The sequence below is a fragment of the Chroicocephalus ridibundus genome, chromosome 2 (genome assembly GCF_963924245.1).
Source record: "Chroicocephalus ridibundus chromosome 2, bChrRid1.1, whole genome shotgun sequence".
Taxonomy (NCBI): domain Eukaryota; kingdom Metazoa; phylum Chordata; class Aves; order Charadriiformes; family Laridae; genus Chroicocephalus; species Chroicocephalus ridibundus.
Genome location: NC_086285.1, coordinates 29,493,164 through 29,565,252, shown reverse-complemented (window position 1 = coordinate 29,565,252; position 72,089 = coordinate 29,493,164).

Here is a 72,089-nt window from a genome sequence, read left to right as displayed (position 1 = left end):
TAGACCTTATCTATGTAGTAAAGTGGTGAATGAATAAGCTCAGAAAGTTTCAGAAGTTCGCAGAAAGTAGTTGTTATTGATCGTATTTACCATTTCATTTTTCATTCCTCTAATCATCTTTTTTTCTTTATTTAAGTCATCTTTCAAAAACAACTTTTATCATCATATATAAGTAAAGTGAAATACATTCTTGACTATGGTATCTAAAGAGATATTTTTTTAAATCAAGTAAGATCATAAATGTGACTCTTTAAGACCTCTTTCATAGCGAAAGTATCTCATTAAAATAATTTATTGAATCTTAACATTACAGAATACTATAGTTCATTGTCTTGCTTTTTATGTTACATCCCTCTGTTTAGCAACCAGAAATGGGTGAAATGAACCCAGGTTTAACATTTTGACTGAAAGTATCAGGACAGCCAAGCCATGACTGTTGGACTGTAAAACTCTCCATCACCTCCCATCTTAGGACTTTGGTGGTCTGAATACCTGATTCCAGAAGGCAGTGATCCAGCAGCAGTAATTGAGACAAATATCATCATGTTATTCCCTGATCCCAACCACAAGCCTAGACTACTCTCATCCTAGACTGAAATGGTAGAATCACTGGGAATTTTTGGTGAATGCCTCTATGAATTGCTCCCAGAGTATCTGCAAGCACCTGCAGTATGCAGTAAGGATCTTGTGTCTGTTGGCTAAACAGAATAATTTGGCTCTTGGGTGTGTGGCGCATCAGTCAGGAAAATAAGTCACCTCTGCAGTCAGTTCTAGACATTTACCTCACAGAGGACCATACCAGAGTTTTGGTATAGCTATGTAGATTTACTTGTAAAGTAAGGTAAAATTTAACATCTGGATATCAGGATCTATTTTAAGAAATTTCAAACAAGCATGAGTGTAGTTCACTAAAAAGGCAGAGTTTTTCAAATTACTTGCTCATTATGAAATGTTTACCCAACTCTGATGATTAGTCATTGGCTGGCAGAATTTAATCTTCAGAAATACTGGAAATATTTTGATAAAGAAGCAGTACAAATAACTGGAATGTAAGTTGCCTCACTTTAATGTCTGTACATTCTCACGTCTAAATTGTTACTATAAAGTTGTTTTGAATTAAAACTTGGAAGTTTAAATTGAAAACTGTCTTGTATGTTGTAATCAGTTTTTGAAAAATGTAATAGTAGCACAGGATTCCATTTAAATAGTTATTTCCCATGGTGTAATTACCAGTGAAGAAGAATAGAGTGGCTAAACTACAGTGAGATTGAATTTACAGCTGCTAATGCAGCTCTGCTTCAGAGTACACTGTTGGCTGAAAGGCAGACGTGGGCTCTCCCAAGGTTACGGGCTTTAAGTCTCAAAGCCTCCAGCAGATTACTTCCTGCATAACCACACATTTCAAAGAGCTCAGAGGCTTGACTGTAAAACAGAAATAAGTATCCCTCAGAGAAGGCACCAGTACGTGATATTAGAAAAATTTCAACTTTAAAACTGTGAAATAAGAATCAACATCTATTCATAGAAAAATGTTCCTAACTTTTTTATACCCAAACATTTCCTCTGTGAAAGGTCTGTGAGTCTCCCGGTTCTTACGACTTTTCATAAAATTCCAAACCCAGATATATATGGAGCAGGATGGAGATACAAATCAGACATTTGTAGACATGATGAGACTTAGGTAGATATGTCTATGCTTCTCTGATTATCTCTGTATCTTCAGACTTATCCATTAACAACAGTATGTTTTAATGGTATTTCAACAGTTCATTATGACATAACAGCCTTATTGTTCCCTTTGCTTAGGATCACGTAGGCAATTTCTACAGGGATTTGTAAGATGATGAAGGGAACACTGTCGGCATTATGTTACAGTTCTCTGCTCTATTGGCCATGATCAGAGCAGCTTCAAGGGACCATCAAGCAGACAGATGTCCTTTCACCTGTGGCTACCTTTTGCTTATAAAGGCACATATACACCTCCCTAAAAAAATGAGTTTCCATAAGCTTAAGAGAGAATGCCTGTCAGATAAAAGCACTGCAGCTGCTGAATATGTTTTTATATATTAAAGCATGTTAAGATTGTGGGATTATTGCAAGTAAATGATTTAACTACATTCAGCTGTCCTGTAAGTTGTTTGTAATTACTGATTTTCCTTTTCAGATGTGCATAATAAAGTTCTCAATGTAGCTCTTTCAAATGCAGCAGCAATGCTGACTCTTCAGTACTCGATAGTTCAATCACACAGGATATCTTCATGTTCAAGTGAGGCAAAAAATAAAAAAGAAAGATAGAGGCAGCACAAGGTAATGCTTGGTATTATTAGCGGCTCAAATTTGTTTGCTTTGAAAAATTTGGATATTTTTAAGCATGTCTCTGGCAATAGTCACAGCTTCGGTGTTTCAGTAAGTCCATAAAATGTTTCTTGCATATGTTGATAAATTTTCCCACCTACTCTAGAATAAATGCTTCTTTCTGTTAAAAAACGATATCAAAATATTTTGTCTCAAAGAAGCAAGATGCTCACAGTACGTAAAAACAAAGCAAATTTTAAAAGCGTCACAGAAAGTTTGCTTGACACATACTCTCATCATATCCAGCAATCATCCATTTGTACCACAGCCTATCACAATGATATTTAAGCACTTGGTTTTTCCCAGAGAACCAATGTACACATTTTCGCCAATAGGCATTTTTTTTTTCTTGGTTTCCTATAGAATCAGAGCATATGCATTCATGCCCTATATATATCTAGCTATTGATAATATAGCAAAACATATAATAATCTGTGGAGCCCTCTGATTATAATTAGTAATTAACACTTCATTTCATATGAAGTGTAAGCAGATAGGCTAAAACCAAACAAATTGAGATTCTGCCAATATATTCATCATGAAATACAGATGTGGAAAATGCAGTGTTCTGAAGATATTGTATAGACCTAAGATGGGAATTAGAGTGGGACTGAGGCCCACATAAGAAGTCACAGCATTTCAGCTCAAGCTGAGAAGAGGAGGTCATCCTGAACGGTATGTTTAGCTTTGAGGAGTTATTTGACTTTTTCTCTTTTGGAAATTTCATTTAAATGAAGTTTTTGCCAGATGATTTGACTTTCAAAATGTTTGTTTCCCCTTTTTTTTTTTTTTGAAGATGAGGATCTTCTGGTAGAATAACCTTATCACTACCTCTTTTCTCACTTCCATCTCCAGCTGTTGTACTCTTCAGTACATTCGTCAGTAGTAATGTTCCTCTCACATCGATTGGGAAACACAAACTTTCACACTGTTTTTAATGAAAATACACTGCTTCAAAACTTGAATTAGAATTTTACTTTAATCACGTCAGGATTTGGGCAACAAGTGAAGCCACTTTTCAATCTGCATTAATTTGATGCCAGAACTTTCATAAGCTGAAGTATTTTTTGTGCTTATGAAAAGGGCCAGATACACAGACAGATGTCTTTCATTTACCTGCAGACCACACTGCATTAAATGAGGTTAAGGAGTTAATTTTATGAGGATATGAACTAAAATGAAAAGCAAGGCTAATAAATGCTTTTAAAAGCATTTTATTTGTACAGACTATTCAAATGCTCTGCAAATACAAAGTAGCAATTATGAAGACTGTTTTGTACATAAAAGGCAAAGCTTTGACTGTCTTCTGCAAGCAAGTTTTGTAATCAGGTTTTAGCACAACATAACCTCTTCTTAAGAGAAAACTGTTTTATCAACTCTCTATGCCGTACAAAGAACTTGAAACCCCCCTGTAGTGAAGTATGAACAGATGAATACAGGAGTATTTGAACAGGTGTCTTCCCTTCAGTGTGCTGTATGATTTAATCCATAGGTAAATATATTTTAGAGAGACAAAACACAATGCCAAACTAGGGCAGGGGTCAATACATTGAACTCTAGTCGTTCAAGTTCTTAGACTGCAAGAGTGTACCCTTGAGATACAGAGTATTGATGTTTATGTTCTGATTCAGTCTTTGTCTAGTATCTGGCAAGCAGTGAGGGAGTTTCCTTTCTGTCTTAATCTTCTCTGGCCAGAGTTACTGCTTGAAAACTTGTTGTTAGGGCAGATCACTGTGCTGTTTATGACAAATTCTCTTCAAGGACTGGTTTATATACTGCATAATAACAATTTATGTAATGAATAAAACCAGACCGTGCATCCTCCATAGGGAAACTATGGTCCATCATAAACTACTGCTCATCAGAGAAGCAGAAGTCAGTTGAATCAAGCTATTCCTTAGAAACTGGCAGTGAGACTAACCATCTAAAATGACTATTAGCATTAACTACATTGAAGCTTCTGTTCAGTTCAGTATCGCCAGAACTTCATTCGTATTCAGTGAACCAGTATAATCACAACATAGAAGACAGACCTAATCTAAGGTGTGGCCTTAGACAATGCTAGACACTTAAACTGCTCTTCTTTCTCATGGAAGGCCTCTAGGTTCATACAATTGCATTAAAATGTGGGGTTTGTCTCACCTAAATTCACTTGTTCTAAAGTTAAGCATCCAGGTGTTTTCTGTAGCGAGCGATGCCTCTGGAGAGCAACTGTCTCACTCTAAGATAGGTATCTGAAATGGTTAGGCTACATTACACTTCTAAGATTCTTTTGTGTTTTGTTTTGTTAATGTCCAAAGACTATTAAGAGAGCCAAAATGAGTAGCTTCAACTGTGTATCAACCCTCTAGATGATTATGTTGACTTAAATTAAACCTTTCTAAATCTATATTGTTTTCCCTTATTTTCTAGTGTATATCCCTAGTCCTCTCTTCTTATTCACATCAGTCTTTTGATCTCATTGTGCTGCTCTCTTCATTCTCCTAATGGTTCTAGGCTTGACAGCACTTGTCTGCCACTAAAAAAATCGTGGTAGTGTCCTAGTAAGACTGAATGAATACTGGAGTTCTCATTTAATTGATTTTTCTGATAAATTATGAAATAATTTTTTCTTTGAAAAAAAAACACCCTGTCTTTTTCTGCTTTTTATTCCTGCACAAAATACATATTAGTTGCAAACCTCACATGCAATATTGAATTATATTCAAAATTATTCAACCCTTTTAAGTCCATTTTTATTTGTGGATGAAAATAACAACTTTCACTTCAAAACAAAATATTTAACTAGTCAAGTTTTCAAAAAAGTTGTTAAAGTCAACACAAAATACGTCAACATTTCTATAAAGTGTATCATACTGACAAACAAGTAATCAATGGAACGGAAATTTAGGAATACTTTCACTATGACTGCACTTACTATTTACACAGAGATCAGCATTCAAACCCATGGTTGAGGTAGCACATCCTGAAACGTTACCATGGATCAGCTAAACTGTCATAACTCCACATAAGCACGCGATCTCTGGTGAACTACAGCAAGGTAATTAGAATGAGCTTAAACTTAGTCAAATTACCTTGAATGTGACAAGCCTGAACCTAATAGGGGTTAACAATGTAATTTGGTATGGAATACTTACATGCTATTATAACTAAGTCCTCAGGTTAGTTATTTCTGTGACTTGTAATGCTAATTTTGTTAATAAGTCTTTTCCGCTGCCTTTTCCTATTCAGTTTTATTTAGAGAGAAGGAAACTCTCAAAGTGAAGGCTAAGGTACAAGAATCATTTCTAAAAAAACAAGGAACAGCAGCTATTTAAAACAAATGAACATGTAACAAGCTTACAGCACTGTAACAGCAGGATACAGGAGAAAAAATGTAAAAATAGCCACTTCAAAAAATTGTTTATTAAAGTCCTCATCTCCACAGCAGGAAATAAAAAGAAAAATACTGAAACAGCCACCTTAAAAATGATTTATTAAAAAATGCATCACTAGACATATACAGAAAGAAAACACTTTACCAACCGTCTTAAAATAAATTTATTCAACTACACCCCAGGAGGAAACAGTATAAAAAATAAAATTTCCACTGTGTGAAAATAAATAAATAAAAATATTTTCAAACAAGGAAAACTAAAGAAGTCCTTTTAAAATAGTTTTATATAGCTTGTGTTGCATTAGTGAGCTCTAAAGACAGCTCTATTCACCAAAAGTCGCATTCCTTGGCTCCATTCAACAAGTATGTCCGATATGAGTTTAAACAGCAGCATGTGAGAGGCCCCTGCTACCTCATTTTAAACATCACTGAGCTCATCATCTTTTATAGCTGATCTTTTCAAATTACATTTTAAATTATATTATTTCTTGCAAGCCTGTTTTCAAGAGGGTGATAGAGCTGTTTGAAAAGATTCTTTTCCAGCCCAGTCATGATTTTCTCTGGGAATCCATCATCTTATACCATACAGTATGTTTCAGTTGTATTTGTGTTTGAATGTGGTACCCAAAGTTGCATGGAAGCACAGTATCCTTAAAGAAACCAAGGATTGCCTGATGACCAGGTAGGAGCACACTGGGGCCTCATTCTACTATGAAAATATTAGGTTATTCTGCTGACCTCAGTGAGGTTGGTTCTGATACACAGTGGTGGAAGTGACAACAGCCAGCCCTTTTGTTATCAGCCTGGCTTTGCCATTGACTATGTAAGCGTGGACATATTTGTTAGCCCCATAGCTCATGGTTTACTTATTTTTACAAACAAGGAACAACCAGCTACTTTGTTGCCACACTAAGATGGAGCATTTAGCATCTTTGTTCCAGACCATTGCTTCATATGCAAGTAAAATCAACTTCCTCCTCACGAATATTCAAGCTCTAAGTCTCTCAACAGGGTTTTTCTCCCACCAGTGTGAGCTAGGTTTGTCAACCCGGAGAACTCTTGATATCTAGGTTGCCCAAAGCCTCCTTTGTGTTTAGGAACTAGCTTGGATCAGCAAAGGATGCAGTGATTGTGCTGTGTTCCAGCAGATCTAGATCAGTTACCCGCTTTATCCATGTAAAACCTTGGAAAGCCACCATGCCTACTGCTGCTGTACAAATAGAAAAGCAGACTCCATGACACTCTCCCAGCAGTACTCATTTTTATTCCAACATGTCAGCCTTCCTGTGGTAGTAAGAACAGGAAGCCTTCCTCTCAGACATCTACCCCTCATACTTATTCTAGGTACCCCTGCCTTTCCCCAGTGGGGCCTGGAGCAGTCAGACCCTGGACTCTCATTCTTGATGTGGCTCAGACAATTTTGATGACACTGATAAAAAGCTCTGATCTCTTTGTGTGCAGAAAAAAAAGACAGTGGAAAAAAACCACATGAAAAATATTTATGGTCTTAGCAATAATGATGAGATGAGAATTGAGCCTTCTAAGTAGCATTACTGTAAAACCAGGGAAGATAAACTAACATTATACACAGGAAATACCTCCATGAATGTAAATAGATATGTGTGTGTCTATATGTAATCATAGAAAGCAAAGGAACAAAGAGAAAGATGAATCTCAGCTAAAGCCTGCTGTGTGACAATGTGGTTATTATCACATATATGTCCATGAAATTAAAATATTTAACTACTTTAGAGAAAGCTAAAATAAATATAGTGAACCTCTTAGGGGGTGATCCTGCATAAAACATTCAAGCAAAGTTCCTATTTACATGAATAAAGACTTCAGGATCAGGCCCAATGCTTATTTATTTCTTCCTCTTGCTGCATAATTCAGTAACTAGAACTGTGAGTAAAAAAGATGTATAAAATGGAACCTATTGAGATGTGTCTGTTCGCTTTGTCAAAAGAAGAAAATTGTGTAGTTGGGATATGTGAAATCAGACTTCAATATCTCTTTATGATCTCTAAAAAAATATAGCACCAGAAATAAAGTTCATCTGCAGTAAAGTTGGTGTTGCTGCTTTAACAAATTACTTGTGTGAGTGGCAGTGATGATTACAGTAAAGGAAATAATTCCTAGCAAATTATTTATTCAATGTATTTCACTATTTCTTCTGTTCATGATTTGTCTGATCAGACAGCGATTCTCCCAGTGTTATTCTTCATTTAGAATTGTTAAAAGATGTCACCAGTGAGTACATCTTGGTCCGAAAGACATTCACAAACAGCTATTCAAAGTCCGCTCCTGGCCTGAAGCTTGTGTTTATCTCCAAGAGTTTGTCAGGTGGCAGATGTCTCAATAGAGCCTTTTCTCACCAGCTTCTCACTAACCTTTGTAGAACATCTTGGAAGAATGTATGTGGCCTCCTTTCAATAAAGGCTGCCTTGCTGAAAATGCAGTCCTTTATGCTAACTCTGGGAAACACAGGCTTAAAACAAGGCAGTTCTCCTGACCAATTTCTACTTGAAATCCAGGCACTTTGAGGCAGGGGAGAAAAAAAAAACAACAGAATAGCTAGCTCCTCAGAAATACTATGCGGTACTTTCCCCTGGTATTTCCTAGTTCACCTGTAGGGTGGCAAGAGAGGGAAGCTGGGATCTGAGGGTATTAGGTGGTCTCAATGGAATCACCCGAAGAAAGAAACACTCTTTAAGGTGTAAATTGTTTTTAAAATCCTTCTCCCCACCCCCTTTCTTTTTTCTCAGGCAATCTGCTGTGCACAGGCTTCAATAAATAGCAATTCCAAGCTTGTAGACACCAGCTATACCTGAAAACTCACATTTCTAATATTTTCTGTTTTCAAATACTTTGCATCTATGTGAAAAAGTTGGTAGTGACACAGTGACTTAAAATGTTAGCCATGTATCTTTTTTTCCCTGTAGATTCATATTAATACCCATATTCAGTACAGTGATGTTTACTAAGGTTACCAAGGATAGATGGATGGAGTGAAAAAAGGCATTCTCACTTCTTCAGCAAGTTCCTACTCACTAATGTAATATATATCTGCCTATTGTAGTGTTGCAAGAGATAGCTAGCTGGCTAGTAAAGGAAAATTCTTGTGGGATTTCATCTGTATAAAGTAGTGGGATCTGAGCCCTCAACACAAAGAAAACTTTATAGTGTTTCAGGTATTGAAACCTTCATTTATAATACTTCATATCTCACTGAGAATACTGGACATACCCTTTAGTTGTGTTGTGTATTTCCCCTGCTGTGCTCTACCAAATACTCTTTTTCCCATAGTGATTTTGGAAAAGGAAAATATAATGTTTCATAATAGGTTTCTTATTATTGGTGAGGTTTTTAATAACAACATTCAGGAGATATTATTGTTCTCCTTTTGTAGGAAATTTTTTTTCAGTTGTATTAAAAATCATTCATCTAAGGAGTTTAATAAAATTCCTATATAAAGAAGTTCTTATATTAATATGTGTATTTTATGCCACTTCAGCTGTAGTTCTATCTTTAATTTCATATAAGCTATTTGGAGTTGATTAACTAGCATATAATCTCTGCCAGCCAAATACATGAAAAGTTAGTGGTGTATTTTTAATCATCTATATTCAGAGCTGGAAATTAATTTTACTTTTATTTTTTTTAAACATCTCCTGATTAAAACTTAAGCAGTCAAACATCTCAGGCATTTAACTTCAATGTTGTGTCCTCCTCTATCAGAACAAAATTGGGCATTTTCCTATACACAATAGAGGAAAAAAAGCAATTACTATCAATCAGTGACTAAGCAACAGATTGGAGTATTTAGAAAGACTCATTCATACACAGATTTGCAGCAGTGTTCAGCTCTTCTGATTAGATTCCATAGATTTTAAATTGTAGCTAATTAGGCTGTCATAGGTTCATTAATGGCTCTACTGATTCAGCACTCCCTCACCTGCATGCATATTAAAGCTCATTAGCTCCCTTGTCTAAAATACCACCTGCATTAATTGCTGCTGATGCACTAGGACTCTTCAGAAAGCTCTTCTGACAACTAGTCTACCTGCTTGTAATACCCATTGCCCCCAGAGCTCTTCATGAGAGCTAGCACATAAAGTTCATAGTGTTTCACACATTGTAATGCTGCAGCTGTTGTGAGGGCAGTCAAGCCTGTTTTCTGCTTAACAGCAGGAAATAAATAATTAGCAATGCCTATACTGTAATGCTTACCACAGGACCAGTTTATTTGCTCTGGAGTCTCACTACTGTAAGCCACTTAACAATATCATGTACTAACAAAGTGCTAGGGGAGATCCAAAGACATAAATATTATATTATGACCAAGAACAGATGACCTCAAGTTAGAATAAGACTGATATTCTGTGACCTCTTTAGATTAAATGTTTGGTGGGTTACCTAACATAAGGACAGTGGGCCAAGCCTGTGACGCAGTTAATTCTTACCAATTCTTTAATGCTTTGTTTTATGTAGGCATTCTCACAAATATCAGGGTGCTAGATTATGTACCAGAGTGGTTACAGTTTACAGCTTGAGTGATAAAGCAAAGCTGTAACAGGCTGGAAGCTACTGAGGAAGATTGCTCTAAGAAGCAGTTCTTCCTGACTCCTGATTTCCGTTTGGTTACAATCAAAGATGGACCAGTAAGCTAACATGTGACATACATCATAAACTCAAAATACATCTGATAACATTACTGACAGCAAAGTGCTTTGCTGAAATGCTGTTAAACTGCAGACAACGTCTTGCCTTGTCACAGAGAGTTTTGGGTTAAGCAGCAGTAACCTTTTGTTGAAGGTTTCCCCACGTATAATTTTATCTTCAAATTAATTGTGCTGAGGAAGTTTTATTGTTTTCTCCTTGCAATAAAATGTGTCTTATTTCAAAGTAATATTTCATATCTATATTCGTATTTTCATACATACCTGTATTATCAATCTCCAATAGTTTCTTTTTTCTCACTTCTTAATATCAAACTATATTAATAACGATACTTTGAAATGGAATAATTTAATTTTAAAAATATTGAAATGGTAATAATAGAATTTTACATTTTCTTTCTTGGTTGGTTTACACCAACATATATGTATCCATACACAAGCATCTACATCCTCCAAAACATGTGTATATTACAACAAACAGAGAATTCATAAAGTTTTGGTTGACTTTGGTTCACTGTAACCAAAGAGGGTACTGAATCATTCTTGCATCTTCTTTCCCTTGGAAATATTCAAAATATCTTGTGAAATTTGCTATCTTTTATAAAATTTTGAATCATATATTTGGAGGAAGGAGTACTACAAGTGAAGAAGACTCTCTGTTTCATACTCATTAATTTACCATAAAAACTGACATTCCAGTTTTATTTCTTCAATACTGAAAATGTTTGACGGAATGGAGAATTTCTGCACAGTAAAAGCTAAATCCCATTTCCATAGAAATCACTGTCAAAACATTGACTTAAGTGATGAGTGATGCCTCAAATAAATAGAAAAATACAGAAAGTAATAGAACTTTACAATTACTGTACAAAGCTCTTCCTCCGACACTGAGCTCTTACCTATCCTTTTAGAAACCGAATTATCAGTGAAAAAAAAAAGCCAATATGAGTAAACCCTCAATTTGTGCAACAACAGCCACTGCAATAGTTGGAAGATATAGAACAGTTAGAGCTTCCACAATTCTATTCTTCTCCTCTCTTTACTGGAAACACTCAAATTTCTGATGACACATATCACAATTCCTGTTGTGAATGTGTTAACATCCCGTTACAATTTTTTTTTCTTTACTAGCTTAAAAAAAGGAAGGAACAAAGGGCTGTTTAGTTCAAACCTTCCTTAGTCCACCTTGGTCTAAGTCTTGAGTGAGAATGACTATACAGAAAAAAAAGAATCCATATTATTAGTATAATTTTGTTATGATCAAAGGCAGCATCTGTAGTTAGAATAGTGGTGTCATTATGGTGAAAAATGAATACTTCAGAAAATGTTCCAGCCCATCAGGGGTTAGTGTAATGGGAAACTAGATAGGCAAGTTAAGGTTTAGGGATAATATTAAGCTTTCCACTGAATTCCAATCAATACTTTGATCTTGTAAGTCTGAATACCCCTTTGGCAAAAAAGAAGCCAGTGTATCAACAGCAGGTGGCTTAAAAATACCTTGCATGTGAACTGAGGCACAGACAGATGGAACTAGCAGAGCAAACCCACCGATGATGTTTTAGAGCCATTTTGGCAAGGTCCAAGATATATTCCCTTCCTCCCACCTGTGTAACTGCTGACAGATGTCAGCAGACCCGGGGTAAAAAAATGAGAGCTCAGTTCCCCACCTCTTCCCATGTTATTCATCCTTTCTGGTTCTGCAGAGCTCTGGAGTATGATAGGAGTGGTTTAGACTAAAGGAGGTCACGTGGAGCAGACTTTTATTCTTGTCAAGGCAGTGGTGAGTGAGAAAATGACTCCTTATGCTGTATTTTCCTGAAAGTTTTACTCTTTTCTTTCCCTCTTCTTTTAATTAAATGCACTTGTGGACTGAAAACAAAACTATTGGCTCTTCATCTTTCAACTTTTCTTTAGTGCTTAGTTCTATTCCAGAGGTAATCAGATTTACCGATTTCTTTGGATAACATTCTTCACTTCAGCCTGGTACAGATACAGCTATTATTCAAATGTGGTTATGATCATGAATTAGTTTCAGTGTATATGGACATCTCTCTGATTCCCAGCTGTTTTCTTCATTTAGACCTGGGTTATAACACATACCAAGTATCATAGAATGGTTAGAGTTGGAAGGGACTTTAAAGATCATCTAGTTCCAACTAGTTCCCCCCTGCCATGGGCAGAGACACCTCCCACTGGACCAGGTTGCTCAAAGCCCCATCCAACCTGCCCTTGAACACTTCCGGGGATGGGACATCCACAGCTTCCCTGGGCAACCTGTTCCAGTGCCTCACCACCCTAGAGTAAATCTCCCCAGAGCCTTCTCTTCTCCAAGCTGAACAACCCCAACACTTTCAGCCTGTGTTCATAGGAGAGGTGCTCCAGCCCTCTGATCATCTCCGTGGCCCGGCTTTGGACCCACTTCAACTGGTCCATGTCCTTCTTATGTTGGGGGCCCCAGAGCTGGACGCAGTACTCCAGGTGGGGTCTCATGGGAGCAGAGGGACAGAATCACCTCCCTCGACCTGCTGGCCATGCTTCTTTCGATGCAGCCCAGTTGGCTTTCTGGGCTGCAAGTGCACGTTGCCAGCTTGTGTTGCACTTCTCATGAACCAACATCCCCAAGTCCTTCTCCTCAGGGCTGCTCTCAAGCCATTCTCTACCCAGCCTGTATTTGTTCTTGGGATTGTCCTGACGCACGTGCAGGATCTTGCACTTGGCCTTGTTGAACTTTATGAGGTTTGCATGGGCCCACCTCTCAAGCCTGTCCGGGTCCCTCTGAATGGCATCCCTTCCCTGCAGCATGTCGACTGCACCACACAGCTTGATGTAATCATCAAACTTGCTGAGGGTGCACTTGATCCCACTGTCCATGTTTCCAACAAAGATGTTAAACAGCACCAGTCCCAGTACCGACCCCTGAAGAATGCTGCTTGTCACTGGTCGCCACTTAGACATCAAGCCATTGACCGCAAGTCTTTGAGTGCAGCCATCCAGACAATTCCTTATCCACCAAGTGGTCCATCTGTCAAATCCATGTATCTCCAATTTAGAGACAAGGCTGTCAAGACAAGTAATAACAACTGGCGACAACTTTCAGCTTTACTAGCAGTCTCAGATGAGTGACTACACCAGGGGGGCCAATCCACATCTAAAGATACAGTCGTATCTTTAGATGTGGGGGTTGGAACACAACAATTAGCAACGTGAGGATGGCATACTCTTACTGCTGCTTCTTTTTCTAGTCAATGAAGGGAATTCTTTTGGCAATCTAGTGTTTTCACAACCTATTTCTCTAGGAGTTTTTGAAGCATAGAAACACTCAAACTCTATTTCTTCTAGCTTTAGTGCTCTGTAGAGTTTCTGATATTTCCCAGAAGTGCTGTCTGAAAAGATCTGTTGCACCACAATAGAATTCCCTTAAGCGAAATATGCAGGTGCTTCCAGCATTGCACAGAGAATAACAAAACGTATATTTTGTAAGCATATACAGGATCAAATTGTCACCCAGTACTATACCAGGAAGGCAGGTTGTTGGAAAGAACGTATTTCTTAGCCCATAAACAGATTACTATGCACTATCTCATGCAAATACTTTTATGTACAAATTACAGAACTATTTATCCATGCTGAAAAATAGGATTATTTTCCTCCTTTCATATGCACATACACCCAAACATCCTTGTGTTTTGGAAGAGAACAGAAGGACAGTGGAAAGGATCAAAATGTGTGTTTCTTCTTCAAACATCTGCCTTTGAGCTCTCCAAAATCAGTGTTGGGTGAAAGAAAAATCAGAAGCACTCTTGGAAGGGAGGATGTAGCTCTTCCTGATGCTTTTTCCCATAGAGCACATGCTAAAAACCTCTCCCTAAACCTGGGATAATTTATTACAGTCTGCTCACCGGGGCACAGAGAAAAGCCACTGGCTGCCAGCCAGTAAGCAATGTGGCTTCTTGCCAGCTGCCTTGCCACCGCTGGAGAGCCACTCTGCAGTGATGGCGTGTGGATATGCATGATCTGCACCAATGGTTTTGACATGTCCCTGGTCATGCAACTTTCTGTGGGCCCCAACTGTAGTCTCACTTGCATCAGGTAGCTCTGTCTAAAATATCAATGTTAGGAAATATTGTCATTGTTCATTAGTGTCAAAGGGAACTGTCTTTGGCTTAGATCTGCAGATTTTGGTCTCTATTGGAAACGTCCACTTTTCTCCTTTGCTTTTCTTGGCATAGAAAGACAATATAAGGGCCCCTCATTTTTGTCTCTTTTGTTGGTAACCTTTTCAGACGGCATGTCTAAAACAAAGCACAGTTGGTATTGTCAGGTATGAAGCACAAACTAGTTGTGATGCACGTCATACTTCTATATTTACATTAAATAAACTAGAAATACCCCTGCTTTTCTTTTCTTAAAATGTTTTGACCGTTTATCTTTGAAACTGCAATGTTAGCAGGAAAAGATCCTCTCAAGTTGTTGCTGCAGTGTCTTTTATTATTCTTACACAAAAGGGAGTGCACAGTGCCTTTGAGACCTTAAAGAAACCCGACCAAAAGGACAGGCCTTTGAAGTCTGAAAAACATGTATAATCTACTTTTACTTAGTCTAACAGAAGAACCATATTTACCATGCTCATGTCATTATGGATTTTAGGTTTTTGTTCTGAGTACAAGGTGTATGATAGTCTGGAGATTATCAATTTGGGATACATTTGAAAGTTGACTTTGATCTCCTTAAAGCTATCAATCTCAGCTTGGGAAGGAACAAAGAGATAAGAGAAACTAGAAACCTAATTTGCATCTGATACCTCTGGAAAAAAAAAGCAGAGAAAACAGGGAACTAAATAACTAGAAAGCCAAAAGTCTTGCTCTATTCACTGCAGGGTCTCTGTAAAATTGCTTGTTTTATAGCTAGAGAGACATCCAACAGACCGTAGTGAGATAAAAACCAGTAACTCAATTATAGCCATGGGCAGCCTTATTCTTTATATGGCTCGTAAAACTAGGATTTGTTTTTAATGATGAACTAGAACCTGTATCTTCTGCAAGATATAAGCCAGAAGCCACACAATAGGGGCATTTATTTAGACTTCAGAAAGAAGTCTGATAAAAACTGGATGTTAATTATAAAAGGGACTACAGGAATAACACTAAGAGCCCTGTTTGAAAGTATGTTTTGATGATTTTTTTTTCTTTTGAATCAATTTCATCCACTCTCTTATCACATCACACCACGTCTTCACCAATGATTCAAGTCCTACCAACGCACAAATGCTGCATGGCTTTCCTCCCATTATCAATATGAATGAAGTGCCCTACCAGAATGGGTCAGAAAAGCCATTGCCCTTTCCTTGTGTAATTGTTTCATGAAAAAAGCACTTCTCTTTTGTTGTCTGCAAGGAAATGACCAGGTCAACACGCACTTCTTCAACCTTGCCAACTCTAACATAAAAAAATAACAGTGTGTACATTGGAAAACAATGCCAAATGCCTAGCACAGCTGAATGCTTTACTGCACACGATTCTCCCCTGAAGAACAAGTACAAGGCATTTGAAGGAGATGCTAGTAGTGTCTTTTAATAAAAAGGGGCAGGCAACTTTCCCTGTATGACACTCAAAGCCTTCAAATGGCCGAGTGACTACAAGACTCTTACCCCACACAGTTGAGAGGACAGAGAGCTCTGGGGATAGTTTGTGGGTGGATGCACAGCACCAGTTCACCAGCCAGCCTACAAACCCGCAGTGAGAGAAGGCTGCAGCAGAGCTAAGCTCTGGGGCGATCTTGTGTAGCCAGTCTTACCACCTGCTCCAGCCACTTCCTCCTGCACCTAGAGACCCAGCCCTGTAGTCTGCCCCTTGCAAATACACTGTCAAGCCCTCCAGGCAAGCAGTAAGAGTCTTCATTTCACCATGTATGAAAGTACCTGTGGCCAGGAGCAATAGCTGTATGTGTCTGTATTACTGCCAAGTGGTCTTACACTCTGATGATTTCAGCCTGAGAACCAATGAATAGAACAGAATAGACGCTCATCGTCCTTGTTTAATTATCTCATAAGGGAATTGCTCATGTGGATCAGAGGACATGAATTGGGGGGCGTACAGACACCAACAAAAATCCTGTTTTTTCACTTACTGCTAACTGCAGAAATCTCACTGATAGAAATGGGGGCAAAATTTCATCCATTTAAACTAAGTGTGGAAATGCCTGTAGGAAAATGGAAAAGGGTTACATAGGGTTGCAGGAAGGACATTTGATGGTCACGGTAAGCCAAATAACTTGTAATGTATAAAATGATCCATTCACTTAGCTGAGGTAGTATAACTCCCTTCATTCCTAAACAATTGCTGTGAGTTGGGGGGTCTGGGGTTTTGGGAGTGTGTGTGTGAAAGACTGTAGGTTATTTAAGTCAGATGAGGAACTTTCACATTTTTTGTATAATAATCACACCCTGAAATTCTGATTGGAGCTTACATTAACTTTAATGTCTTTTGGGCTGCATCAGATGATACAATTAACATGCTAGTCTTAATGTCCATTCTTTTGTTTTGTGTTTCAACTATTCTTTATTTATCCTCCTGTCTCCTGGTAGAAGACATTCTCCTCTCTTTCTCCTCCATTCTCTGAAATACTTAGTGAATAAAGTTCTTGTTATTTCAAACCATTCTACAGCAGCAAGACCTAAATACTCACTGATGTATTTGAAAGCTGTGTAAGCTAATGTCTGAAACAGGGTTATCTAAAATGTAATGTATTGAAGTGTGAGACCTCTCTGTGGATGTGGAATTCTGTTTCTTTATTGTTATATATGTTTTCTGAATTTAAAATTAGCTCCGTCTGACAATCTTTCATTAAACTTTTGTGTGTTGTCTGAAGATCCCCATTTATGGACTTGATCACTGAGAATATTTTTCTTCTTTTCCAATTATATAAATGAAGGGCAATTCTGAAAAACTCTGCAACAGCTTTGCACCTCAGCAACTCAACTGCTTTTTAAGTCATCTTGTTACTGTTGGTGTCATTCAAAGCTGAGTGCAAAATAACATCACATTTCCAAAATGTTGTTAGTCTAGTATGAATAACAACAAGATCAAGTACAGGAAATTTAGGCATAGTGTGGTTCCAGCAATGTAAGTGACCTGAGAATAAAAATTATGGCTGGTTTCTTGACCTGAGGATCTTGTTCTTTATAACACTTGAGGATCATGTTCTTACATTTGTGAATAATGCTGAGAAACATTTCAGCAATATATTTCACTTGTTAACATAAGCTATGATATTTTAATTCTTTGCTACAAATTTCTTCATTTTTATTCTGAAGAACTTCAACAGATACTTACTCTAGTCCCACCCTAGTAGAATTCCCTTGACGAATTGTTTCTAATAAAAGACACAGAACCAGTTCAGTAAAAATGTTGCGATTAGCAAAACAAATCCACAGGTCAGTTTCACTGCAATGAAACCTTTCTGTCAACTCCATATTCTAATTCCAGTGTTGGATTTCAGTGGACTAGAAAGCATGCTGATGAAATATAATGAGAAGATTATTTTAAAGAAAATAGGGAGACAGAAGGTGGGAAAGAGTAGAGGAAAAGAACTGAGAAAAATAATTTCTTAAGAAAGAAGTCATTCATCAGGGGCCTGATTCAAAGTCTGTAAAAGCCAATGGAAAACCCTGCAGTAACATAGATTGGCTTCAGATTAATATTTGGTTTTGTCTGAAAAATGCAACCCTGGTGAATGTCCCACTATTTCTGTTTCACAACAAAATGTTTATTTCTTTACTTGGTCTGAAGATCTATCTGAGATCTACAGTATTATAGGTTATAAATAATGAGACCTGATAATTGTTGACAGACAAAAACGGTGAGTTACTGGTCTTCTTCCTGAATGGAATAAATAAAGGTTTGTTTCCTTTGGTGACTAAAGTACTTGGTTTTGATTAGTTTATTCATCTTTGCTGACCTTTTTTATCCTTATGTCTTGTTTTCCAGCACACTTCTCTCCTCGAGCTTCAGTATGCCAGAGCTGAACTAGCCCAGCAGGCAGCCTTTTAGTTTCAACAGACATAGAAACAAGAAGGATGCGCTGCAGCAGAAAATTAGGTGAGCTTTATTCACACCCCCTGTAATAAAATAGATTACCCACCATCGGGACTAAAATGCATGGACCAGACCTCCCAGAATGAAAACACATGCATCTCCAATAGGAACTAAATATTCTCTTCCAGGGAAACTCCCACTCTCCCAGTTCTTGTGTCAAGGATGATAAAATATATCACACAGATTTATTGAGACCAGCTCTACGCTTGTGCGTAAGGAAGGGAAAAGGACACAAAAAGTCATGCCTCTCTTCACTTGCCTTGCAGCAGCATTACCATACTTACAGTTTTGAGATTGCAAAGACTGCTGGGAGCTAATGCTGGCATTAATTAGCCTCATCAAACTGGGTCAGAAAAAGAAGAAGGTTATGACCACTTAACCTGACATCTTCTGGTAAGAGATTTAGGGCCAAACAAGCCTTTTGTAGTCTTTGCAGTTGCCTGTAAGTCAGTGAAAATACTGTTTAGTTCTTACCGAAGATTTAACATGAGCCTGACACGGGGTGCTATTATGGTACTACTTGTCTAGAAATACTGTATAGATTCAATAAGAGAAAGCTCTGGAAACTTAGTAAGTGCAGTGAGGCTTCTAAAATAGGGTCAATGGTTTGGTTCAGTTTAATTTTTGGTTTTATACAGCAGGCATTTCAAGAAGATATGCATGTATAGGGAGCTATTTGCTATTTTGGAAACCTGAAATAGTATATCAAATAACTTACTTTGATAATGGATCCTAAAAAATTAGTTTCCATTGTACTATGGTATCCTACTCTTAAAAAACTAATTCTCAACATTGCCCAAAGTTAATTGAACTTAAATATTTACAGTTACATTTTATGAACAAAATACCTTCATGCTTTGTACCGTTTTTGAAAACGCTGGCCAACGACTTTCTCTCCCTAAACATAGGTTGGAGATTATACAGTAGGAAGACCTTTGTTATAAATCAGGTTAAGAAATCTTTTTCTCATGGAACTGCAGGCTCAGAAACTATCTCTAGTTCCATATGGAAAGTACCTTATAAAAGTAAGAGTAACGATGATGATGAAGAGGAGAAGGAAGAAAAGTTGAAGTGCAATTTCAAAAGCTAGGTAGATTGCGGTGGAAGTTTAGCAATGCCATTTGAAATCATTTTTCCTCTTTTGAAGTCAGCAGTGTTGAGATGTTATCATCTGCTGATTGTGAAATCTTATGTGATCCTATTCTGATTAGTTCTTCCATTCCCTGTGAATCATTGCTCACATAACATTGTAACCTTTCCTGGGTTGATGCAGGAAACTATATATAGAATTAAACAGTAATGAAGAATGATTTGTACTGTCTGTTTTTCATGATAATCCCTTGTGGGCCTGATGAATCTTATGCAAAAAGTTGATTTTGTCTTAGGTGAAGTGGTTTTGTAGTTAAACAGAGGAATTCTATCCACAGAGTACCTATATAGCAGCTTTTACCAGTGCTGAAAAGAGTGTCTCTATTTCTTTGAAAGGACAAGGGAAAAAAAAGTGCAATATTGCATTATTTCATCTCTATACATTTTCCCTTTGTTCTTATATGGCATATCCATGTGTTGTGGTTTGGGCCGGATTGGCCAAGGAGAACAACAGATGCTCCCCGCCACCTCTTTCTCCAAAGAGGGGAGAGAAAGAGATAAAAAGATTTACAAGTTTAGGAAAAAAGCTAAACTACTTTCATTAAAATATTAATAAATTAATGAAATTATAATAATAATAAAAAAATGAAATAGATATAATATATACAAAAAGGTATCAAGCTCCAAGGATGACGATTGTATCACCAGAAGGCACAGGGAAAGTCCCAGACCTGACTCAGTGACAGACATTTGGCATCAGGAATGCACGGATCGGGGTCAAAGGCAGATGAACAGACGGAGTCCTCCTTGGACACCAGCCATTGAAGAAAGAGGGATGACCCTCAGCTTTTATACTGAGTGGGATACAGATGGGGTGGAATATCCTGTTGATCAGTTTTAGGTCACTTGTCCTGTCTGCTCCCTGCAGGTGTGTCCCCTCTACGCTCTTCTGCTTCCAACCCTCTAGCGGGGCAAATGACAAAGTTAGCTGACCTTGGTTGTTATAGCAATAAGTATAAGCAAAAGCCTCTCTGCATACCATTCCTTGGCTTTAGCTATAAACATAGGTCTTATCACTCTGAGAATGAAGTTTTCTGCAGAATATGCTGTTGATTTCAGAGAGCTAGAAGAGGCTTAGCTGCAAAGTAAAATTACTGAACAGAAAATTAGTTCCGATTTATCTTAAACCAAGACACCATGTCTCCTCTCCTTTAGCACTTGTGGTCTGAACAGTGTGCAAAACACAACTTTTACGTTTGTGAAAGAAGCTGTATTAGGATATTAGGAGTAATATTCACTTGTGTATTGATTAAAAAATCACTATTGCATGAACATCTAATAAAGTTCACAAATTTCCACCATCTTCTGAATGTCAGTGCAGTCAGCATAGGAATTAAAACTCTGGTCACTAGACACTTCATACAACTTGTAAGAGACAAGTTGCATAACAAATTTTGGGCACTGTGAGACTGTGGATCATGCAAAGTGGCAGATGTTTCTTCTAAGGTTTTCAGCTCATTTTCAAAAGAAGCTGTAGGAATATATTGCTGATGAAGATGCAGCATTTCAATGAGTATGCAAGCTAAACCATTACATCTTTGTGGTTCATCCATCACCACATGACATATGACACCTTGATAAATCATAATTTATTTCTAACTTAGTTTATGCATGATTTTTTTGCAATGTAGCTGATTATACTTTGTTACGGATGGTAATTTTCAAAGGTTTGCAAAAAGTGGGTAATTTTCTGGACACCAAGTCAGAGAAGACAGTAGTAATGTGACATTTGTAGCATTTCACCTCAAAGCGCACAATTCAACTTGGGTTCAAATCAGAAGAAACTGGAGTTGTGGCTATACGAAGTTTTTTGATCATCTACACAGAGTGAATTTATTGTCTCCATTCAGTTGCCAGTGTGTCATGCAACAAAGAAACACATGCAACTTTCTCACTTAATTGCTGGCATAATTTCAGGGAAAGGATATTCCTTTCATAGGCATAAAGGTTTCTTCAAGTCAGAACAAGTGTAATAGAGAAAAACTGGAGGCATTTTATTTTCCCCAAAATTCACAAAGTATATTCTATACATTTAGTTTATATTGCAGTCCACGCTTTATTTGTGGGTATGTTCATAATCATTGCAATGACTGTATTTAAAACACTAGGTGTGTATGACCCCTGATCTCAAAGAACTGTAATATTTAGGGGTTTTATATGAGTGAAGTAATTAAAAATAAGACCTCAGTGATGGAAGGTCTACAACAATAAATTTCATGGAAAAACTATGTGTGGGTGGTTTAAAAACACTGATACATTGTATAGGAATAAGTACTAAGGCATCATAAAACCCCACATGCTTCTTAATTCACCCAGTGCTATTTAGTTGATTTTCTGGTGGGAATCAGAAAAGAAACAAAAAGAGAAGACAAAAAATAGGAATGTTCTTTTGGTCAGGGAAGGCATGCCATGATTATCTGTGCAAAGGAAAATTCCACCAGCATAAAACTAGACAGACAAGAGTTATGCTGCTTCTTGAAACTAAAAGTGGAGGAAATACATTACATGCTCAAGGCTACAGGGAAAAAGCTGATCTGAGCTGTTAGGTTTTGTGCATGGCAGTAAAATGTGTTTCAAGGAATACAAAGAGGAGGATGCAATAATGAAAGCAGGAACGGATTAATAAGAGATAGTGCTGGTGGGTTGGATGCACATTTTTCATGATGCCACAAAAGAAAAAGTAACACAAAAATAGAAAAAGTATGGGTATTAACTAAAAATAACTAAGGGGCTCTCATTCTGTCACTCTCCAAGTATTTACATGTATGAAAACAACTTATATGCAAAGTGTGATGTGCTGGAATTTCCAAGCACGTGCCATATACTGTTTTCATAGGACTATCTGATTTACTTCTTCACGCTCTGATTTAGTGCGGAGAAGCTAACAAAGAGCTTGTAACGCTCACAGAGAATAAGGTTTGTTTCACAATGAAGGGTATACCCAAACAACGGTAAATATGTATTTAGTCATTCGGATGCACTTTAAAATACACTGAAGAGTTACCACGCATACTGTGGCTTGTTTTTAAACCTTGCTATCATAAAAATCAATACATTTCAGGAACTGCCTGTAGGTTCACACCAGCTGAGTAAGAGCATATGTTTTCATTACACAAGTCTAACTTAATCACTGCTATAATACCTACTCCCAAAATAATTCTCCTTCACCATCTTCCTTCTTCCGTACAGGTTAAAACTAGTAGCAAATCTCAGTCCCTACGTACAGAGAAGGAAGTGTTTCAAAGGATGATGGCTCTCTTAGGCAAAGGCAAAAGAATAAAGAGGAAGCTGCAAGTGAGCTGACAGAATCAAGCGAGTACATGACGCTTGATCAATGCTTGCCATTGTCAGAGATATTCTTTAGGGAAATTTTCCATTGCAGATGTCATACACTAAATGAAGTGGAACGAAATTAATACAGAACCTGCAAGACTAACTATGAAATTTTCAGGGCTGCAGTTCTTTGTTGCCCTTCTCCTTCTAAAGTGCTCTTTAAATTGACTACATTTAGGGATGAATTGATATACCCTAGCTTTCAGGCTTTGATATTTAAACTGCTTATGATCTCAAACGCACATCACAACATTGATTTGTTGTTAATCAAAAAGCAACTTGCAACGTATTCATATAGAACACCAATATCAGTGTGTAATAAAAACTGTTGAAATATTTTTGTAACCAACCAGTATGACAGCAAGAAAAACTCGGTTTAGTCCTTCTCTGTAGTCTTTTTTTGACCCAATACAGGTGGGGGAGGTGGGAGAGAACAACAATGATGTAGAAACACTACAAATTTTGTGTGAAGGAAAGGGAGTTGTGTAGGTTTTTCTTACAGGTACCCCCCCGGCCAAGAACAGAAATAGGAAATCCCTCAGATAAATTGCCATAGAAATTTAACAGCTCTATCAATATCAGCAGAGGATCTGTAACAAGGAATAATTCCATCAGCAGTAAATGTAAGTAATAAAGGTGACAGGATTTTCTTGCATTAGAGTTTGGTGTCAAATGTATCATCTTGTTCATGATCCCTTGCTGTTGTTGCCTCCCTTGTTGCACGTGGTGACAAAAGAGATTATGATAAAATACTGGAGAATGAAAGGGTGTTCGTTATATACTCCTTTACACAAGGAGATGGGCATTGTCTTTTGTGTGTGGAATTAAAACACTTGGCAATCATTTCCTCACTCATGCTGCACTAAGCCCTTTTATTTTCTTTTTCCTTTTTTCCTCCCCTTTTTTAGCAGGATATTTTATTCGTTTCTAATTCCGCTTTGGACCCACTTTAGTAATACTTTCTGCCTTAGATTAATTACCCTGATCTAATTCATTTAGTGGAGGACAGCTGTGGTACGTGGGTTGCCCACTGATGTATTGTGTTAAATGACGCCCATCTGTCATTGCAGCATATCAGCATGGATTCAGTGTCATCCACTTCATTGGCTCTGCTGAGATGTGAAGTACAGCTACAATGTTTACCACTGTTGTTAATTTAATATCTACACCTTTAATAACCTGACTGCTGTCATTCGCTGAACAATGATACATGATGGCCAGTGAACAGCCAGATAGAAGGCATTAACTTGACAGCATAGTGGACCATTTGGTGCTGTTAATTAGAACACTTCTGGGCAAACTTACTGTTGAGGGTCTTGTAGGGCATTCCCATGCAAAAATGCCTTACTGAAAATAAAGGTAAAAAAAATCCCTATTAACAATGATTCTGACAAGTATGATCATTAACCCATTCTGTTGACTCAGAAGTGGTAATTTGTTATAATAGCCATTTTGTCTTACTTACCACTGGTCAGCCTCCTGCTATTTCCTCTAGCCTGCTTCCTGTCTCACCACATTTCTTTTCCCCTTTCTGTCTCTGAAAAAGGTTGGAGGTAGCACACCCAAACACACACTGCCATTTCAGACCAGTGGTTTATAGGCATGTATCCAAATCCAGCATGGTTTTCTCATTGTATAAATGCCAGGTCCAGTCATTGACCTTTTAATGAATGTGAAGAAGTAACCCATCAAAAAATGTTTTGTTATTTTCTTTCTGAATGGAAAAGGCAATAGCAAGAACAAAATGGTAAATTCTTATCACAAAAGCTCTCTTACATGGTAGAAAAAAATATTAAAACTGATGTTCATATATTCTGTAGAGGGATTTTTTTAAAAAAAACATAAAGTTTTATCTGTAGGCTTACATGAAAACTTCACTGAACAGCAAAACAAATACATATGGAAAGAAATACTGTGTTCTCTTAACCCACTTTCATATATCTCTGCAGACAGAAATAGATACAAACACCACCACACTGTGGTTATCATTTTTAGGGAGCTGGGGAAACCCATATGATTGCCTGCAGCTGGTAGTGTGTGATTAGTGTTTTAAGACTCTTGGCTGTGTGCCTCAAGCAGATATTCAGCTTTGGAACAAGACTACCACCTGTTACACAAGCTTGAAAAACCTCAAAACTCACACAAAATAATTTAGAATATTATTCGAGAAGGACCTTGCTGAGTCCTCTGCTATTCTTTTTTCTTTTAGGAAGGCCTAAACAGGAAGGGTGCTTCAGTGGTCACAGAATGAAAGAAATAGTTCTTCCACAGATTTTCTATTCAATTTTCGATTACCCAAGAGTAGAGGGTTTGCTAGGGTTTTTAGAGGTCTAAATGCCATTGAGGTTCTGGGACTTCACATTTGTTTGTCTCAGTTTTCTAGTGTCAAATGAGGACTTTGCTACCTGAACTAGCAAGGCAGTAAATGTCTTCAAGACTACCGTGTATGACAGTGATGGACAACACACTGACTTAGGCCTCACAGCTGGTTGCTAAAGGTCCACGTTAAATGAGATGATACTCTTGCCCCCAGGGTGGGTTGGTTAAGATAAGCCTGGAACTTTCTGTAGACAAATATTAAGAGTGATTCATTGTGGTCAGCACTGGAGAAGAAGCAATATGATTACAATAAAAATTTCCTACTTTTGACTACTTAGGATGAATGACCCATTTACAGCTGGATTAGAGTGGTTTTAGGCATGAAACAGAAACAAAGATAAAAATCACACATGCAGTATGAAGACCTGCAGCGAGAAGCCTCAGGGTATAGCAACAATAGAGGCTTAGAAAGCTCTGTAAAGAATAGCTTCATACCATTCATGAAAGAAAGATAGCTCCCTATTTCCCCATACTTAAATAAAGTAAGCTCAATATTTTCCTGTGGAGATTGCTTTCCCAGATCTTGCAAGAGTTTCTTTAACATGTTTTTGAAAAATAGTGATGTAATATTAGCAATGGTCTAAGATTCACGATACCAACAACAAGAGATATGATATATTTTGAAAAGTATATACATTACACACTTTTTACAGAAGACCCGACACCATAGTTCAAGCTTCAGAGCTAAGAGTTAATTAATAGCAAAACTCTCATTTTGATTACCCAAGATACCATCCATCTACTCTTCTACTGAGAAATATTCTTTAAGAAATCAACGCCAACAAGAATTCTAATATGTCAATTTTAAAAAAAGGTTTTTTTTATTTTTAATTAAAAATCTCAGATTAACAGAAACACTATAGAGCCCATTCTCTACATTATAGAGAATGAGTTCCAGCTGATAATATCCAACTGTTACTTTAGTACATTATCTACCTTTTTCCATCATAGAAAGAAATATTAGCAGCCTCCAAACTGTGAATAAGGGGTCTGCAAAGAACCCGAATGTGAAGGCATGTGGGTGCTCCATTTATAAATACCTTTGCTGACTGCTGTGAAATTCACGTAGTCAGCTCTGAACATGGATAAATACTTCCTTGGGTACAATACAGTTAGAACAAAGCTGCTGAATTTCATTCTATTCCCAAACCATTTACATGTTGACAATGACAAATTTGCATGGTTTTAAGAAGAAACATGGGCCCAAATATTTCAGTTTTTAAAAGCCTTATAAAATGGCTCCCATCATTATGTCAGCAGGCAGAAAACTTCACAAAATTTTTCCTTTTTTTGTGTGTGCGTGTCCTACCTTTCGCTGAAAGAATAAAATGAGACACAGAATAGATTGCTTTAAAGGACTGTATGTTCATTAGGTTCAACTGAAAACAAGCTTTTTCTTTAAACCATTCTTCCTGAGATCACACACACAAACTTGGAGACAGACAAATAGGATCCGGAGAAAGACAAAGAGACAACTGTATTTTAATAGGGTCAGTTTTAACTTTTTTTCTTTTGCTTTTAGACTTGAAATGCGTCTTGCCTGACAAAAATACAAGCCAGGGGAGTCAATTTAAAGCAGAGAGGTCTTGGGGAACCAGACATGGAAAATGGGACTTGACTAAATCCACACATGTAGTCATTCTTGACTACCTTTAAAGATGATAGTTAAAGACATCTTGGGTAGAATTAATCTAATTTTAGAGAATATGCCTAAAACAGGCTGAATAAATAATTTCACATACTTTTGGTTTGGATAGTGACTTCTCCACTTAGTAGGTAGAAGGTTTCTACAATTTAAGGCCAAGACAACTCTGTGAGGCAATGTGGAAGTTATCTTAAGAATATGTTTGCATCTGTACCATTGTGTGTGGCACATTGCTTCTGCCATTCTTCCCACTTTTGCCTTTCGCCTAGAAGTGTTATCTTTTTTTCACCTTCTTAATCACATCCCGGTAGAGCTTGGGGAAGGCGTTTATGTGACTTTGCTTTTCTGTTTTTTTTACCTGATGAAATTAGGAACTGACAAGAATAACAGTGTCTGGCAACTTGCTCTTTTTTGTAGTTTTCTGGGGCTGTGTCACAAGGTTCTGTTGCAAAATAATGCAGGCAGAGAGATTATAACATTCAGGGCAATGGCTTCAGGTCAGAAGCAGAAAGTGGGAAACTCAGTGCTATGCAATGCAAAAGCAGACTTTTTCCTAATTGGTCAGAAGAAGGAAGCAAAAGCATATAGGAATGACACATGCTTGCATGCATGGGGGCTGCACCAGGGAAAATACATAAAGAGCAAGTAACAGCCATTTCCCAAGGCGACAGTGATATGTTAAAGTCATCATACAAGATGACCCTGGCAAAAACACAGGTCGAATCACCTTTCTTCAAAAAATGGTTCATTCAACCTGCAATAAACACAGAAAGAGTCCACCAAAGTAATCAATGGAACAAAGCACCTGTATTGCAAACTGAGCCAAGAAGACTCTGGGATAGAGAGTATCCAGAGTAGAAAAAATAAAGGTTAGAAAAGAATGTGAACACATTGAGGAGGAAAGGATGAAAAACTTTGGGGATAAAAATTATCTGTTGTTGTGGTATAGGGGGGGGCTGAGTTGTCCACTAAATGAACCACTTATTCCCTCTTTACCTCTCTCTCTCCCTTCCCAGAAGAGAAGGGAGAATAAATAAGGGTTTGGGTTTGAAAAGAAAACTTAACTATTTTACTGAAATATTAATAATAAAAATAAAAGATAATAATATCAAAAGAAGAAAATAACAAAATATTTACAAAACCACCATCGAGCTCCCAGGAAGACAATCATGTCACCGGCAGGCACAGGGAAAGCCCCAGACTGGACTCAGTGGTGGACCGGAATTGGATTCCAGATCTGGATTCAGGAATGCACGTATTGGGATAAAAGACAGATGAACAGACAGAGTCCTCCTGGACACCGGACATTGAAGAAAGAGGCTGACCACTTTGACCCCTCAGTTTTTATACTAGCATGATACAGATGGGATGGAATACCCTGTTGGTCTGTTCTGGGTCACCTGTCCTGTCCACTCCTCCCCACAGATGCGACCTCTTTACACTCTTCTGCTTCCATCTGTCCAACTTGGTACGTAACAAAGTTAGCTGACCTTGGTTGTTTTCGCAATAAGTGTAGGCAAGGGTCTCTCTGCATACCATTCCTTGGTATTGACTATAAACATCAGACCTTATCACTCTGGTAGCAGATACTGTCTGAAAAATATGCCATTAATTTCAGAGAGTGCAGCTGGTTAGAAGAGACTTAACTGAAAAGTAAAATTACTGAAAAGAAAATTGGTTCTGTTTTACCTCAAACTAGGACATACATTTAATTGTATGTTAACATTGGTGCATGAGCAAAAGTGCATAAACCAGTATAATTAAATTAGGGCTGGCAATTATAAAATGGCTCCTAACCGTTAGGGGCTCTGCCACTGCATTCCAAGAGGAGTGGCTAGAGTTAATAACCTACTTCATTTTAGGGTGGAATTTGATACATTTATGACTAGGATGGTTGGACAAGATACCTATCTATCTAGCCTGTGGAAAGGGTTTAAAAGAACCCATATGAATAAATCTAGAAAAAAATTGTATGTTCCCATGGCCTAGAAATGTTAGCTCAGATTCTCTAAAACACAGTCACAATACTGCAACCCTACTATTGGGCTATCAAACTGCCTCTTGTCATTTTGAAGGGTTAAATGAATATTCACCGTGACGAAGACTGAAATCAAGGAGCCTCATCTTTAACTGATTACCCAACCAGTGAAGTATAAGATTGTTCTGAGCTTCTCCTTCTTGCTCAGTCTCTAAATATTAAACTATTTTCTACAAGAAGGAATGTCTTGTGCTGCGTGGAGTGAGGTGTGTCTTCATGTCCTCAATGCAGAACATTTAATTAAGCGTCTACCAAAGACTAAGAGCATTGAATCAAACAGAGAGTAGTGCCATTGCACTACTCAAATTTTTGGAATATTTTTGTTTAAAAAAAATTATTATGTTTCTTTGAAATGCAATGTTCGAAGTGGGGTTTATCAAAGAAATGGTTAAATGCAATTAAGCACATAGACTCAGTGGAAAATAGCTCTGGAGCCTGGTTTACCAAAGCAAGATAATTGCATACCTCTTGTATGTAATTTGAATGATATTTCGTGGTATCAATGAACTGCAAAACTGTGGAATTAGAGTAATATTGCTATTTTTTTCAGTTCAAAGATAAAGAAAATGTGTAAGGAAAGAACTGTATGGAAAAGACTTTTCATGACTTCAGTAAATTTTAACTTTTGGCAGTTTTTGAAAAATGCTTCCCCTCCAAAAAAAAGTCACCCTTGCTCATACATCTAGCTACTTTCAATTTAACACTGTACATCACAAAAGCAAGGACTAGCTAAGGTTAAGAAAAGAAAGTTCTTTCTTTTCAGAAAGAGATCTTTGAACAGGGCAATATCTCTTGAAAGGGCCAACTTCCTAATCAGAACTATTGAGGGAGGGGGGGAAACAACTTGGAAAATCAATGAAACTCTTTAAATACTATGCATGAAAAGTCCTTTCCAGACACAGGTGATCCATACAAGTTTAAGGTCAAGTTTTCAGAGAGCTTGTTGGCTTTTAGAATTTATCATTTTCAAAAAATTTTTCAGCCGTTCACTCGACCCCTAGGAATTCCTACTCGTATTTACTACAAAACAAAAGAGAGGGAAAAAAAAAAAGACAACAGTAAAGCTGCAAACTTTGCTATGCTATAGACGTCTAGCCAGGCTTACTGGTGGCCATGGGCCTGACCTCAATGTGCAGTCAGTTCCTACCCTTAATCACTACACCAAGTCTCAGAGAATAAACACGTGCAGGTACATAGGCTGGAATCTTTTTTTGCTTCTTAGGGACTTACAGAGCATCAAAACTGCTTTTGCAGCAGAGCAGGGGCAGATAAGTATCCGAGGGACAGTAAAGCAAGCCATATGCTTCAGCCTTTCTCCAGGCAGGAGACTGGAAATGGGTCCTTGGCCAGCACCAATGGCGGGATCTACACCAGAGACCTTGCGCGTCTCTTGCTGCCAGGTTTGCATGCATTCTCTCTGTGCCTCCCTCCAGGCCTCACTAAAGTTTTCCAAGTCCCACTGCTGGACTGAGTTAAGAAAACAGTAGAAGGTACTGGTGATATCAGTCTCAGCACTGTAATAAATGTAGTTATCTGCCCTTGGAAATAAGCTGAGCATTGCAGAGAAAGTCATATGTTTCCAATACCAAATTCTTCACTTTCTCTGTTAGGCACCGGCTAGTGGCAGCAGGTGTTGTGTGCTACCTAGAATGACCTTTCAAGATGGTTCCCATACCTGACAAAGGAAAATAAAATAAAACCTATACAGACAAGAAGTTTTCCATAAAAGTTTTGTAAATTAGTACCAATAGTATTGAAATCATTAACATTATTTTATTTGTGAGACTATTAATTTGTTCGTCTTACTCGGTTGGAATATCCTAGTTCTAAGGCATCTTCGGCTCAATGGAAGTTTACTTTTACAAGGAAGAAGAGAAGGAAGTAGTGTATTTCCATCTTTCACTTTCTTCTTCTTAAACAAAACAAAAACCATTCAAAAAAAGAGGAAAAAAATCTATTTAGCCAACACTATTTAAACTGCATTTAAATAAATACTTCCTTGCTCTCTTGTCTGTGTCATATGAACAAGAAACATATCCACCCTGAAGTTAAATCCTAACTTTAAAGCCCAATTCAGACAATAATACAGCATAAAATAAAGAAAAAGGCAAGTAAGTGAATATTACAGGCTCCATAATAATTTTGGTCGATTTTACATAAAATATTCTCCTGTGCAGCCAGCAGTTGTAACCACTCTTAATCTAATTCTGCACAGTCACAAAAGCAAGAACATTTAATGAAATCTTACTCTCTGTGTCAATCCATCTTCAGTATAAAATCTTGATCCTTTTAAAGACAAGAAACCTCTGGTTGCCTTCTATGGGGCCACTATCCATGAGTCAAGTCAAACAAACAATTACAAATTTATTTCCCTTAACCCCTGCACTCTACATATGATAGATAACACCCTTGGCTGATTCAGTTGGGCATAATTTAATTCATATCAATGAAACTCTGCAGATGCTGTCTTAAAAATTTTAGCTTTTTTATTAGCTGCAAGACTTTTTTTTACTTGTACTTTGTGGTATGTGACAGACACAAGTGCTGTGTCCTAAGGAAATATTTTCTGTCCTGTGTCATGCTGGCAACTTAGAACTCATATTTACAAAACCAATGTGTATGTACTACATTAAGCAAGTGAAGTTATGATTAATATTTTTGAAGTTTGTTTAATAGATGTACTGTAAAATAAAATGTTTAATATGATCTGAGCTGTATTTCCTTTTCCCTAGAATATATTTCAGATGCATAGTGCCTTTTGACTCTTTGGGATTAAGTATATTGAAAACAGGAAAATTATTGAAGGTTAAGTACTGTATTTTTCATTATAAATTTCCACCACACAGTAATGAAAACTGAATAAGCAGATTAAAAACTGATTTAAAAATTAATCCTCAAATCTCTTCTTCAAGAGATTTTGATCTTCAATTAGTAACTCAAGATTTAAAAAATTCACATTGTGGAGACCAAGATTTATATTATTGTCATGGCTGTTGTTACAAATAACCTGGGTATAGCTGACATGAAATTAAAATTTTCCCTTAATCCTATTGTAATATCAGACTTAATAAGTAAAGGAAAAAGAAATTGCATATTAATTTGCATACACTAATATTGATTGGGAAGAAATTGTGGTCACACTAGCTTACCTCAAAAAATGATATAACCAAAATTTTTTTCTATAAAAAAAAGTTCTGACAGCTTTCAGATGAGAGAAAATTCAGAAGTAGGTGTTTATTGACTGAATTTGAAATGCTGAGTAAAATACTGATCCCCCAGAAGACCATGGCTAAATACTCAATGATTGCAGTAGTATCTTTTCACCTAATTTGAAGAAAATATTATTATGTTTAGTGTTTTTGAGAATCTCAAATTTTTCTTTCTCTTTGGTGTGAAAAAATCCCTAGATACCTCCACAAAAACATGCAGTCGTCCAGGTCTCGGGATGCAGGGAGTACCAGAGCCTTTCCCTGGTAACGGGTGGTGGTAGTGAGAACAGCTGTGTAAAGTGTGACCAGGTAAACCATCTGCTCAGCCTGGTGGCAGAGCGAGGAGAGGAAGTAGAAAGGTTAAGCAGCACCAGGGAGTCCAAGAGACAGACAGACTGGTGGAACCATACTCTGACCTCCCTGAGACAGAAACAGAAGCAACCACCAGGAAAAACCCAAGATCAAGGGGATCCTGTATCCTCCCCCCACCAGGCTGAAGGCAGTAGTTTACAGCCGAGGAATGAATGGAGGCAAATCCACACTCAGGGCAGCAGGCAAACCCCCTTCTTGCCAACCTCGCCTTCCCAGGTGCCTCTATACAACAGGTATGAGGCTCTGGATGTGGAAGACCAGTCAATGGATGATGTGGATGACGGTCCATCTTCACCAGAGGTGTTGCCAAGGTCAGAAAAGCCTACCTCCTCATACTATGACCACCTCCACAAGGAAGAAAAAATGGGATTTAGTTGTAAGCAGCTCCCTTGTGAAGGGCACAGAGGGTCCAATATGCCATCCAGACCCTCCTCTTAGGGAAGTCTGCTACCTCTTTGAGGCCCAGGTTAAGGACATCACCTAGGAAACTTCCTAGCCTAGTACAGCCCTCGGACTATTACCCACTATTGCTCTTTCATGTAGGTGGCAATGAAGCTGCAACATGTAGTCCAAGAGGGATCAAGTGAGACTTCAGGGCTTTGGGACAGTTGGTAAGGGAATCTGGAGCACAGGTTATTTTTAGCTCTCTCCTTCCAGTTGTGGGCAGTGACATTGGAAGAAACAAATCATTCCAGTCTATTAATACGTAGCTCTGTGTCTGGTATCACTGACACAGTTTTGGGGTTTTTCATACTGGGATGGCCTACACCAGGCTTGCTGGCCTCAGATGGGACTCACCTTTCTGAAAGGGGTAAGAGGATCTTTGCTCGCAAGCTAGCGGGGCTCATTGACAGAGCTTTAAACTAGGCTTGAGCGCGGCAATACCAGGCTTGCCCGTGCCAAGCTGTGGGATGACACTCCAAGGTTAGAGGGACAGGGTGCTAGCGAGGGCCCTCAGACTGTTGCTCTTAGATGTGCTAGCTATGCTGCAGCACACTTGAAGTCTTAGAGAGATGAGACAGGGGCTCCTGAGGTAACAGAGGCTAAGAGGAAGACATCAGGGAAATATCTGAAAGGAATTAAGGGGTGTTCCTGTAAAAAGGTGACGTGGGTGACAGCCCAGCTGAAGTGGCTATACACCAATGCATGCAGCATAGGCAACAAACAGGAGGAGCTGGAATCCACCATGCTGCACAAAAGCTATGGGTTGGTTGCCATTACTGAAGTCTGATGGGACAAATTCTGTGACTGGAGTGCGGCTATCAATGGCTACAGGCTGTTCAGAAGGGACAGGCGAGGAAGGAGGGACAGAGGCATTGTCCTTTACATCAAGAAATAGATAAAGTGTGAGAATTAGAGACCGAGGCACCAAAAGGAACCTTGCGATTGGTGTCTACAACAGGCTATGCCATCAAAAGGAGCCTATTGATGAAGTCTTCTTACTCCAGCTACAGGAGGCATCATGCTCACAGGCTCTCATCCTGCTGGGGGACTTCAGCCACTCTGACAGCTGCTGGAAAAGTATCATGGTGAGCTGTAGGCAATCCAGGAGACTCCTGGAGTGCATTGAAGACAACTTCTTAAACCAGGTAATAGAGATGTTGAGATGCATCCCAGAGTCCTGAGGGAACCGGCTGATATAGTTGCCAGTTGCCAATCTTAGTGATATTTCAAAAGTCACAGCAGTCAGGTGAAGTCCCTGGTGACTGGAAAAAGGGAAACAGTGGAGCCATTTTTAAAAAGGGGAGAAAGGAGGACTCTGGAAACTACCAGCCTGTTAGCCTCACCTCTGTGCCTGGGAAGGTCACGGAACAGATCCTCCTGGAAGCTATGCTAAGGCACATGGAGGACAGGGAGGTGATCTGAGACAGCCAGTATGGTTTCACCATGGGCAAGTCCTGCCTGACCAACCACATGGCCTTCTATGATGGAGTGATTACATCAGTGGACAAGGGAAGAGCTACAAATGTCATCTATCTGGACTTCTGTAAGGCCTTTGACAATTCTTCTCTCCAAATTTGAGAGATGTGGATTTGATGGGTGGACTGTTCAGTGGATGAGGAATTGTTTGGATGGTTGTCATGGTTTGGGCTGGACTGGCCACTGAAATGAATGACAGATGCTCTCTCCACCTCTCTCCAAGGATAGGAGGGAGAGAGAGAAAGAGACTTATGAGTTTAAAAAAGAACTAAATTAATGAAAATATTAATAAATTCATAAAATAAAAAATAAAATGATGAAATATATACAACATATACAAAAACGTATCAAGCTCCCAGGATGACGATCATGTCACCACCAGGCACTGAGAATGTCCCAGACCGGACTCATTGACAGACAGGAACTGGATTCTGGATCTGGATTCAAGAATGCACAGATTGGGATCAAAGGCAGACAAACAGACAGAGTCCTCCTTGGACACTGGCCACTGAAGAAAGAGCGCTGACCCTTTGATCGCTCAGCTTTTATACTAGCATGATACAGATAGGATGGAACACCATGTCGGTTAGTTTTGGGTCACTTGTCCTGTCCACTTCTCCCTGCAGGTGCAACCCCTCTACGCTTTTCCATATCCGACCCTCCAACAGGGCACACAACGAAGTTAGCTGACCTCAGCTAACTGGAAACCCTCAGCACAGGAAAGACACGGACCTGTTGGAGCGGGTCCAGAGGAGGGCCACAAAAATGATCTGAGGGATAGAACACCTGTCCTATAAGGACAGGCTGAGAGAGCTGGGGTTGTTCAGCCTGTAGAAGAGAAGGCTCCAGGGAGACCTTATTGCAGCCTTTCATTACTTAAAGGGGGCCTACAGGAAAGATGGAGACAAACTCTTAGCAGGGTCTGTTGCAATAGGACAAGGGGTAATGGCTTTAAACAGAAAGAAGGAAGGTTCACTCTACATATAAGGAAGAAATATTTTACAATGAGGGTGGTGAAACACTGGAACAGGTTGCCCAGAGAGGCTGTAGATGCCACATCCCTGGAAATATTCAAGGTCACAATGTACGGGGCTCTGAGCAACCTGATCTAGTTGAAGTTGTCCCTGGTCATTGCAGGGGTGGTTGGATTAGATGACCTTTCAAGGTCCCTCCCAACCCGAATTAGCCTATGATTCTATGATTCTATATCATCTGTCTAGCAAATTTGCTTTAACTGGGAAATAATTCTAGACTTTTTTTTTTTTTTTTGTAAATCTCAGACAAATTTCTCCCCAAAAACTCTGGTGAATCAAATAGATTAAAACCAATTTGGTGGAAATTTTGTAACCCCAAAGAATTTAGAACCAAAGCTCATTTCTGCTTAAAAAGTGAACGTGAACCTGCAAGTCTTAGCAAGCTGATTGCTATATAGTTTTTTTTGCCTCACAGTTCAAGTTTTACAATACTAGATGTTATTTTAAGGAGATTTTCAGTTTTAGTTTATTTTTCTTTCCTTATTTATATTTAGGTCTAAGCTCAGAAAAAAGCCCACAACCTAAAACCAAAAAAAACCCAACAAATATGCAGAGATTGATTTCCTTACTTCAGGGTTATTATCAAATCAGGAAACACTGAATGCTATAGTTTTTTCTATAAAACACTTGGTTCTTTGATAGCTATGTTAATGTGTTTTAGGTTTATTAAAGCACAACCGCCTCAAAGTACATCAGATTTCCTTCCATTTTCCTACCTACCTCTAGCAGTGTTTTACAATATACAGAATATGCCTGCTCATGCATTTTACTCCAGGATAGAGAAAATAATTAGAAAGTGTACTATATAGATAATCTTCTTCTCCTCCTTAATCAGAACCAGCCACTTCATTTTCACACTGACAAGCTGCTCTGGAATATAAAGAATATTCTTTATTCCTCTCAGGCCCCTTTGTTCATCCAGCTACATATCTGGTTCATCCAGCAGTCACCACAAAGCAATGCAAAGTTGCAGGTTACAACTAAGTGTCATTAGGTCAATGGGACTTATTCCTACACTACTGGGGGATAAGGGGGGCTAGGCTCATCATTTCTCATCATGGTGCCAAGAATGCATCGCAAGGTTCCTCTGAAATAATCTCCACAGAACAAAAGAGGGACTACCTTGGCCCAAAGGACTACCTCTGAAGCTCTGCAAACTACAGCTGTGGTACTGGGAATAAGGGCAGTAAGAGTCCAGTCAGCCCAGTGATATTTGAAATGTACTATGAATGATTAAAAGGAATCTGTAGCGCTCAATTGGCTCTATCACAAAGACATAAGAGCTAGCTATATAAATCAGCACAATATTAGGGACAGAAAAACACTAACCGAATTCAGAGAAAAGAACATTGCCCCATTTTCCAAAGCATACAATTTTTTGCAAAGTATTGATTGTTTTGAGGTATTTTGCTCCCCTCGATTCGTGTTGTCAGGAAAAGCAACTATCTTGAAATGATAACCTTGAAATGATTGTGAAAACAAAGCATATAACCTTTCGGTTTTGACATCATGGAAGGAGGTCAGTTAGTCCTATGAAACTATTTTGGGCCTTTACTGTCTTCTCCTCAAAACACTAGTCCAATTGCAATGCTATGTCTTTTCATGCATGAACCCTAAGTCTGATTTTTGAGGAGAGAAGGTGAATGGCAAATAGCACAATGTGTCTGTGCACTTGCTGATAGTGCACATAATAGTCTAGTTTAAAATATTTCTGCAAATATATTAGTGTGTCTGTGTATCTCCCAGAACTTGAACAGTTCCCAAACATAACAAGCAACAGAGTACAATTTTAGGAAAGAGATGTCTAGTCGAAATTTTGGGTGTAGAAATTGGATCCACAAATATGTATCTTGGATATATGGGGAAGAATTACTCTTGAGGTGGCTTTTTCTTCCACATACTACACTCACTGCCTGGATGATTAATTCAGACTAATTACTTAAATTCTAGATATCTAATTTTGATGAGATGACTCTTATCTTGAGTGACTGGATTTACAGTTTAATCCACTAATCTTTTTGTTAGATCCATCAATGTTCTAATTACCTATTACATCATTTGATAAAGAGAAGTGTTTCATCATGTGCCACTGATTTGAAGTGGCTGACCACAGCTCTGAATTAGGCACCATTATAGTATCTGATGGACTGAACCTAAACCAATTGGTCCTGGGAGTGGTTAGCTCGGTGCAAGAGGAATACGTTGCCTTTTGAAATAAGTTCCTTAAGCTCAATTTCATATGTGGCACAACAGTTAAATAAATAAATGCATGGATTATGTCTATATCAAAACTTCAACAGATCTCTGTAATTTCGTGTTGTTTACCCTCTATGTATCTGCACCTGTTTTTCTGTATGTTGGGGCTATTTTCTTCCAAATATATGAGTGTTACTGGAGTTGAATCAAAATGGAAATTGTGTCTTCATTTTTTTCAGTAAAGGCAGAAGTGACTCTTTCTTTTCCCAATCCCCTAAAATATTTTTTTTCTTATGGTCATTGCGTGTTCTGCCAATCTAGTCCACAAATCTTACACACCCTAAAATGTCTGTGTTACTTATCATATTTAGTCTTGCTACTGTAAAAATGTCTGGACAGCCTTTATTGTCATGATCTCTCTCTCTTAGCTCAAAGAAGGGTTATGAGAGTGAATTTGTTCCGTCCACAAAGACAACTCAAACTCTAAAGGACAAATGGAAATAAAAGGACGGAAGTCAGTGATGACACAGCCGTGAGATATGCTGCCAAAAGCCTTTAAAGAGTTCTAAGAAATACCATTTTTAAAGACCACTAAAGCATTTTGTCTTTCCTTGTAAATTCAAAGCGCACAAGCTTTTCTGTTCCCTTGACCTAGCACTTGTGCATTTCATCTTACCCAGGATTTCTAGTAGATCAAGAACACTGATTGAAGTCCTGTAGCCTGTTGCGGGTTCAGTAGCTCATTCTACATTCTGTCAGAAAAAAAAAACCAAACAAAACACCACCTCATTTTCTATTGTGCAGTTTCCGTCTGCACAAATGATAATGGAAATTAAAATTTGTAAATGTTATTTACTCTGTGAACATGGGAAGTTGCAATAGAAATGAATACAAATAAGACACCTCTCAGCAAGATCTACACTGTAAGTGTGAAAAACACAGGGTACCTCATTATCACAGAAATAGACAGCAATATCTGCCTAAGGTGGTAATGGCTCTTCCTAAGGTCTCTTAAAATTCAAACACAAATGTCAAATAGCAATGCCTTTCAAGAAAGCTGTGTCTTACTTGAAATTTATTCATATAAGTTTTAAGAAATATCCCTCAGGGAAACAGAGCCTCAATTTTTCATTGCTACAGGTAAACCAGAAAGCTACCTTATGGGGCTAGAAATATAAGACACAAGAAAACGAAAAGAAGGCCTTGCAAATGGCACTGAATCCAGATGCAGGCACTCTTAAAACGGGTAATTCACTCAGTTCTGACTGGTTTAACCTTCTAATTTTCTCCTATTTCCCAATCTGAAATCCAACCTCTCTGCTTTTCAGATCAGGGACTGAAGGTTTTATGTTTTATAGTAATAATACTCAGAAAGCAATTCAGATATGAGTGAACACAGTAGCTTATGTTTTCTGAATAATTTGCAGCAATCCTTTAAAAGTAATTCACGTAACCCGCGTATTTGTGCGGATTGCTTACCATCAGAGAATAAGCCCAAACCAAAATGACAATAACTGTAAGACAGTAATAGCTAATTTTATCTGGTACAAATGGGTAGGGACTATAGAGGTTTATGGATTACAAAAGTTACCCAATTGTTTTGAAACTGAATTGCACTTTGAACATATTAGCTCAGCTGCTTATAGGGATCTGGTTTCCAGAAAGCATTATGGACCAACATATCTTGATGGCAAAAACATAGCTTTTAGACATGTTAAGAGTGAAACTTTCAAAATGCCTAGTCTTCTGCAGTATCCTTCTACGCAGATAGGATTTAGGCAAGCAGCACGTGCATTTTCTAAATGAAGGGAAAGAGGAAGAAATAGTAGAAATAAAAAATATGGTTTAGAAGGAAAAGAAAGACAAAACCTGCAAGTAGGTACTGTTTACCATATTTTAATCAATGCTCAAGGAAGTTTTATTTGCTTTAAGGAGGGAAGACTCTAGTCCACTGTGGAGTTGACAATTATTTTTAAACATTAGGTCCAATTGAATCAAGTACAGTTGTTTAAATTAAGAGGCTTAATGACAGAATTTTCATTAACCACAAGCCTCAAAGGCAAATGAATTTTAAATTATTTCAGAGGTTTATTTTATCTATAAAGCTTCATAACCTGCTTTTATGTTATTTGCTCTTACTGAAAAGCTAAATTCTAAAAATATAGAAAAACAATTAATTCTGTAAACAAATGGAAATTAATCAACAATTTTCATGCAATCAAATGAAGAAATGATGCAGTGTTAAGTTTAACCCCTTTGAATTATATTTCATTTTTGATCATCTTACTAACATACCTTTAAACCAATAATCATCACTTGCTCTTATCAAATATTTTTTGGCATAGGCCAGTGCCATTCTTAATTAAAGTGTTAGGAATGTATTTTCAGTAAATTGCAAAAAAGTAATAATGGGAAAGTTCGTTGTGCAACACTTAGAAGTTACTGACTCTACATGGAGAAAATCACCCTTGTTCAACAACCCTCTTCAGAGGTGAATGCCTGATTATGTAAACATCAATTTATAAGTTCATCAGGGTAAATTTAAGTCTGTAAACAGCGATACAGGAGAAAATTACAAAGACATGTAATTTATCTGGTTGGAACCTAGAAGTTGCCCAGTTTATAGTAATAAATCAAGTAGAAAGGAGTATGTTAGATACCATGCAGTATTACAATCAAGTCTCATATCTTGACTTTAAGATTAATCTCATTTAACTTCATCTATCTAAAAGTTAGGGTCCCAGTTAAAGCTTGTCTTCAAGGCTCCTATTATAGTCATAGAAAGAGGTAGGCATCTCAAAAGGTTATTTATAATATCTTCATGTAGATGTATAACATGGTTATACCTTAGTTTCAGACAAGGTAAGACGAATGACTGTCCATATCTGTGTAACATACAATGGGAATTGTGATAAATAAATAAATAAATAAATAACAGTATACGAAGAAGACAAAAAGCGTTTAGAAGTAAAGAGGCAATTTTGAAATATAACCATGTTACAGGCTTCTCAGCAAATGGCATTTGCATTCTGTCATCATAGAATGCCTGATTAAATTATTGCTATCACCACCATTTCAGAGCTTAAAGATAAGGCAATGTAAACTCAAACTCCCTTTTGCTATAATACAGGCTAGTGTGATTACCTCCTAAAAAGGCCTAAAGAATCACGCTTGCATAAGTGTTTCCCAGTAACATTCCACACCTTTTTACCACTACTACATAAAAAAAGTTGCTCACTGATTGCAATTTACCACTAAAATATGCTTGTCTGAGAGGTGGACTGTACTGGTTGAAGCCACCTCTGCACAAACTGTATTAAGTAGTACCTTCTACCTCTGTTTTGGAGCTTGATGACTGATCTTGTGAAAAGGACATTAGTGGTGACTTAAAAATGCCAAAAATAATGATGTGTCAATGTATTACTCCTCGGATATCATTGGATCACAGGAATAAGGATCACATAGTTTTAGAGAAGGTTAAGAATGGCAAGAAAAGTACGCTTTGATTTGCATGGGATTACAGAACTTGAAGTCAATTACTTTTTTCAGAATTTACCAGCTGAGGATTCTATACTCTTGAATGTAAATGGGTATCTTTTCATTGATTTCTGGTGATTAGAGTGGGTTTGACCAAGGCCCTGACAGATAGGGATAACAAGGCATTGTTTATCTTATTTTAATTTTTTTATACTGAATACTATGGAGCATTACAAAGATGAGAATTTGTTTAAGCCTAATGTGCTTTGAGTGATTCCCATTTGTGTACATTTAGAATATCATACATCACTCTCTTTGCCACAATGCAAAATATTGGGAATGAAAATAGGTTAGTTTTAAAAGAACAGCAAGACTTAGTGGACAAGTCATCTCCTGATGAATAATAGCCCAAAATATACGATAGCTGAGTAAAGGATTTATTTATACCAACATTGCATTGTAAGTGTAACTTAGATTTGTCATAAAAGGATGAGACTGTAGGGCAGTTGTATATATTGAAACTGTGCTTCTGAAAGGAAGTGAAATGTCTGTAATGGTTCCCTCCGCATTAAAGGACAACATAAAAACATTATATTAAATTTGGGAGGAAAATGTATGTCACAGAAAATAATATTTTCCAATATCTGTCCCAGGTGATGAGACAAGACTTTCATGAAGGCTCTGAAATTCTGTAAAAGCATTTATTTGACATTTGCTAAACATAGCTTAATGACAGTGGCATTTTAGCCTAATTTGTCTTTTAATAGTTTCAATTAAAAATGCTTCATTTACTTTAATTTTCCATCTATCTCTCCTTTTCTTTATCATACATTTGTTCATTTGCTACTGGAGAGGGCAGCCCCATTAGAATTTTTTAGATTTTGAAGAGTATAACTTAAAATCACACACATTACAAATTTGTCCAGATATAGGATTAATAAACTCTAAGAATTTTGTGGGGTTATTTTTTTCATTTGTTACAATGACAGTAAGTCATTATGTCCAAGATAACTGTTTCTACTAATCCATATGTATATGCCAAGGGTTATCCCTGGAAACAGATTCATATATTATTATGAAACTGCAATTTATAATACATATCCTTTCCTAAGAAAAATCTTTAATAATGATCTCCTGTAATGAACATGATGAATTCAAGATTCAGAGTAGGAGTTTTTGTTTCAAGATCTTCCTACAAAAGCAATTAGAACTCATGGAATGCAATAAGGAGGCTGGTACATTAAAATGCTATGGGCTGAATATAACCATACTTGAGGGAATGAATAGATTGAACATTGAGGGAGGCTAAAACTTTGAGTAGGAACTCAATGAGCTCATATTATACATGCCAGTATTACCATCCATATTCTTTGTGACCTTGAATCTACTATCTAACTTTTCTGTGCCTTTGTAGAGTATATGTAGCTTTTGGAAATTCATTGGCTGAAATTCATTCCTCAGCTGGATTAAGGATTTTAGTCCCTATCATTTCTGCTGGAAATAGTGGAAGTTTATTCAAGAGCCTAATAATTTCTCTGATTGTAATTAACATTCAAATTTTCAGTCTACATGAAATGTGGACCAATTGACATTTCTTTATAGTTCTTCTGCTTAAAATGCAGTTCATTCCCTTGGTGTTAATCATCCATAACATTCTTTCCACCCTGTTACATACTTTTGGCTAGCCTCTCTCTATAGAGGCTTTCTACATACATTTTACAAGGATAAACAAGTCAAAAATTCTTAGTCTACTCCAATGTGCTTTCATATATCCAAATTGACTTTTTTGCATCTGCTCTGCCACTAATTTACCTTTTTTGAACCCACGTGTCTCTCCAGGCTGTTCAACGGCTTTACTCTTTCTCTTTAATACTCAGCTTTTTGCCTTCAGTAGAACATACCACTAGGCAAGACGTAATATTCTGAGTATTGACAGCAGAAGGCCCTGTAGACCTAAGTCAGGATGAGTTTTATAAGCACGATTTCCCACTTACAGCACAAGTGCTTATCATTACCTTTTTACTGACTAATACAGAAAGTCCTTTTTCTTCATTTCTAACTGATCAGTTTCCAGGTAATACTAAAATATTAGGTTAGTAGCCCCCGTAAAATCCTATTTTACTACTTCAGTTCTTAAAATCTGTTTGTTCTTTTCATGAGATACTCCATTTCTCTATATAGATCATGTCTTCCAGGTTTGTGTCATGCATGAGCATAGTTCCCTAGTACAACTCACTTTATGATAAGGTCACTAATGGAAACATTGAATAAGTTCACATGTAAAACTATTAGTTGAAGTACCCTGGTAATCATTTCTAGCACCCAAATTCTCCCTTAAATACAACTTGTTGTCATCTTCAATGTAGACCATTCCTTATCCACCTCACACTTGTACAAAGCCCAGTCTTCTGCTGATTTGAAGTAAGGAGAAGGAATGAACGCATTTACGCTGCTACTTCACGGACTACTATTGCTACTTCAGGTTTCAAAATCCAGTTGTTTCAGGGAAATTATTTAAGCACTGGAATTTCCACTGGCCCCTGTCCTTACCAGTCTTAACCTAGGTTCCTCTGTTTCTGTCGGTCATGTTTTCCAGTGCCTCAGTATATTTCCCACACTTTCTGTCTGCCTCACAGAGTCTGGTGGCTTATTCACGTTCTCCATTTGTACATCCCTGTTATCCTACCAAGCAGAAATACATGCAGAACACAGTTTTCTTAAGTAAGGAAGTAAGTATCATAATTAAAAATACAGTAGTAGCTCACAAGTCTGAGCCCTTTTAGCAGCTAAACTCGGAGAACAGATCTTTGCTTGTTTAAGTTCAAATTCAGGTCACTGTGAAGCTTAATCTATCAATGTGTGTGAAGCACTATGGCACTACAATGATGACCTCCACAGAAAAGCTTGTTGACCTCTGAGAAATAAGTGTCCACATTTCTGGTCAACAGATGAATAAGCCCTAGTATCCTCGATGTTAACCCACTGTAGGAGCTACATAATATTCAGCAGACAGACCATAGTTTGCCAAAGCCCTGGCTTTTAAGAAAGGCATAATTAAGCTCGATAGAGAAGTAAAAGAACTTGATTCCTTCTACCAGAGCCTAGAATGAACAATGATTTTTCTAAAACTCTCAAAAACAGATGAAGAAATTTAACTGACACTTACATTTTTTACAAAATAGACAAAATTTTCAATTAGCAGCCTAGTATCTGCAAGATAAAGGACAAAGTGAGATGCCAGCAAAAGAGGTTTAGTCACGTTGACCTCCCTGAAAAAATTGCAGGCTGCAGTTTCAAATTGTGTATGAAAAGGGCTTACATACAGTGATACAAGACACATACATACAAAGCTAATGAGATGGGTTTCATGATTAATTGGCAGTGATGAACTAAGCCCCAACTCAATATTGCATCTAATGGCTTCATAAAATTATTCCTTTCCCATTAAATAGGGGGGAGAAAGCATCCATTAAAATATTTTGATTTATACTTTTATTTATTGACAGCAAGCCACTAAATTCCTTAGTTTACAGGCATACAAATAAACCGTCCATTAGAACAGCATGAACTGTCACCACACATCACTAGCAAAATCTTGATCTGCATTTTTTCTGTAGTATGTCTGCCACAATCAAGGTGGTTTTTAATTCTTACCAAATTAAACTTTTCTTGTTGACTATATTTTAACTTGTTTATGTTCTGCAATTTTTCAATGATTTACCTGAAAACTGTTCTGCCAATCTGTAACTAAGCTCTACACTCACCTTTCTTTCTGGCAATGCCAGCTTAAGGAGTTGCCACAGCTTTTATTTTTCTCCCCTAAGTATTTTTAACCTCACTTTGTCAGGTTAAAATGTCATTTCACTGATTTATATATAAGAAAGTCTAAAGTCGGGTGTACAGGGTTGACTGGTTGCAGGAAGGACAGAGTGAACGGCCAGACTGAAGAAGTCCTTCAGTGGGCGCTGATACCATGAAAGAGGTATGTGCATCTATACTCTGAGCAAGTTTTTCACCTTTATCAAATCGCTAGTATGTCTGCACTGTTGTTAACAAGAGAGGCAATATTCTAGCCTGGTGATTCAAAGTCACAAAAGTTAGGTGGGTAACTTAGCTACTGAGCTAAACACTTTATGTCCTTTTACAGGGACTAGAAGGATGTGGGAAACCTAAAGGCATCATATATGGTTATAATACATAATACTATACAGACTACATAACATAGTGCATCAGACGCAATCAATATGCATAACCTAATGCAATATTTATATTCACTTCTGGTTTTAATATAGTTTGCATACGAGAAAGTCTGTATTAGAGTTAATTCTTGTATCAGGTTCTTCTAAGTTTTGTTGGTTTATTCTTAGCCTCTGCAGAGAAAAACTTCAAATTTCAGGAACTGGCCATCACCATAAATTATAAGATAAATGTTTTTTAAAACAGGCATAAACAAGAGCAGCATACAACAAACTACAGTGTTTACATAAAAGTTACGTATATACAGAAGTTGCTAGAAAGAGATAATGATTTCAGTGCACAGTTACATAAGTACTTATTTTACAAAGTAGTATATGTTTTCTTGACCAAAGAAAGTTGTAGGTTCATCAAGCCTGGGTGACTAGTGAAAAAGATTGGGCTTCCAATATTAGACTACACTCAGTCCATTGTTTTACCAGAATTTTAGGGACAAGCTGACCTACATGTTCTGGTAAGAAAAAGGACAGTACCCTCTTTCTGTATGTGGAGCCAAAAGCATTGCATTAACCAGTTAAACTAGTGCATGATTAATCACTTCTTGGATTCCCCCAAGCTCCATTCACTACTCATTGTACTGTAGAAGTCCCCAAATAGCCATTATCACCACATCAGCACAGACGTATGTCTTTCAGAGTTCCACCCTTTTAATATATGATTTCTAAACCACTTGAGTCTATTAAAAAACAAAATTGTGAGCGAGCGAGCTGCTGTATGACAACACAAAATATTCATAACTCCCAGCAAGGAGTTATGCCCATCTATCATTCTTTGTAGATAATATTCTTCATCACTGTTTCACCTGCTGTGCCATGCACAGTCTGGACAACTACTGGGTGCTGGACAGGCTGTCAGGAGTCATCTCAAATGGAGCAAAGTTTCTCATTTACCTGTGACTGCTACAGATTAAAAGTATCATTAGATTATTATCAATAATTTAAGAATTCGATTCAGCTGATTTCTAACCTTTTTTTTTTTTTTTGACAGTGTCTGTTGCTTCTTACCATCTGCAGAATGAATTGAGAATCATAACTTAAATACAGGACATACCATAGGAATATGTACTGTATATGTGTATGTACACTATAACTAAAGTGTTCTTGGAAGCACTGTTCTGGTGGTTAAAGTAAACCAAAAATTATTAAAAATCTTTATGATAAATATCGATACATTCAAAAATCCTATACTCTTGAAAAGAGAAAAAAATATTTTTGTTTACAAGTTCTTTAAAATCACCAAGTGTGAGAGCAAAAAGCACAACTCAAAGCTTACTGAAATCAAAATCCCATTATCTTAATCAGGGGGTTGTCAATACAGCCTAAACAGTAAAGCATATCCCGTAAGCTAGAAGTGGACCCATGTCTAAAAAGTCTGTTCTTTTAGTAAGAATGATACTAAGAAGTGGTGGACTAATCACCTGAATCACTGTAGAAAAGTGGCAGATGGAGGGAGGATGAGGGGGCAGGTGCCTTTGCAGCAATTTACTCCCTTTGCAGCACGAGGCAAATTGCAAGTAAAGGAGAAAGCCGTACTCATTGTGGTCTAACATGAGTCAATTTGTGACTGTATCCCCCGAGCTAAGAAGACAATCAATTTTATGACATTCTTAAGCCTAAATATCTTAATGATAAAAAAAGGCATTTATTCTTTTTATTCCTACTTCAATTATAACTGCCATTAAAGAAAAGAAAAGAAAAAAAAATTAAGAGGAACTTTTTGTTCTTGAAACTTACCTTATTAGATCAATTGTTTAAATTTTTTTAAGTCAATGATCCTATGGAAAATAACAAATTGCCATTGTTCATTCAAACTTGCAGTAGCACTTCACTCCTGAATTCTTTTTAATTTTCTAAGAAACTGATCAAATGAATCCCTCTTGCTGCACAAATTGAAAATATTATCAGTCATGACTAGAAAAAATTAATTAAGAAGTGCAGAGAATATGGGAACAAAGATTAAAAATGCATCTTCCTTAATTTTGAGTCATTATTTTGCATAATCATCAGCACTCTTGTGATTGAAGGCACTCCTGAAAAACCATGCACATCATTTAACAAGTAGCCTGATCTAGACATCAGAAATTATTTAAGATTGAAAAAACGGGAATGCCTCTATGTTAAGAACAGCTGTAAGGGAAATTTGAACGTAGAAATAGTACGATATTTTGAGTTCAGCAATAACAGAAGATGAATGAGGAATTTTGAAGCTTTACAACTTTTTCTAAGAGTGAGAAGAGCGATACGCTTGTGCAGTTAAACAAGGGTGTGAGGATTTTCATGCTTCCTCTTCCTCCTCTTTCCTTTTCCATGCACTTAGGCTCTTTGCATCATATTATATGGTGATACAAGCTATAATGAATGCACATATGGAATCATAGAATGGAATCATAGAATCATTTTGGTTGAAAGAGACTTTTAAGATCATCGAGTCCAACTGTTAACCTAGCACTGCCAAGTTACCTCTAAACCATGTCCCTCAGCACTACATCTACACGTCTTTTAAATACCTCCAAGGATGGTGACTCAACCACTTCCCTGGGCAGCCTGTTCCAACGCTTGATAATCCTTTCGGTGAAGAAATTTTTCCTAATATTCAATCGAAACCTCCTCTGGTGCAACTTGACGCAATTTCCTCTTGTCCAATCACCTACCTGGGAGAAGAGACCAACCCCCACCTCTCTACAACCTGTTTTCAGGTAGTTGTAAAAAGCGATAAGGTCTGCCCTCAGACTCCTTTTCTCCTGTCTAAAGAACCCAAGATTCCTCAGCTGCTCCTCATAAGACTTGTGCTCTAGACCCCTCACCAGCTTTGTTTCCCTTCTCTGGACATGCTCCAGCACCTCAATGTCTTTCTTGTAGTGAGGTGCCCAAAACTGAACACAGTATTCAAGCTGCAGCTTCACAGGTGCTGAGTACAGGGGGAAAATCACTACCGTAGCCCTGCTGGCCACACAATTTCTGATACAAGCCAGGATGCTATTGGCCTTGTTGGCCACCTGGGCACGCTGCTAGCTCATGTTTAGCCAGCTATTGACAAACACCCCCACGTCCTTTGCTAACAGGCAGATTTCCTGCCACTCTTCCCCAAGCTTGTAACACTGCTTGGGGTTGTTGTAACCCAAGTGCAGGACACACCACTTGGCCTTGCTGAACCTCACACATTTGTCCGCAGTCCATCAATTCAGCCTATCCAGATCCCTCTATAGAGCCTTCCTACCCTCAAGCAACACTCCCACCCAACATAGTGGCATGTGAAAAGTTACTGAGGGTGCACTTGATCCCCTCATCCAGATTGTTGACAAAGATATTAAACAAAACTGGCTCCAATACTGAGCCCTGGGGAACACCACTTGTGACTGGCTGGCAACTGGATTTCATTCCATTCACCACCACCCTTTGGGCCTGGCCATCCAGCCATTTTTTTACTCAGCAAAGCATATGCCCACCCAAGCCATGAGAAGCCAGTTTCTCCAGGAGAATGCTGTGGTAAACGGTGTCAAAAGCTTTACTAAAGTATAGGTAGATAACACCCACAGCCTTTTCCTCATCCACTAAGTGGATCACCTTGTCATAGAAGGAGATCAGTTTAGTCAAGCACGACCTGCTTTTCATAAACCCATGCTGATTAGGCCTGATTGCCTGGTTGTCCTGGTATGTGCCATGTGATAACACTCAAGATGGTCTGCTCCATAACCTTCCCCTGCACTGAGGTCAGACTGACAGGCCTGTAATTCCCCAGATCCCACTTATGGCCCTTCCTGTAGACGGACATCACATTTGCTATCTTCCAGTCAACTGTGACCTCCCTGGTTAGCCAGGACTGCTGATAAATGATAGAAAGTCGCTTGCTGAGCACTTCTGACAGCTCCCTCAGTACCTTTGGGTAGATTCCATCTGGCCCCATAGGCTTATGTGTGTCTAAGTGGTGTAGTAGCTTGCTAACCGTATATATCTTAATGTCAGATGGAAAAGTGGGTTGGAAGACCACTAGAAGAAAATCACACCACTCAATGACATGTACTGACAAATGTATTAACTGGATGGATGGGTCTTGGGAGTAGTATAGGAATACTTATTCCACAAAACACAAAATATACACACAAATCAAAGCTCAGTCCCCTGAATCCAGTTTAGACTAGTATATCATAGACCCCGGGAAAGAGGACACTGACCAGTTGTCATCGGGTCAGGTCCTGTCTTGCAGTTGAGAGTCAGCTCATGGCATCACTTCCTCAGGCTCTGCCTTCCACATGGTATCAAATATCCATGTGTTCTTCCCCTTCTCCATCAGCTGTTGTTTGCACTCTTTATGGTTTTCTGCACCAGTCTGTCAGCATAAGCAGCCAGTGGCCTTGCCAGATCTGCTCTAGTTTTGACAAGTGACTAGGACTGCTATCAGTGAAGGCCTAATTGGTACAGAAGAGAAGTGATAAAACATGGATATACCATAAGATCATTCAGCTGCATAAGTTGTTACTTTTAGCGCCTTGTTGGGCCTAAAGACATGTCGGGATCATCCAGGTCTCTTGGATATGTCTGTATAATATATTGTGGGCAGAAAAAAACCCCTTGATCCTGATCTTAACTGGCAAAAAGCTGCTTAACCAAGGTCTATTCCAACTTTCAGTTCAAGGCTTGACTATACCCTGCCAGCAAAAAACATGGAGAGAACAACTTCTCATTATCCAAGAGCAGATATTGTGGACAGATTTTGAGAGCACCATCATGGGAGCCCAAGCCCATCTCTGAACCCAAGTATGGAATCTCTTGCTTTTCCCTCTGTCTGCTCAGGCCCTAGTTTATTTTACTGAGCATACTTCCGTCAGTCTGATTTCTCTCCTCTACTTCTGGTGCTGTTTTCCCTGTGAGCAATAACCATGGTATCCATGGTATCCAAACACTCATATTGAAAAAAAGGTAATATTTACAAAAAGCAAAGGCCTTGCAGAGAAAGGCATATCAAAATTATAAACCAGACTCTGTGTGGTAGATATATATAGATAGATATAGATATAGATATATGAAGGCTGTTCACATGGTATGGCAATTCTGCTTGTTCTAAGCCTTTTCTGGGACAGGTAGGGTCTTGGTGTCACTCTCTTCCCTGAATCTGCTGCTACCTTGCCCTCCCTTGTCTTCAGGGAGAGGGAGGTTCAGGCAATAAGCGACTTTTGAGCTACTAACTACCAACAGTCAGAGGAAGGAAATTAAAAGGTTGAAGATCGCCCAAAACTTAATGTGCATTCTGTCAGGCTCAAAACTTTTGTCCTCAAAACCTTCTTACCTGAAAAATTAATTGTTTGTTTTTCTTCTTTGTGTTCTTATTTTTTTCAGTGTGTGCAAAGTGAAAAAGAGGTTCAGGCTGCTAGCACGCAGCTGTTCAGAGATGACTAATATGAAATATTTGCCCAGAAAAGTCTTGTATTTCACTTCTTCATGACACAGAAGTTGCCATTTGTCCTTTTAGTTGCCTGGGTTTATTTGCCTGAGCTAGGGGACTGAGTTTAGGAGTTTAGCTGAGAGCCCTCTCCTTTTGCTTGGTTCTTGGACCAAAGATCTCATACTCCTGTTGTGACTTCTTGACCCTCAATCCTTTTGATGTCAACAACTTCTCAACCACCATAAGAGGCATTTATTATTGGTCAGTTGATCAATTCTTCTTAAGGTCGCTGTCCTCCTTCTCCCTGTCCTCTTCAGAAGGTGGGGGAGAGGGGATCTCTGATGATCAGCAAGGATGCAGAGTTACAAATTAGCATCAGGATGAGGTCCAGAGGCTGTGATCAGAATCAGACACAAAGCAATGATCTCCAGCAAGTCCACAGTGACAAGGAGGGTCCCAAGGAAAGCCAGGAAGCCCAGCCAGCAGGTAGGAGTCAAGGGCAGGATGGATGGGGGAGGGTATAAGGTCGAGTAGACTTCACTGCTGCCCATCTGTGAAGTCACACAGCCTGGGGCCAGCAGTAAAGCCTCTTCATAAAAGCTGTTCCCCAGGGAAAGGAGAGGCAGGCCCTCACTTCTAGCTTTCTTCACAACAGCTTTTATGAGTGAAGTAGTTGACCTTGGGCTGAGCCACCTAAACCCCTTCACTCAGCTGCATAGACTCCCAGAAGGGGGGAAATACACTCAGGGCCCTGACACAGGTTGTGAAATATATGGGAGCATTTCTTACAGTTTAAAAACACTTAAACCAGGGCATGTGCCGTACCTCTAGGCTGAAATCTGCTCTGATTAGGAAAATCCTGTGCTTGTTTGCTTGTGTCACTTCGTGGACATATTAAGTCCCTGTATTTTGAGGTGCAACCGAGTTGATTTCTACTGAGGACGTTGATTGATATACAGTTTTGGAAGTGTAACTTGAATTCAGACGAAGGGCTCGCTGCATAGGCTTTTGCATCTCCTTAGTACTTCTACAATAGCCTAAGATGTTCAAGTATAAAATGCCTTAGAAGTGAAAAGCATTTTTGCTTTGCAGGAATTAGGTACTAAGAGAGAATTTTGGAGAGAAATTATGATGAATTTAAGGGCATTCCAGAACATAATGTAGCAAATATAACACAAATCTCATGAGCAGCGATTAATGGGCTTTCTCATGTTGGTAGCTTGAAAAAGAATGAAAATAAATGTAGAGAACACTACCCAGCAAAGCTACTTACCCCTGCAAATATGCGTTACTGAACAGAAGCAGAAGATTAGGCGGACCAGGGCAGCAGTATAAATCCAGAGTAACTACTGAAGACAGCAAAGTTACTCCACATTTATACCGGTTTAACGGAGAGAAGAAAAAGGTCCATTGAGTATAATTGAATCAAGGAGTTTTCCATTAATTCCAAAACACTTTCACAGCAGGAGGCTCCTGAGATCTCAGAGGAGAGCAGCCCTTTCAGAACAATAACATTTTGCTTTTCTTCAGCATTTTAATCTTTACTGTTTGGACACAATGTTTTAAAATTCACTCAGTATATGCTATGTTATTTACATTAGCTATATTTGATGGCAAATATTCTTGAATTACAGTAAAAGAATCTATATTTTCTATAGGCAATTATTTATTTTTTCTGAATTTTATGTCTTTGGATTTATTTTATTTTAAATCTCATGATATTACACGATTTATGTGGAATTGAGTACTGTGTGTTTTACATTCTTTTGGAAGTTCTGGTCATGTGTGAGCGAGACGTTCCAGGAATCATAAATTCTATTGCATTACTGAAAGGTTAGACATATGACGAAAAAGCAAGATTCATATGAAGAAAAAGAATATTCTTTCTTAAAATCACAGTTGTTCTTGCATACTATAGAGGTGCAGTATATTAATAAACCATTTTAAGGATAGTATTTATATTTCCAAATATTCCAAAGATTTATTGCTCCTGAGGGTTTGGGCTTTTGTTTGTTTGTGATGTATTTATTTATTTATTTATTTATTTATTGGTGGGCCCCAGTTCTGGTATATATTATACCTTCCCCCCATCAAAAAATACCTTCACATCTGGAGAAAAAATAAAGTTGCAAAGGTAGACATACATAAGGACTTCATGAATAACACCTATACCTATAAGTATTAAATAAAACAGTGAAAAAACTAGATAACTAACTCATTGTAAACTTTAAAGTATACCTTTATGTCCTCTTAATAACAAGCCCATTTTTAGTAACATATAGATGGGTTTTTTGCCCTGGGGATCAGTCTCTTTTGAGAATAACAAAGCTACTTAGCTAACTCATTTTTTATCAAAGCAAAAGGTCTCTGAATTCTTACAATATATGCATATGTGTATGTAACTATACATGCGCATGTAACATGATAGATATATACTAATATATTTGAGACAATAATGTCTGTACAAAGTTAAAAATGAATAGAACCATATGGAAACACTAAAGGTAGTATTTATTTATTTATTTGAGTGTTATTTATACAAATATTACTTGACTAATTATTGGAAGGTAGATTACACAAAAATGGAGATTGCTGACAACCAGGGATATTATAGCTGCTACTTTTTGAAACTAGTGACTAGAGGGTGAAGTAAGACTGTTGAAACCAAAGTTACAAAGTAATTAAAGGTGTTCTTTCCTTTTTAACTGAAAGTGAAAATGTAGTTCTGGCTGAGCAGCTGTGACTATTTCAGGGATTTACCCTTTTTTATTAAGTAAATCCTCTTCATTTAGCTGGTAGAGACAGTATGTAATGCAATATTTAGTTAATAAGTAAAAGAGCATACTATGAGAGGCACTGGATTTCCTTTTCCAGGATCAGATTATGTCTAGGTACGTTTACTTTTTCCACAATGAAATCCCAGTTAAAACATGCATACCTCTTTCAGGGTGTGATTAATTTCTCCTCCCAACTTTAGCCACTCAACCTGACTTACATTAATCTGATTATTTGTTTATTATCATTTTATAATTAATTATCTAATTCTATGGAGGGATCAATTAGGAAAAAAATGTTTTTCACTTTGCACATATTTGTTAACATCTTTAATAGTCATCGTCAGTTTTGGGTTTTTTTTTATTTATCACTCTCTTATCCCCAAAAAGAGAGAAGAGAGGCATGAAGGTCACTACTGAAGATTCATAAACCATTGTGAATAATGTCAGAACTATAATTTAATTAGTGGCCCATCTGTCACTTTCTGTTTGACGAGCACTAAATGTCCAATTATCATTTAATATCTGCTCTAATCAGTTCTGGCAAATTTCTCAGGCACACTAGAGATGACATTAATAGATGGAAGAGAGGCTACCTTTGCAACATTATGAGAGAGAGAAAGCTTGTGCAGTTTTGACTTACAATGGGGAAGGCATGAATTCATTCCAATTAGCAGCAAAGACATTTTATGCAGACTGTGTTACTGCATATTGCTAACTAAAGCTTTTAGTTGCTTTTTTCAACAGTTTGGAAAAACACTTTTAATTTTTATGGAATTTGTTATTCTTGTTGGTGTCCAAAACTAATATTAAATATTATATTCTCAGTGCCTCTGTCTTCAATCTCTCTTTCTTTATTGTCTTCATGAATTAGTTTACACCTTCTATTTCTTCATTCTTTTTCTGACATTAGTCATTGTGAACAAAAGACCCACGGGGTTCTTCATAAAGAAAGGAAAAAAGACATGTTGCATAAATATAAGTAGATTTTTAACAACCCTGAAATACATAATATGGACATACAAAAAGCACTGGGACAAAGATTTCAGTCTGCTGGGACAGGGGACTAATCACCATGACCTTCTTCAGGTAAAGGAAGAGTAAAAGAAAAATATAATATTTTAATGAGAATGCACACTACATGAGTCTTTCCAAACAAGACACATAAAATGACAACATGTTAAAAGCATACAATGACTTGCTGGTAAGATTGATGACTGATGAAACATATATTGACAGCATCATAAAATGCACTTTTCCACTTGTAATGAGAGATTAAAAACCCTACCTATCCACACCTTGGGTCAAGGTCAGGCAGCCTATACCTTCTCAGATTTGAGATCAATAACGTAACAGTCTGTGAAAAAGGCTTTTGGTTTGACAAGAAGCTTCCTCTAACAAGCAAGCGCTGCCCACGACACTTTAGATTTAGTCTCCAACTCTGATTCTTAGTAAAATCCTTCAGCACTTGGAAAGAAAGTAAGACAAAAAAAACCCACCCTGTTTTCAATATGACTGCCTAGGTTTGCTGCTTAGTAGCTAATAAGATTGGGATTGCTACCTGGCAGATCCACTGCAGTGATAAAATAGCCAGCTAAAGGTAGATATAAAATAAAGCCCCCTTTCCCTCCCACTATATGTTTTGTCAGCAACATGAAAGCCAGAATGTCATTTCTGATACTTCTGTATTTCTACTAAGATTGAATCTGAGATTCTACTGACTACAGCGTGAGTTTGTAAGAACTTGTCAGGATGTTATGATGTGCTTGACCCTTCATTATTCTACCCAACCCAACACACATCATAGCACTGAGTATTTAGGAAACAGAAACCTGATGCTTGATGATATGCAGGTTCAAGCAATGTACAGGAAGGTTCAAGTAATGTACATGTGCATCTCTGAAGGTTTCCTCTGGTTTATAACCTTTTAAATCTGCTTTGCATATGGGGCACTGATTTAATAGTCAGCTTTTAAAAATGGTCACAAGAAACCTCTGAATCAGGCACAACAAAGGGATTTCTGCATAAAGAAAATTCAATAAGAACACATGCAAAACAAACTAGTATCAACCCAGGGGAATGGAAAAGAAGAAGGAGGCTGTGAGTGCCCAGACATGTTTGATCCTCATTCCTTCTCCTGCTTTGGCTCTGAAATTTGTCTGCAGACACAGATCTAAAGAAGATGCAACCCAAATGGAGGGCTTTGCTCTTGAGAAAACCTGCAAAGAAGTCAGCTAGAGCTAAAGACAAAGATAGGAATGCAAAAAATGGTTATCAAGGACCTTCTTCAGGGGAATAGAGAAGTGCCTTGATTCTGAAAATAGTTTTAAATGCCCCTGGGCAGTAAGAGAGAGAATTCAAGAAGAGAAGAGGCTCCCCGTATGTAGGGCTGATATCAATAAGCACTAATGTCAAGGCCTTGATCAGATCTTTTCCTTTGGATGAAATAAAGCAGAAATTTTCAAATGCCTCTGAAAGGTAGACAGTATTGTAATACAAAGGGAGTCTTGAGGACAATACACCGTCTGTTCATGTGTACATCACTATCTGATCATCACTGTGCAATCTTTAATTTCTGATTATGCAATGGACAGCCAGATGAACCAATCATATGGAAAAGTAGCATCGGGTATACAATATTTTAAACTATTCTGATAGGTTATTTTGGCTACTACTCTCTTAAGTAACAATAGGGAATAGAAGACATACCTCAAGTATCTTTTCATTATTCCGTCTGTTTTCATGGGCATTCAGAATGTACTTTTCCATTATAACTCTGTATATCTGTAGAAAGAACTACCAGTACCATGGAACCTGCACACCTTGACAAACCTTTTATGCCTCATTGCTTTGACTACCTATTTTGGTGGAAAAGAAGCACCCAGTCACATGGCCTAATGAATAACTAAATATTTTACACAAATTGTGACATACCACAAGAAACACCAGCACATCCTATAGGTCCGCAGCCTTGTTGAAGTCCCCCAGAAGCTGTGGCAGAGAGGAGTTATATCTCATTATGACCTCTTTGTGGCTGGTGTGCAAGTGGATATCTAAATCCTGATGTGAGTAGGCTTGTCGGTTTTGCCTTATAAGCACAATGGTAATCCATTTAGAAAATTCCAAATATTTTACCTATCATTAAGAAAACTTGCTTCATCCAGCTAAAATGTATGACTAATTTAGACCCATACCCAGAATTAGTTCTGTGATTACTGAAAATACATATTCAGGGAGAAGTTAATTTGCTTTAAAAAATTCATTTTATACCTATGTTTATGCTCTCTGTTTAAAGTATATATACTTTTCATCGGTACAGTGCATGACAGAAAGTCAATTAACACCTATTAATAGCTTAGGACTGCTCACACAATGAGATATCCCTTTAATATGATAAAGTATATGTGTAGAACATTCCCTGTGAAAAAATTAATCTGTCTACGTAATAGGTAATACAGGACTTAAAACCAAGTTTTCTGAAATATGAAGAAAACTATAAAAAAAGAAACAGAGTGTAGGTCAGGTAGAACACCTCTAAGATGTTCCATAAAGAATGGCAACCAGTTAGGAAAAACAGTGCTGGGGAAAGAGCTTTCACTGGTCAGATAAATATTTTTCATTAGCATTAGATCCTGCCCTGAGGGTCAGTGCTTAGACATAGTGTTAGATGGGTATGATATCCCACCAGCCAGAAGGTTAGTGTTTTGCAGGGTTTTTAACTTTGGTTTAGCTAGTAGATCTTAACCTGGAGGACCATACTTGACTAATGAAACTAATGATGATGCATCTAAATTATAGAAAAGGTCCAGATTATTTAATGATTTAGTACATTAGCAAAACAGGTCCAAATGTTATTCTCATTTCTTTTTTTAGTCACATCTTAAGTTTTACCCTCCTCTATTGTTGCACTGTATTTCTGCAATATTTTTTCAACATTAGATGCCTCCATGAATGTATTAACAAGCATAAAACTGCTACCAGGGATCAGCTCTTCAGCTAATGTAAAATTTAATAATAAAACTACATTTTTTTAAAAGAAACAAATAAACAAAAAACTCCAACAACTTCTAGGGCATTGTTCAGTCATTTTCCTAACATGAGTGGCTAGGATTTCAGTATAACTCTTTCACCGTAAGCAAGTTATGAAGGTCAGTCAGGAACCATAAATTAAATTTGAAAGGTGTTTTTCAGTAGCATGCTAGGAGGTAAATAGACACAATAAAGACAACAACAAAAATGGAACATGACTCAGTAGAAAAAATGGATGAAATTGATAATGTTTAGACAAGAAATACCAGGCAGTAGATAGTGAGCTGGAGATTGTATACCAGTAAAACACTGGACTGTCAGTGATCCTGTGGGTAACCCTGGAGAGTCCTACTTTGCCTCTCTGTCATCCTGTGCACCTGCCACCTATTTAGGAAATTTTGTGTATTCTCTTTATGAAGGGCATGGTCTTGTTACCTTTGAAGTCAATGGTCAAAATGTCATTACTTCCTTGGAAGCAGATGGGGCCCATATGGCCTGCTTGCATGATCATTGCTCATGTACAACACCCACAGAGCTAACAGGTTTCTAACTGGGATGAATTGCAATGTGAACAACAGTAAAACGAATGAAAGAACCTAAAACACTGTGAAAACTTCGTGGGAAGCAGTGAATTTTATAATCCTCTTCTGGGCACGTCTTGGCACCTCACTTACACCTTCTGAAAGGCTCACTGGAGGGATGAGTTGTGAGGGGCTATAATGGGGCAGTGAATAATAGCAGGATGATATGAAAAAGGCCTGTAACTGTGGAAGGTGAGGCAGTAAGACTTAATCAGAGGACTATTGCTGTCTTGGGTCGTTAGTGTATGACCTTGCTGATGTCATTCTCCAGTCAGGAGGTTGCTGCTTCCACTGGATTATGAAATAGAGTAGTTGTGAACTGCAATACCCACATATGAACCTGAGTTTTCTTCTCACCAAAGCACAGAGGTAGGTGGTAAATTCTGTTAAAGAGCAACAGACTAAATCAGTTTTCCTCGACTGTAACATTGAGTATATTAATCTTATGAAGTTTCAAGGGGATTGCTGAATGAAGCACTTAGGAGTAGCAAAAGGGTGTATTTTGGGGCAGGGAGACAGAATTGCTGTCTGTACTGTTCCGTGTCAACAGCACTTAAAGGATATGGCAGCAGGATACACAGTTGTGAAGGAACAGAAATTCCAAAGCTGACATGGACCAGACATGTTTGAGAAGGGGTATGGCTGCACCACCAGTGTGTAGAAGCAAAGCCCTGCTGAAAGGCAGGGGTAATTAGCTGAAGTGAGACTAGCTGTGAATCTAAAGGACTCTCAGATGATAAAGTGTGTATATAAAGTTGGCAGAGATGGACTATGCCATCTAGATAGAGTTTGCTCATCACTAACCTGGAGAATCCCAGGATGAACTGCAAATAGTGCAGTGCACATGTGCTGTTCAGATGTGCTTTTGTTTCATGTCATGGAGAACCAAGACAACTGATTTCTTGGTCCTAACTGGATGGAAGACACATGCACAAGCAGCTTTGTAAAGTTAAAAAGGCAGGGCAAGCAAACGAGATAAAGCAATAACTTTCAAATATGCACACCAAGTCATTGCCTCAATGACGTACCATACCCAGCTTTCTGGAGTTTCACCGTTTCTCAGTATGTATTTCACTTGATGAAAAGAAGTAGTTGCAGTTATAAAATGAACGTGCACCATGCACAGTGCTGCAACTTGGGTGTGAAAAGTCTCTGGTGTGGTTGAGCAATTAGCGCCAGTACCCAAGCCCTGGCACCAGTAGTAGGATTTCACTCTTAGCAAGGAAAGTAATACCAGGTTCCTTGCTGTCAGCCCAAATTATCAGACTTTGCAGAGATGCTTTCATGTTAGGCAATAATACGTTGGTTTGGGAAATCAAGCTTTGATTTATATTCATGAAAATAAGCAACATCTTTAAACGTAATGCAACGCTCACCTATAATCAACAGAACCATTACCACCAGCTGTCCATCACAAATTTTGTGAGGAGGAAAGAGACCAAAACAAAACAGAAAGGAGAGTTACAACACCTACATTTTCAAAGGAGAGCTATTTGTATTTCCCAACCTATAATTTGGCTAGGAATGTTGTAATGTGCACTTGATGTTATTTATTTACTTATTTGCATAATCACCATTCTGCTTAAAAAAATTAAACATATGTATTTATATATCGAATATGGGCACACTGATAAAAAGGATAAGGAAAAAAAGACTTCAAAATTAAAAAACAACTTAATTAATGATGCAAAAATGAAGGTGGTGACAATGATATACAATAGGTCCTGGGAAACTCAATATGCCCGGTACCCTGTTGTGACAGGGCTATAGAAGCAGGAAACACAAAGATACTTTTCTTAAGGCTCTTTCTGTGATGAGCTGTAGATAATGACTCAATGATGACGACAAAGACATCGTCACCAATGCCATCTCTAACAGTGATGTTGCAGAGAGGACTGTACATTTGTCTCAGGGAATTTACATGTGGATTAAGGAAAATTGTAACTTGTGTATACGCAGGTGTTCTATAGGCCTTTGATGTTCCCTTTTCATAGACTTTTATAAGAGCTTTTGACACTGTTGGATCATAGAAACTGGCCAGCATGAGAGGCCCGTAAGTGCACATCTTTATTCTCTCTCCATTGTCATATTGAAAAGCTGAGGGCAGGGCGTCTCTCACAGAGCTCACCTGCTCATGCTCAGCAACTCTGTCACAGCTCATGAAGCTTCCTAAAGAAATTTAAGAAATGACTGACACTATCTGAACACAGAAATTGTCAGGACACTGACAAGCAGAGGCTTCTTAACTAGCCGTCAAATCATCATCATTACAGAGGCACGGGTGCTTAACTTTTAAAGGGAAAGGCAAACAATCTTTCATTTTTCTAATGGACTGAGAAGGGCTACACACTTCCTGAAAAAAAAGTCCCTTGTTCCATGCCAATCTAATTTTTCATGTAACTGATGGTTTAAGGGAATTCCTCTGTCTTTGTTGAGGTATCATAACATTTAAATCTGCCTTAAGTAGAGTTTCAATTTGGATCCTTTCATTTGTCATTTTTAAGGGTTCCAAACCAACACAACTCCTTCCTATTCTTCCTAAATTTTCCTTATGCTGCCCTTCTGCCCATTTTCATACATGCCCTCTTTTTTTGGCCTTCTAGACAACAAAATAGAATAGAATAGAATAGAATAGAATAGAATAGAATAGAATAGAATAGAATACAATACAATACAATACAATACAATACAATACAATACAATACAATACAATACAATAGTTCAGTTGGAAGGGACCTACAACGATCATCTACTTCAACTGCTTAACTGCTTCAGGGATGACCAAAAGTTGAAGTATATTATTAAGGGCATTGTCCAACTGTCTCTTAAACACTGCCAGGCATGAAGCTTCAACCACCTCTCTACAAAGCCTGTTCCAGTGTTTGGCCACACTATCAGTAAAGAATTGCTTCCTAATGTCAAGTCTGAACCTCTCCTGACACGGCTTAGAATCATTCCCATGCATCCTGTCATTGGCTACCAGGGAGAAGAGAGCAGCACCTCCCTCTCCACTTCCCCTCTTCAGGAAGCTGTAGAGAGCTTTGAGGTTGCCCCTTAGACTCTTTTTCTCCAAACAAGGCAAATTCAAATCCTTAGCCACTCCTCATAGGACACACAGGTCTGCTACTTCAGTCAAAAATATTCAATGTGTGTATGCTATTAAAGGTAACATATGTGAGTTGTCAGGCTGTTGGGGGTTTTTTGTTTTGTTTTGTTTTTGTAGTATGTGTGGTGGTGGTGGTGGTATTGATGGTTAGGTATATGGTGGTGCAGGTGGTCAGGTACATGGTGAAGGGGAAACCTGACGTTAGGCAGACATTCAGCAGCCCAGGTCATCAAGACCATTCAACAACAAAATGCAGTTCCTGACAGCGAAGGTGGCCTTGGAATTTAAAATGGAAAAAAAAAAAACCTAAGATGCACAGCAATATCTGAAGAGAGGAAAGATTACTTCCTTAAAGATTAAGGACATGGCTAGAATACTACATGGTCTCAAAGAATCTGCAGTGACTTCTGTGCTCTTCTCTGACAAACCCCAGGTTCTGACATGGCAGGTAATCACAGCTATTTCTGTACCTCTCTACAGCCCCCTATTTTTCCTAATACTTGCTGTCTTGTTCCTATAGTGCTAGAAATATGCTTAGTTTTGGGGGGAGAAATCCCATGGCTTTCTTAGAATGGGGAAATTCTTTCCCTACCTCCTTTAAAGGCTTTACATATGTCATAGCACCAGTCAAGCTTTTTACAGTTCACTGAAGATTAGAGGCAATTAAATCTCCTGGTTTTCTCATTTCTGCTGAAAAGAAAGTTGAATTTATCTGAAAAGATACTTGTGGTGGGCAGTTAAAAATTCCAACCCTCACTTGTTTTAAAGTTGAGATCAAAAAGAGAGAGAGAGTTTAAGACTCTAATACTTATAACAAGACCTTGAACACACACCTTGAATAATAGGCAGACAGTTGAGTTTGCATGAGTCCTACACGAAAAAGGTCCTTGAGCAGTCATGCTGCTGCATTCAACATGAGTTGCAATCTGTAAGTGGTTTTCAAGGGTAATTCCAAATAAAGCACATTACGGTAATACAGCCTGGAGGCAAAGATCAAAGCTGAGAGATGGGAAGATATAAATACTCTTCCTTTACAAATGACCAGATGATTCTTGAGCTGTCTGCTTAAATACTTCCCATAATGAAGTAATAGAAAGTAGTGCAGCAGTGACAACAGCAGGAACAGAACAGGTGCTTTCAGCTTATTTCTATCATTTAGCCTATTCTATCCATTATCACACCTAGATTCTGGTGCTGAAATTCCACATTTCTTGCACAGAAGTCCTTAATTTAGGAAGCATAATTGCTTTTTGCTTAGGCAAAACTGCCCATCAGCCTATAGCCCTTGGAGTGTCCCATGTGGGAAAAGTATATTTAATTCTGTGGAATAATGAATTACGAAATGCTATTTTCTTTTATAAATTCACTCTTAAAGCCATGCAGAGATAAAACAAATATTTTACGTCTAAAGTGTTTTTCAGGAAATACTTTTCTTATCCATGCTCATTTTCTTTTTGTCTTTCAAATGTTCGTGGGTTTGCTACCTTTATCTTTACATGACCTACTTTTTCTCAGATTTTTATATTAACTTTCTGTTGCTACATAAGGTGAGCTGAAAAAATTGAAAACCTTTATGGTTTCAAAACCTTCAAAATGGAAGCCTCAATAGATGTCATTATCAAGTAACACACTACATTTACTAGCAAATTTTGAAGAATTGTCATAAATAATTAGAACTAAACTAATTGCTATAAATGGAATAGCTCTTGGAGTTGATAAAGTCTTTTGGCATGTTTGCTCATACAAAAAAAGCATTAATTAGCAGCGGGTCTCCATTATCAGTGTGAATTAGCAAGATTATACTATGATCTTGTTATTTAAATGTACAAGTGCCAAGGCATTAAAAAATAAAACATCGATGAGACTACACAGTAAATTTTGTAAATAAAAAATATTAGAGTGGAAACAATAATGAAATTGAAAACAATTTAGAGACAGTAAGTAACTTCAACATGTAGTTCCTCACAAGACATTTTTCCAGAACTCAGACTTGTTTAAAGTATCATTTTTTCCAATCGTGGAGTCAATTATGTCTACTTGACTCTCACATTCAAACTTGAATTCAAATTTTATTTTATTTAAAATTGCTTTAATGCAGTAACTTGGCATCATATTGTCACATTTAAGTTTTATTCTTTACTTTATGCTTTAGCTTGCAGCCCTAGTGTCTTCAACAGATACGATAAGGACTTTTCTACGTATTACTAGTGTTTTGCTTATTATGACAAATAATGCCAAGATAATTTTTCCCCATTTTTGGAGTAGTCTAACTTTGCTTTTTGTTCTGTTCTCCATGATTTTCCTTCCACAGCTTTTCAATAGCAGTAGCCATTGAATTGCAAAGTGCTTTAGCAAGCTATCTGTCTTAGAAGCCAGGTGAACATGTGGAATAGACACAAAATATATGTCATTAATATGCGTTCTTATTTTCCAACTGCATCAAAATTTATTCATTAATATCTACATTTTATGCTGCCTTAGTTACTAGCCATGAGCTGAAACACCTTTTCACCAAAAAAATCCTTTTCTGAACACCCAGTTTGAAATGGAATTCAGCTCCTTGTCCACTTTCAAATATCTCTGTTAACTCTGTCTTGCTCTAATGTCTTAATAAGCTCCGCTTTCTTCAGCTGCATGATACATCCTGTATGCTTCTCTTGTTCTTTCTTCACTCTTCTTGCTGGTTTGTTTCTTCCTTTTACTTTATAAATCCTAACTGATTAAAATCTGTTGTTACCATTGTTCCATTTTTCCCATTCCACAGGCAGTTTTTATAACTTCAGGTCTTTCAGCAGTTCCTCTTTAAACCATACTATCCACTCTTTCTCAGATAAGAAGAAAATAAATTCAGATTATTCTTACAGGCAACCATTAGGTGATCATAATTATTGCCTCCCTCGTCCACCCTCATCTTTTGAAGATTTAAGGCTCAAAAGGTTTCTGTGATTTTCCACTCATTAGATTTCTTATTTTGTATGAAGTGGACTGCTGGGGATTATTTTACAAAGGTATGATTGACAAACAAATATGCTTCTCTCAAGTCCATTGTCTGTTCTAATGCCAATTTTTTCTCCGCCCTTCCTATCCAAATTTCCTTATTCAGATATGTATATACTGTGGTTTTCTTTTGGGGTTTTGTGTTGGGTTTGTTTTGGTTTTTTTTCTAACCGTCACTTGAAAAGTTATTGTGGAATTTGAATCAGTTGACTAAGTTATGAAATCATTCCACTGGGCGCTATACACGAAGGGAAATCACCTTGAAAATGTAAATGTTATTTCTTAGACTACTTTAAAAGGGATTCAGGAAACTCAATCCACACAGTCCATCCAGAGTCCATACTTGTGTATGAGTGGAAGAACGGGCAACCGTATCTGGACCTCCCTAATACTCTCAACTCTTTTCATTTCATGGACTTTCTGAGCTAGCTGGGCTTTCTTTGTATTTACTAGCCTCAGTGTAATTCTCTCCTCTCCCTTTCTCCATTCTCTCCTTGCATCTATATGTGTCAAACTGCTCTTGTACAAGTGACTGGTAATGTAATTATCACTATCATCTGTCTCTTAGGAAACTTTTGGTTTTTAAGGGGTGTAAGATATATCTACAAAACGTCACTTTCTGCCTGGTGGGAGAAAATACCTGTGGCATTTTTCTGTAAGAATAAACAGATTCTCTCTGCACTGGTCTTTACAGGGTGAAGGGGAAAAAAATGTTCCCAGTTGCAATCAGCTTGACATAATAGATACATAATGTATCCACAGAGGCATAGAGCAACCTTGCTTGTTCCCGGGACTTTCTATTTACTATACTCACTCCTATAAATTGCTAGGCAGACTAACACTTTTTTTGCAGCAGATCTACTGCTTACTCAGTACTTATTTTGAATGATGCTTGTGTATGTGCAGGGGACCAGATATGTCCTTTCCAAATGTTAATGAGGAATTGTCATGGATGGTAATTCATGGATGTATTTCATAAAAGCAGCCTCAGCCCCTTTAAAAAATTGTCATCCTTGCAGCAACATGTGAGAACAGTATGTGCATGGGGCATTTATTTTCTTCTCAATACCGTAAGTTAAGGTCAGAGGTTCAGACTTCACTTTGCACCGTCTTTGTTAGCTTAACACAGAAAACACAGAGACTAAAGGGGCAGAAATGCTCATTTTTGTCACTTGCAATTGTATCAGTGCTGGTCAAAGAGTGATAGAGGCCAGAATACTTGATAATTTGCCTGCAGTGATGCTTGTACTCCTTGGGAGTTGTTTGAATTAAACACTGCCAACCAGGGAAAAATCAATAAAGTTGTTTAAATGGTTTCACAGGGGCCTTTGTGATGATTGAATATTACTCTTCTTACAAGACCAATAGCTGCCTTTTTTTTTTTTTTCAGTGCATGACCAGTAACTAAAGTTATTCAGGCTGAGTTCAAATGAAGGCTGAGGGTCTTCTCTTCTTACTGTCTTCTACTGACAAATAGTTTTCATTTCCTTTTTTTTTAAAACTAAAGTAGAACAAATCAATAAACCTCCCAGAAGCAGCAACATTAACATTCCAAATCATCCCTATTTCCAGCTAAATCTGCAGAAAAGAAAGCACAAGAGCAACACTGATTTACACCAGCTGAGAATGTACTCCAGCATTTCTTTGGGTTAGATGACATTCAATCAATTTGCCTGTGGAATGATGTACTGTACAAAAAGAACTGCAAACAATACAGATTTTCACTGTATGCAATAGCATAAGATTTTATTTCTGTAGGATGTTTTTGGCTCTTTTTAATGATAAATAACAGGTTAGAGAATTTAATGGTCAAGAATTTAGCATCCAAAGCTGTGCCTTTTAAAGGACATGGCAAACATTTAAATTATGAATAATTTAACTACTAGCTTGGAGAAAGTAATAAATCTGAGAAAATCTGCAGCATGTCCATATATAGAATCTATTAATTCTGCCAAAGGTGCAGGATGTGGGAGGTAAGAAATTTTAAAAGAAGCTTGTATACACTGAAATAAACCTGTCTTGCTCTAACACTATGTCAGCTAAACTACAACTAGTTTCTGGTATTGCTAGCATGGACTGACTATGCAGTCCTTGTAGCAGTCAAACTGGTGGTGCAGATCTACACTATTTGTGTACATCATTACTATTGTTATAAAAGTGGAAAGCAACAGCATGAATCACCACCATATCAATGGAAATGGTCCTTTCACTCTTCTTTGGAAATGTATGCTGTCATACATGAGTTTCCTTTCACACCTTATGAAATACGTAAGTTCTCCTATGCATCTTTTTCTGAAGACAACTTTGTTATTTTCCCGCTAGAAATCACATGTGGAGCAGAAAAAGTAGGTGAAATGGGGTCAAGAGAGGCAGAACTCCTGGCTTTTAATCTCTGCTTTACCACTATTCAACCTTTAGCGTATGCCTCAATTTCCTTGCTAAAACAATGATGGTAACAACAACAGCTAACTGTATAAATGCTTTGAAATTTGTTTAACTGTTATTACATTTTCAAACCTCCATTAAAAATTCTCTCGTGTGAATGAATTATACATTTTGGAGTGATAATGGAGAAAAATTCTGCAACACAGGACAAAAATAAACCCCCAAAAACCCACAAATTGTTCCAAGAAAGCCTTTACAGTGTATTTTCACAGTTCTGGGAGATGACACTTTACAACAATGTCTGTGATGTTCCCCTCCCCACAACGCAGTCTTTTCGACTAACATGCACATTTCTTCTGGAGTATAGTAGTATATATTTATATGCAAACACCCACACAATAATCTCTCTCAGGCTCTTCCTCTTCATCTTCTCTAAAGAAATGGGGAACTTAGGATATATATTTTATAACCAGAATATTTTATAAGCTCTGTGGCAGCTTATGCTCCCCATCCCAACTTCTGGCATAGCAAAACCCACTGAATTTAACAGTAGCAATCATCTTGATGGAAAAATACCCACCCTTTGAACCTAGCATATACCCCTAAATCCTTGCCTATGCCTCCATGGGAAGGAAGATTTGGGATTAATTTCTTTTCCTTTCTGCTTCTAAATTGTTACCTATTTCACAAAAAATGAGAACCAGGAGTAACTGTACTGACAGAAATTAAAGCACACCAGTATATGTTGGGTTTGCATAAAAGGGCTCATAATATTCAAATAAAAAGTAGAATACAAGTCTTCTCTTAAAGTTTCCAATATGTCATACATCTGGCATGATTAAATATCCATCTGCAAATCTTAATTTATTAGCACAGTTTGCCATTTTATTTCCATCAAGAAAAAGAAAATACAGATGAGGCCACAATATAAAATAACTGAGGGGAAAATACAAGTTGTTATTTAAATATCAGTAAAATTCTGGAAATGGGAAAATATTCACAACAGTCCGAATCCAAACTAGCTTATCCATCTTTCTTGGTAACATATTCTGTATATGTGTGTCATAGGCCCTCTGCTGGAAAAGTGATAGTCCAGCTATACTGAGGCTTGTCTACTGCACCACATGGTCCTTCATCTGGGCTGTAGTGATGAGATCCTTAGTTCAGCTTTGTGGAGCCTCTTGGAGCCAACCAAACCCATTAGTATTTGTGGACATGGACTATTCCAGGCATTTAAAAAAACCCAACCAAACCAACCAACTTCATCATCTAGCGATGATTAGCTTTTTAAGAGCTAATAGTTTTCCATCTGAAGAAAATCTTAATTAAAAATATTTATGTTAGTTGATTTTTTTAATTCCAGTGTTGATAATAAATTATAATATGTGGATTGTCTTATATGTGACATTTGCTTTCATAAGCCATGCAGTTATCAGAAGCTAATCCTGTAGAGAAACTAATCAAGGAAGGTGTTACACAAATGCAAAACATATGATTAAAGAGAGGGAAGGCAAAGCTCATGCAAAGAACTGAATATTATAATGAAATTGCCACTGAATGGAGATGTGAGGACTTCAAGCTCAGTTTAATTAGGCCACTGAGTGGAATCCCCTAAGACTGACAAGAATTGAACAGCTAATAATCAGTTTGTTCTTTACTGATTACCAGCTAATCATGTCCCAAACACAACCCCTTTCCCCTTTCTCATTATGAATACATTTGCAAGCCTTTTTTCTACTCTCTGCACTTTTATGGGCACACAGGCCCTAATCAGCTAACTTCAAGAGCTTCAACTAGTATCTTTAAAGGCTCACCTATTGTTTGTGGAGCAAATATTTGCATCCTTCAGCATCACATCAGTAAACATTGCCTGTGCTTGTATGAAGTGATGAGAAACTCAATTATGCAAGAACAGCATATTTTGTTACCTCATTTTCAAAAGTTAATTTCCATTTTCCAACAGCTGAGTGTTCCTCTGCTGAATGTTATAATTCTATGTACAAAGTAGGAAGCCCACTTGCATTCAGAAATCCTTGCATATCATAGCAATAACTTCTGAGACATATTAGTGTGAAGCTCCTTTTCTATAAAATGGAAAAATAAATTTTTTATGTGTCACTTTTCGTATGAACAGTAAGCTCAGAGTTTTATCCATACCCCATTTAAGTCATTTGACAGATGCCTTCAGTGGACTTTTGACTTCAGTGGACCTTAGATCTGACCTCTCATGTTATAGACAATAAAGTGATATGGTTAGTTAGCTGCTGAGAGAAGTAGAAAGCAAAGTAAACCAGAAGGAATTTATCCATTGACTGCAATGGGACGAAGAGGTTATCCAAAATATTTTTAGATTACATTTGTCTGTAAAAGGTATAAAGTGTCAATTGTCTTTGGAAAAACAGTAAGCTAGGAAAGTGTTACATAAAAGCAGAACATGCAATTCAGGGCATGTAACACTCAGAACAAAGCTTATGCATAGAAATGAAGCTTTTCATAAAATTGCCTTACATAACATATATAAGAATTGTGAGCAAGTTTTATTAAGACTCTAATTGTAATCTCTTTAAACTCATGCTCAGACTTTTTCTTACTTACTTAGGAGATGGGTGCCTAAATTATATATACATATATATATAAAAAAATTTTTTATATATATATATATATCAGTTTTAATCAACAGAGTTGAATAAACTGCCTATAAATCTTTTTACTTTAATAAATACTGAGGACATCTTCCACCTTAATGGACCTAAGCAGTTCAGCACCAAGGTCATGAATACGTCTCATCAGGATCCTCAGAACCTGATAGGACTAATCCCATGTTAGGAGTAATCTCTGTAGAAACCACAGAGGGCACAAATGCTTTTATTCGAGATCACAGTGAAACAAGAGAGAGATGACTGTGCATTTCTGCCTTTTCTATGTGTTAGTTCAGAGAGAGTAGAAGACCTGTGTAAAATGTCCTCCTTAGCGTGAAAGGACTCAAGCCAGCACAAGGCACCACACTGAAGTGTTTCAAGCAGTCACACATTTCCATTCTCCTGCTGTAGCTTTGAAAATTTTCAAAAAAAGGATTCAGTATTTTTGTTTGGTCCAGAAAAAAGGAGCAATGGGGAATATAGTTCCTTCCCAACCAATAGAGTAGGACACCAGCAGAGGAGACCTGTGTTCTGATCTCTTTCCGTGGACTGCTTCTGTGTCTTATATAAAGAATGCTTAATGCTATGTATTTGTAATTACACGTAGATGAGATAATGAGACCAGGAGAGAGAGAAAATACCTTAGTAAGCTCTACACTTCTTTAGGACACCAGCCATCATAGTCTATAGTGATAAAATGACCAATAAAATCCATTGAAGAACTCCCAGATAACTTATGGATATGGAAACTGCAAATCTCAGGGCAATGGGTCACAGTACAGAGTGATGAGTGAAGCCATCATGTATCTTGTTAATGCTACAAGCATGTCCAAGTTCTTTTAACATGGATTTCATTTTTCCTTGTGCATTTTTAACACTTCTTTGACTGCTCTTACCATTAATTAGTACTACAACAGTACAAATATAACCCCTGATAGCTGTCAAGCATATGTTGAAAATAAATGATGGAAATAAATTAATCTTACTGAACCTGTTAATATGTGGTTTGCTTTTTTTTTTTTCATTTTTGCGCAAAAGGGTTTATTTGCTCTTATCATGTTGAGTCTTATAAACACAATCAACATGAAGATTTAAAGAAATAAATAAGCCCACCTAGAAAAGTCTACTAATAGAGTAAAACTTATTACTAATGATTTTTCTTGGTATGTATATAAGCCTGAAGCAAATTAATACTTCAAGGGAGTTTTCCAACATTAATCATGATTCATGAACTGTCTATCAGAGAAAATCTTTTTTGTATTGCAAAAGCAAAAACGTAGATAACAGTAGTACCTGGCTAGATAGTTAAAACACTATGAATCCCAACATACACAAGGTAACATATTAATAATATAACTTTTGTAAAAAGGTAAAAGTGTTGCTATCCTGCTTGGGTAAATATTTCTGTTAAAATGAACATCAAATTTATCCTTAACTAGAGCCTGATGCTCCCTTTTCTTACCACATCCATCTTCAGCCCACTGCATTTCAATCTTGCAAGGACAATAATATTTAATGAATTTATTTATTATCTGACCATATAAATTTTAGTTGCTTTGTAAGTTCACTACTTGTTGCCTTTAATTGTAGATCCAGTTTCTAATTTTGAAGGCTCATTTAAAAAAAAAAAAAAACAGAAAAAAACAAATCTAACTAAAAGTCCAAATGTAGATTTTTGTGCTTTTGCTATTATTTATTTTTTACCTCATGCCACTGGGCCTTTCATATTATTGCTACATTCCTCTTTTCAGAGGACTTAGCAGGATGGATGACCTAGCAGGATGTCACTTGCAATTCAGGTCGTGCAGAGCCAACAATCTATTGGCTCATATCCTGCAAGACATCATTGTCATTTATACCTGTTCCTTGGCATACACAATACCAATTTATACGTAGAGTGCACTAAGTGGATCAAACCTTTAACAGATACATATATATATTTGAAGTGCCAAATTTACTTCAACTGAGGACCTATCATAATTTGTATTTGTAATTAAATGTATAGTAGAGACTGAAGTTCCATAGATGACTATGCGTATGACAGTAGTATTCAAACAAGTAAACATAATAAATCTCAGTTCATGTGGTTAATCAAGGAATTTTCTCACTAAAGGAGCACAATTTTTATCAAAACATAGAAACTGGGAACTAAAATTTGCCTTTCAATTGTGTATTAATACAGAGGGGATGTCAAAAACATGACAGGTTCATAGGTATGGCCTACCAAATTTGTTTTGTAAAGTCAAGGAAATGAGGAAAGGTTGAAAAAAATTTATCTCAAATTGTAAACTCTCAAATTGTATTTGACCAAAACAAATACAAAAGAGCCCACATTCAAAACAAGAAAGAAAATAGAGAAGAGAAAATATCAATGTGTTTGACAATATTCCATTAGATTTTGAATTTCTCTATTTTTTCCATTCCATGCAATGCATCATTTTCAGAATTCCCCTGCATCATGAACCAGTTTGAATAATCTATTGTGAGCAATTTGCTGTTCTTTGTTATGTGACTACTTAGTAATTAACATTCCTAGTAACTATTATTTCCACAAAGATTTGAAATTATATCCATGAAATAATAATGACATTGAGAAAAAATTTTCAAACATTCCAGAGGTTATATTGCCTAACCTCTCTGCCTACTTCATTTTTGAGACATATCCTAATAAGACAATTGACTGTGGAGCC